The sequence below is a fragment of the Macaca mulatta genome, chromosome 18 (genome assembly GCF_049350105.2).
Source record: "Macaca mulatta isolate MMU2019108-1 chromosome 18, T2T-MMU8v2.0, whole genome shotgun sequence".
In the NCBI taxonomy this organism is placed as follows: domain Eukaryota; kingdom Metazoa; phylum Chordata; class Mammalia; order Primates; family Cercopithecidae; genus Macaca; species Macaca mulatta.
The window spans coordinates 46,797,998-46,870,086 of NC_133423.1; positions in this window are offsets into that span (position 1 = coordinate 46,797,998).

Below are 72,089 nucleotides of genomic sequence, written 5' to 3' on the forward strand. Positions count from 1 at the left end.
AGGGATGGTGGGGGAGGGGCTGGAAACTATCTTCATTTCTTTTACAATTTTTGCTTAGTGGTCAAAGCATTCAGTAAGCAAGCAAAATCAGATTAGATTTAGCAACAGCAAAACCAACTCAACAAAAACTAGATTTATGACTTTAATTAAATGCCATTTGCATCCTGCATCTCCAGATGAAAGGAAGTGGCAAGCACCCCAGTCTTTTTCAGCTTGTGTCTTGGCCAGTGGAATTTAAATATTTAAATTGCTGCTTCCTATGCAACCTGCTCAGGGTCGTAGCAAATGGCATGCTCCTGAGGAATCTAGTTATAGGTGGTATACAATTTCAGAAATAAAAGTGTATCACCTTTGGAAATGGAGTCTTACTCAGCTATTGAAATAGCTAAATGAAATGCTCACCTTTGCTTTGTAAACCCACACAAGAGGATAGAGAGGAGAGACAGACGGGTTATTGATTTGCCCAACCGTGACGGGAACAGAAGCATGGGCCCTCTGGCCTTAGGTTGAGGTGAACCAAACTTAGGAGGCTTTACTTGTGGCACCCTCATGGAGTCTTGCTATAAACTCCAATGAGGAATGCTGGCAGTGAGTGGTGGATGCCTTAGTGGAGAGCTCTAGTAAAAACCATAAGTAGTTGAATAATAATTCTGCATTACCAAAGAAGAAAAGACATAAAAAGCCCCACCTGGAGTGGAAAGGGACATTTTGTGGAGTTAGTGAGAAGAGAAACATAGTTGTGATTGGCACAAAGGAAGGAAAGAGTGAAAGGACTGTAAAATTTTAGATAGATGCAAGAAAAAAAGGAAGGAGAATAAGGAGAAAATGGGGTAAAGGAGGAGAGAAGAGAAAATGAAGCCACAGTGAAGGAGCAGTGGGTGTGATGGCGGGAAGGGATGTGCCAAGAAGGAAGCCAAACAAGCCTAAAGAGGAGATGGAGCAGGGAGACAGGGAGAAAAATGGATGCTCCTGAGCCATTTGTCCCTACTATGAAAGGGGCAACAGCCTGCGAGCTGCCAAAGACTCCCTGATGGGGCTTCTTCCCCTCCTCCCTTCCTTCCTCCACAAATCTTGTGTAGGATGAAGCAACAATCTTCCTTGAGAAGCAACATTGGGGCTCTTCTTTTCCATTTGCCCTGTGGCTCCTGGAAAACCAGCTGGACTTTGAAATAGACATCCTGTGGACCAGCTACCCAAGGAGGAAGTGCAGAGGGGACCTGGCATGAAGAAACAACTTTGCAAATTCTAGTTTTATTCCATGCCCCCCTCACGCCTAACCAAATGAGCTTTCATTATATTCCCAAAGAAGCTACTTCCCAAAGAAGCTACTTAGAGTTGCATTAGTTGAGCGTTAAGGGATATGAGCATGCTGGAAGTGGCTGGAAGGCATTTGCCAAGATGCTTGTTGTCTGACTCCTCTGAAGCTTGACTGAGGTAATGGGACAGATAAGTTGGCTATATTTAAACAGCCAAAACTCTGAAAAGATGGAATTTGTCTGGACATCACTGGAAAGTAAATTGAGCTTGTTGTGAAATCTCTGAAGATATGTTTTCTAAAAGGAGGGTGAGTGTTGATGAGCAAAACCCACTGGGACAGTCACAGCGGGTGGAACAAAAAGAGCATGGACCCAGGAGCACAGCCAAATTGCAGCTCTTCTACTTACTCCAGAGCCATGTTGGACACAGAATCCTCCTTATCCATGAGGCAGGGATGGTGAGAACTGCCTTGTGAGGCAACACACAGAGGGCCCAGTGTACTGCGTGGTATATAGTAGGTGTTAACAAGTGTCAGTTTTCACCTCCTTCCCATCTTTTCTGGGGTTGTTCACAAGTGCTAAAGACTCCAACCATCAGGGATTTAATGAGAGTGGATCTGCTGAAGTAAATAGGAAGGTTAATCTTTCTAAAGCACCAATTTCTCTATAGCACATCCTGTACCAGATAGTATTCATTCAAAAGTGTTTGGTGAGCACCTATTATGTACCAGTCACAGGGGATTCAACAGTGAACAAGAAAAAACTCATCATGCTCTAACAGAAACCAGAAAGTAACTGTTAATGCCCAGGAATAGGGTCGTAGCCGTTCCCACTGTAGGGTAGGAATAGAGAATGGAGGCATTGGAGAGAATCTTTCGGTTGTTTCAAGGACTGAGAGGCACTCTTGGGTCACTTGCTCTGGGGAAAACTGCTGCCATGTTATGACAACACACAAGCAGCCTTATGGAGTTCCTTACAGGGGAACTGAGAGCTCTTGTCATCAACTTGCCCGTCATGTAAGGGAGCAACTTTGAGAGTGGATCCTCCAGCCCCAGTCAAGCCTTCAGGTGACAGCAGCCCTGACTGACATCCTGACAGCAGTCTCATTAGAGAGCCTCAGCCAGAAAAACCCAGTTATGCTCCTCCTGATTCCTTAATTCCAGAGACATTAAGAAGATAATACATATTTATCATTTTATGTTGCTAAGTTTGGGCAACTTGTCACACCTTGATAGATAACTAATACATTAGCCATTAACGGCTCTTTAAGAATCAGAATTAGCTGGTCTTCTAGCAGGAACCCAAAAAAGGTATGCTTTTTATGGAGCAAAAGGTTCTTGGTGAAAGGAAGTAACTAATATTTGCTGAGTACCTACTATGTGGTAGGTACTGGTACCTGTGTTATTTAATCCTCCTAGCAACCATGTAGAATAGTGTAGAGGGCACTTGCCTATAAATCTGGAGGTAGTCTGCTGACAAAATGGGATGACAGACCATGTTAGAAAGATGTGCAAAAAAATTGCACAGTTGGCTTCACAATTTTGCAGGAAATTAGTTTCCCATTGGTTGAGTCTCATGGGGCATAAACGTCTCTTGGGGATAAAACCCTGACTGGGGATTGGTTTTGAAGACACAACCCATTAATTGAAGAATTGTACATACCAAGCCCTCTGGCTACCCCTTGGGGACATACCCAAGAAGTACTTAACCAACATTGCCTTCAGAGAGATTGAATGCAGAGACAACACTCAAATGCATGAAAAAAAAAATCAGAAAGCAAAGTAAGAAAATATTAAAACAGTCGAAGTGCTCCATCATTTAATTATTTGTCCAACCTTAGCAAGAACCTCTCATTCGCAATGTCTGTAGTCTTGAGGATGGGAAATACATGATTCCTGCCCTCCAGGAACTGAGGGATGATCAGACACATAAAAACAACATAGGATGTATTATGTGGAAAATTCCTGTGGTAGAACCTGAGTCTGGCTTGCTCAATCCTCCTCACAGTGTACCTTACTATACCCAAGAGGCTAGATAACTAAAAATTAGATTTCTTAGCATTCCTTGCAGCCAGTTTTTTTTTTTTTTTTTAAATTTGTCAATTTTAGGCATTTAGTTAAAATTTAGAAGGTGAGAGTGAAACAAAAGATTTTTTCCTGCTCTTTTTGGCTATTTTCTGATGAAAGTAAGTAAGATCATGGGCATATGAGGTTATCTTGCCATTCAGTGCTCAGCCACCAGCTTTACGGGGTTTGAGAAGCAATAGCTACAGTGGCGTCGTGATTGTGACTGACTGATTCCTGGAATACAGTGGTTCCTATGCTGAACTGTGACTGATAGATTCCATAAGAAAGGAACCAGATAGTGTTATATGAGATTGGGGCAGTGGAGAGGAGGGGAGGGATGGAATAATTAGAAAGGAATTTTTGGAGGAGGTAACTTTTTAGCATAAAGGAGTAAGGATTTCAAACAGCCCAGGAGAGATGAGGGTTCCCTGGTGGGAGTGATTGAAAGGGGCTGTTTCTCCTTTCCCCAACTTGATACTTCCTCATCACCTTCCCCCCTCCAGCTGGATGGTTATGGTTTTTATTAAAGCCTGGACTTGAATAGTTACTTGGAGTTTCTGTTTGTTGTCAGTGGGAAATGTGTTATTTCAATATGGAACTCAATACCCAGAAAACAGATTTTCATGTAGTGGTCTCATGGATCCTGCAAAGATAAATGTATCTGGAAAAGGCGGTGCATTTCCTCTCCTGTAGCCTTCCTTCATCACCCTTCTGGAGACTGCAGGCTGCTGTTCCATGCTACGCTCCTGATAACTTATCTTTCTGGGAGAGGATAAAATGGAGGGACCAGGTGTTCTCTGACATGGCAAATCAGAAGAAAAATCATTGCGTTGGGAGTGAGGAGACCTGGGATCTAAATTTAGCTCTGCTGCCTACCAGCTGTTTAACCTTGGTCAAGTTTAATTAATAACCAAATCTTTAAAATTTTGTGATTCTGCCCACTTCTCTCCAGTTTCAAGGCTGCAACCTTAACTCAGACCATTATTATTTCTTCTGTTATCTGTGCATCCTCCACAGTCCATTCTTCTTACAGCAACCAGAATAATCATCTTATCACTGAATCCCATCACCTCTCATTTAAGACTCTTTAATGCTTCCTGGTGCCCCTGGGAGGTCAAAACTCCTGGCAGAACTTAAAGTCTTATTTGTCTCAGTGGGCATCTTCACCCTCTTCTCCAGAGGGGGTTGTATTTTAAGGTGAACTAAAACCAGTGGTCCCCAAAGTGGGGAGTTTGCCCTGAGGGGTACATGAGACAGTCCATCAGGGCATGGGTAGAAAATATTAGAACTTTTATGTATATTTTTATTCAAAGGTTAAGAAGGAAATTAAGCTTTACTAGCCTGGTTAGGATTGTCTTTCAAGTTGTTACCTGTCACATGTGGTCCTTGTCTACTGTGCGTGAAGATCAGCATTGCAAAGCGAAGATGTTGGTGGTTGCTCGTGCAGGCTCTGGAGCCAGATTGCCTGGATTAGTGCTTCCTATTGGTTATCAATATTGTATTATGATGATGATCACTGTGGGGAAGAGTGGAAGCCTCATTGTGCAGAAGGATGTACACAAAATTGATACTCAGATTAATCAGACTCTTGCAAAGAAGACTAATGGAAGCCCAAATAATTCATACAAAAGTGGTAGGGCTATTGCTTCCTTCGTTCTGATTATGAGCTCATCACCATCTATGTTGTAAAGTAAAGACAACGATAATCTAATCAACCACGATGAGAACAGGCCCTCCAAAACTGTGAAGTCTACTTTAAACAAGGATTTACATTCATTGTCATTAAAGATGACCCACACCTAAGTGTGTATTTTGCCTTGACATATTAGCTGATGTAGATGTAATTTATATTTAAACAAACATATTGGGGGTGACTGCCCAAAAATATATTTTTAATGGAATTGCACAGTAAAGAAATTTCGAGACCACTGAAGTAGGCTCATGCTTGGTTATGACTATGCAGAGTTTCACTAGACCCCATACGTATCTTCTGATGTAACATAAGAATGTGGACCCGTTGGTTACCGATGTTCCTGATGCATTTATAAAGCAGGGTTGTTTCTCTGCACTGTGTTTTCAATGGGTTTTAAAGGAGTAGACTGCATGATTTGGAGTATTTTAACTGCAAAATCATTTGATCTAGATATTGTCAGATATTTACTTAGAATTTTAAAATGGTAAATATTATGTACCATACAAAGTTATGTTGCTGCTAGGATGGGCTATGGTAACATGCCTCCACATGATGGTGAATGGCTTCCTGACATTAGGATTAATTGGATCTCACACCAATTTCATCATTTAGAACCCAGTGAGAAATGACTTTTTTGCATCATATTCATTCTTGAAGTAATTTGTTTACCCCAGCCATCAAAACTCAGTAAATAAACCATGGGGATTGACAAAATGGCACTGTATAGGCAACAGAGAAATATTGGAAAAGTGAATTATAGGTGTGAGTGACTAGTAATAAATAATCAACTTATTCCTGGTGCAGAAGTGTCTATGACCAGGAGAAAATCTGACCGATGGAAAATTTGAATCCAACAAAAGTGAGCTACCTAATTATGCATGAAGACATTTGAAAGCAAACATGTTCTGGTTCTCTAAGTAAGATTGTTCTTCAAATACATGGTTTTGTTAAAAGCATGTCTTCTGACTCTTAGACCCTCTCCAGTTACCTGGCATCTGAAATTATACCATTAGTGGCTCACTCCTTTGGGGTAAGCATAGACCACTTCAGGTATCTTCTTTTGAAAAACAAGCACCCCTAGTAAGAGTTAGCACATCAAGTCAATGACTCTTTAGGGTGACTTAGTCTTTTAGATGATTCCACCACTGGGAGAGCTCTGGCACAGTGTTCGGGTTCTGGGCATCCTGGGAGGGGCTGTATGAGAGAGGATGAGAGCTGAGGGTTGAAAAAGAGTAAAGGTAGAGGGAGGAGAGTGGAAAAGGCTAGTTATAATGGTTTCAGTTTTGACAAATAAATACCCTGATTGTAACCCTAGAAACTACATCACTGAATTTATCATCACCCTCTGGTCTTGGGTAGAACTCACATCTTTCAGAATAATTCAATGTAATACACTATTCAAGAGACCCCAATAAATACAGCGAACTCCCAGTTTTCAGTGACTCTGTCATCTGCTTGTTGACTGTCAGTGGTTAAGCTAGGACAAAGATCAGACCATTCTCTCGGAAATCACACCCATGTTCTTATCAATTATGGACCAACAAAAGACAGGAAGAACAAATTTCTAGAAAGAATAGAAAAATTTTCTTCAAAGCACAAAACTGCTGTGATTGGGGATCACCTGTTATACACTTATCAGGATTCCATTTCTCACTGTTTTGAATGATTGAGCAGTGGTCATTCTGATTGAATCTTTGTGATGACTCATTTGTGATGTTCCCCTCCCTGCTTGTTCAGCAAGCTGACACATCTGCTCAATACCACCCCATCCCAACAACTGATTGACTCAGTAGATTCAGTGAAAAAAAAAATCAAAGTTGTTTGACAAAATATACTTTTTTGATAGAATCTATCAGTCAGTTGCTAACTAAATTGATGGGTTATTTTTATCTTGATTTTTTATTTTTGTTTTTGGAAATAACAAGTTAGCTAACTAAAAAGACCAGGTGTCTAATCGACTTGGCTGGTTGTGCTGACAGATATTTGAGATGACATCAATTGGCTAAACTGATGGGAATTTGAATGAGTTCAGTCAAAATGTTTGAATCCATCAGTGGGGAGTGTCAACCAATTTTTGCTTTGGAGAAAGCACACAAGTGTCTGCATTTTACCATGAGGAAGCAGAAGGCGTTTGGCCTTAAGACACAAAAAGAGGAGAATTCTTCGAAAGAGTCTGAGTGAAATTTTGTGTCTTCTGATCTCTTGCAAGGGCCTGAGTTTCTCAAGGAAAGACCAACTTCTCTGCCCCATCATGGTCATGTTTTAAGTCTCTGCAGAGGATAGAGCAGCTGAAATGAGTGTGGGGTGAAAGTATTTTTCACATCACATCAAAGACCCCTATGTTACCTCTATCCTTGGGGTGAGGCCAGAGCTCATCCATGGAAAAGCCACACAGGTGAAGTGGCTTTTCAGTTTTCTATAATCCTTGCTCCTGCCTCCTTGCCCTGCTTCAAATTCCTTTTTAGATCTTCCTCCACCTTCACAGGGTATCCAATGCCCTCATACTCTCCCTCTCCAGGGCAGATATCCTCCAATCTCTGTAAGGAATGAGTGGCAAATCACCCTGCTCACTAATCCTCTTCAAGGGAGATGAAATTTTCATTAAGGGCTGACATTAGTTGAACACCTATTGTGTACTAAATACTGTGCTGGGCACTTCACACACACTGTCTCCTTTAACTTTCATATCTATTTACCATTGTATGGCTCATCCATGGCCTTTTGATATTTTATGAAATAAGCTTCTTTGAGGTTTAGAACTGAAGGTCTGGGTGGAGTTTGCATATTTTTGGCTTAATCTGGGCAGTGAATGAGTACTCCTAGAGTGGGACTTGGATCCCAGAAAGAAGGAGACCCCTGGGCATCATGTATAGCTGCACATGCCCTCACCAGACAGAATGGCCAATGCCAAAGGCTCTGACCATTTAGATCTTTCAGCCAGTCCTGCCTAAGCAGATGCTTCCTGGATAAGACCAAAGAAAATGCTTGCAATCTTGTCCAAGGAAGTGTAAGTCACCACAGTTCAGCTGAAAAGACTTAAAGACTGAAGATCATCATGGTGTTACTTCATCATGCTACAGACTTGGAGTCCCTTCAAGTCAATGTTTATTAATGGGCCAGTCTGATCACTTGCTTTCAGAAAAAAGCATTGTCAGAATTTTTCTCAATGATGTTCATTTAGAAAACATTGGTTAGGCTCAGTTGGGGATTCCTTCTGGATCATGAATGGAGAGCACTATCCAGTTGGACTGAAAAGATAGAGGGGAAAGAAAAACCCCATTGGAATTAAGACAACAAAGTCAAAGTAGTTGTATACAGACCCAGAAAATATTATAGCCCTGAGTGGTGAATGGATCCAACCTTGTCCCTTTCTTACTATGTGGCCACAGAACAATTCAATGGTAGAACATGCATGCTCTCCTCTTGGACATTCAGTTGCCCAGAGGAGTGGGGAAAAGCCTGGGAAAGGAGGAGATGGCAGAGAGATCTAGGCTCTGGCTAGGGCTCTCCCACTAGACACTAAAGGCTTTGCTTTTTATTGAAGAATTTGTGGAAAATTCTGACAATTGTACCTTTATGACCCCATGGGTTTTTTTCTCTGCAGCGCCTCCATGTGGTAGGTTAGGATGAAGCTCAGAAAAGTAAAGTGACTTGCCAAGGTCATGAAGCCAGTTGGTAGCCAGTTAGCATGAAGCTGCAGGTTGGGCCGTGCATTCTCTTTTGTTTTTCCACCATACCATGTGGTGCAGCACTGATCATCCTGAGGGGTGGCAGTCAGGTTTGGTGGAATAAGGGACAGCCTAGGGAAGTGGTAAAGAATGAGGTTCTGGAGGCAGATGACTGAGTTTAAGTCTTGGTCTCACCTCCCATCCCACCCTACTTCATTGCATTATGACTCTGGGCACAATACAGCGCATGAGTTCCTTCAAATGAGGATGGTCGTAAAATTGACTCAGAGTTGGCTTCATGGACCTGCAACCAGCAGCAACCAGTACAAGTTGCATATGGCCCTGTATAAAAAGGGCTCTACAGTCACCATCTTGAAATTCACAATAATTCAAATATTTTCCATTATTTAAAAGCTTGAATTTGCGTTTTGTAAGGGAAGTCTAGTGGGACAATGGAGCATGAGCCACTAGATCTTCTGCTCACACTCAGTCCTACCTCTTGCTGCCTCCCTTGGTTCACGGTTCTTGAGTGCCTATTACCCACTTTTTGGAGCCCAAGGACCTGCCCAGCCTCTTCCTCCTTGCTCCCTACCCAGTGACTGCTGCTGCTGTCCGTGCAGAGGTATGCACAGGTGAGGGTCAGAGTTGAGTGCATGTACCCTGCAGCATCTTAGCCTAATCCTGGTGCCAAGTGTATCCTGGCATCGAGATTACCATACCCTGAGGCTGCCTGTTCACTGTGTGTTGTGGTGCAGGTGGAAGGCCTGCGAGAAGAAGGGATGCCTGATTCAATTTCTCCACTCCTGGTTGCGCACAGCAGGTCAGTCTGATGGCTGCTGTGTTTGTTGGGGGAACCTGGTGGCCAGTGGGCCATTTGGGAGTACACTGAGTTGCAGGATGGAACCCCTGGGTTCCGGTGATGGTCTTCACTCATCTAGCAAGATTTTTTTGTATCCCAAGCAGTGTGACAATAAGTAGCAAATAAAAACCACCATGAGAGGGAGGGAGAGAGAAAAAGAGCGCTCACAGGAGAAAGAAACAAGTTTTATATTTTAGTATATTTAACTGCCTCTTATTTTCTCTGCTTTTTAATAAGCGCCCTACATTTTCATTTTGCACCTATAAATCCTGTAACTGGGTCTATATCTACCTCATGGGCTGTTGTGGGGATTAGATGAGCAAGTACCCGAGAAGGGCTCTGATATGGTTTGCCTGTGTCCCCACCCAAATCTCATCCTGAATTCCCATGTGTTGTGGGAGGGAGCTGGTGACTCATGGGGGCAAGTCTTTCCCATGCTGTTCTTGTGGTAGTGAATAAGGCTCACGAGATCTGATGGTTTTACAAGGGGGAGTTTCTCTGCATGAGCTCTCTGCCTGCTGACATCCATGTAAGATGTGTCTTGCTCCTCCTTGTCTTCTGCCATGATTGTGAGGCTCCCCCAGCCACATGGAACTGTAAGTCCATTAAACCTCTTTCTTTTGTAAATTGCCCAGTCTCAGGTATATCTTTATCAGCAGTGTGAGAACAGACTCAGAACAGTGCCTGTTGCTCAGGTAGTGCTCAGTGTCCTCTTCACCTGTGTCCCTGCTGGAGATGCAGAATGGCTGGGTCATGCTCTCTGCACTCTGGGGAGGGAGGGACACAGTCATGTTCCATGGGAGAGTGTCCCTCCATTCAACAAGCCCATCACAAAACAGAATTGTCTGCTCATTTCCTAAGTCCTGACTGACTTCTTTGAATTGGGCCAGGTAACAGAAAGGTAACTACTTTTGCAACAGTCAGAGCAGGTCGGGGCCAGGACCGTATCAGGCATCTCGCTGAACCTAACTGGAAGAAGAGCAAGGGGGGTTGTCATATGGCCACATCCGCTGTGATTCAACTCATTGCCAGCACGATAATGAATTCAAGAATGAGCTTCTGAAATGAACCCTTGATCAGGAGGGAAGCAGTAATTGTGCTGGTTATTAGCGATTACTCCTGGATGGGGGTTAGGGGCGTGAGCAATAGAATTAAATGAATTTCCTTTGAAAGTTCTGCTGTGCAAAGTAAGAGATATAAATGCTACATTATGTGTTTAAAATGCCTCCAGGGTTTGGTTTATAGACTTGTTTATATTTATATATTTATTTGAATGTTTATGACTTTCTGTCATTTTCACATTGGTATCTTCATACTCATTATGGTTTTATGGCCGCTTTTTGGAAACTAGTGGCTGCATATACCAGCACATGATTTGATGAGAGAAGAAGATCCAGAAAGGGAAAATGAGTTTAATGTTATACTTGGGAGGAAAAGCCTTCCCTTGGGGTAAGAAAGTTAAAAATCAAGCAAGCGGTCTGCATGCTTTAGTTAGAATATTGAGGAATTATTGCCCGAAGGCAGCTGAGAGAGGCTTCTTAGAAAGATAAGGAAAGAGGAACCTTGAGTGGTGGAGGGACTGATCGGAGGTCTCAGAGCGAATTGTTAGAAAGTCAGGACAGGCCGGGCGCGGTGGCTCAAGCCTGTAATCCCAGCACTTTGGGAGGCCGAGACGGGCGGATCACGAGGTCAGGAGATCGAGACCATCCTGGCTAACACAATGAAACCCCGTCTCCACTAAAAATACAAAAAAATTAGCCGGGCGTGGTGGCGGCGCCTGTAGTCCCAGCTACTCGGGAGGCTGAGGCAGGAGAATGGCGGGAACCCGGGAGGCGGAGCTTGCAGTGAGCCGAGATCGCGCCACTGCACTCCAGCCTGGGCGACAGAGCGAGACTCCGCCTCAAAAAAAAAAAAAAAAAAAAAGAAAGTCAGGACAAGAGCCCAGGTCCCTAATGCCCACCGCCAATGCAGACCCACCTCTTCTCCTTCCTAGACAGAAAGCCAACTTATCCACTGGGTACAGGAGGCACAATGCCTACAGCCCATGATATTTTTAGGGGCCCATAAAAATGACTTAATTTTTTTTTTTTTTTTTTTTTTTTTGAGACGGATTCTCGCTCTGTTGCCCAGGCTGGAGTGCAGTGGCGCAATCTTGGTTCACTGCAAGCTCCACCTCCCAGGTTCACACCATTCTTCTGCCTCAGCCTCCTGAATAGCTGGGACTGCAGGCGCCCGCCACCACGCTCTGCTAATTTTTTGTATTTTTAGTAGAGATGGGGTTTCACCGTGTTAGCCAGGATGGTCTCCATCTCCTGACCTTATGATCCGTCCACCTTGGCCTCCCAAAGTGCTAGGATTACAGGCGTGAGCCACTGCGCCCAGCCAAAATGCCTTAATTTTTAAAATCAGGAGAAAAAAAAGCATAGTATCATGCTTGCATTTGTCTCAATACCAACACAGCCATAAAATACAAGTTTTGTTTATATTTTTATGGAGGAAGGGAGTTACAAAGGAAAGCACCTAGGACCAGTCTCCTGAGCAGACCCAAGCTACAGTGCTGCATCATTCCTCCCTCCCCTTCTCCACTGCTTTGAAGCCCTTGGATCTTAAATATCTTTTTGTCTCTACAGAGAGATCATTTCAAACAGGGAACTGGAGCTTCTGGGTAATCTATTCTGATTGGTAAAATTAGACAGATAACCTACATGGGCACAGACACACTAACAGTAGGGGCTGGCTGGCTTCATTTTGACTAGAAGGCCCTTGAGGTATTGGGTCTTGGGTCTCTACAGTACAGTACGTGTGAGCCATTAACTGCCATGTGAATGTTTGATTGCCCGTTTGTAGAGAGTCCCATTTAGTAAAATGCAAAATGTGTTGGGAACCTCTGATTGGGTGTGCATCACTGGCCTGCACCTCTCCACAACCCATTCTCCCATGAGGCTCCCCGGTCTCAGTACAAGGTACTGTTACTTGCCTGGTGGCTCAGGCCTCTCGTTCACACACCACACCTTAATGCAACAGCAATTCCTATTAGTGCCACCTCTAAATTATATCTGGAATGTACTTTTTTCATCATCATTACTGCAAAGTGACTAAGTCTAAGGCACCACCATCCCTCTCCTGGTTTAGGTGAATAGGCTCCAGACTAGTCTCTCTGCGTCCTCCTGTGCCTGCCCTCAGTCCATTTTCCACACAGCAGCCTGAGCGTTCCTTTGAATATGTAGCAGTGTCCCTGTCCTGCTCAAAACCTCTGCAGGGACCTCCTAGCTCACTCAGACACAAGCCAAAGTCCTTCCATGTCCCACTGGTCTCCATGACCTGGCCTCTGGCCACTTCTCTGACATCATCTTTTACCTCCTGCCTTCATCTCCCAAACTTTCCAATCCTTTTAGCTACCATTTTCCCCAAAATACTCACCATTACCTGGCATTCTTGGGGAACTACCAGGTAGTCACTGGTTGAGGCCTTCACTAGATCAGGGTCTGTAACAAGTGCCATAATCAAATATTTACTGAATAGATGGGTAAAATACTGTCACTGTAAACTCGATTTCTTTTCTTTCTTTCTTTTTCTTTTTTCTTTTTTTTTGAGATGGAGTTTCACTCTTGTTGCCCAGGCTGGAGTACAGTGGCAGAATCTCGGCTCACTGCAACCTTTGCCTCCTGGGTTCAAGTGATTCTTTTGCCTCAGCTTCCCAAGTAGCTGGGACTACAGACACACACCACCATGCCTGGCTAACTTTTGTATTTTTGGTAGAGACGGTGTTTACCGTGTTTTACCATGTTTGCCAGGCTGGTCTCGAACTCCTGACCTCAAGTAATCCACCCGCCTCAGCCTCCCAAAGTGCTGGCATGAGCCACCGTGCCCGGCTGCAACCAACCTTCTTTGGAGACTTGTCTGAGGTTTTGATGGGATTGGTTAATAGATGGCTCAAAGGCCATTTCTAGGGGATGGGACATCCTAGAGGAGGCAGAAAAAGGGTCCAACAGTAGAGGAGGTAGGTGGGGTCTGAGTGGTGAGGAGTGCAGAGCAGCTGTGAAGGCAGTTTTTATGTCATCTGGGTGAGACCACTGTCCCCAGTTGATCAATTAAACACTGATCCAGGTGTTGGTATGGGAAGGTACTTTGTAGCTGTATTAAGGTTCATAATCCGTTGACTTTAAGAGCGATTATCTTCGATGACCTGGATGGGCCTGATGTAATCAGTTGAAAGGGCTGAAAGGTAGCACCGAAGCTTTCTTGGGAAAATAGAAATTCTGCATGTGAACAGTAGCTTCAGCTTTTGCCCGAGAGTTCCAGCCGCCCTTCCTGATGGGAAGACGCACACATGCCATGGTAGGAAGACTCTTGTCTCCCAGAGATACCCAAACCAACACGGCCCTACAGACCTCACTTTGTAAGTTACCCCCTTCTCTTGTTCAACTCCTGGGTAATTCCCATTGGGTTTCATATATCACAGGAAATGCCCATTCTGGCCATCTTCCTTCCCTTTTAATTCTAATATCTCCCTGTTCCCCAATAAGAGTTTGAAATATACCCGCAGTGCTTTGAATGAAGATTCTGTTCTAGCTGCGCATGCCTCCATTAACCAAAATCAAGCTCAGGAGTCCTGGGGGTGAGATTAATTTTGTTCTAGGTAGCTGTGCCAATTTCCACTGCTTCCAATAGTATTTCAAACTTACTGAGAGCACTTGGCAAGCGAGGCCTTTCCACATGGTTTACCCACATTAATTAATTTAGCCTTATGCCACTGTGGCGAGATAGGAGAGGGCAACTGGGGTGCACAGGCAGAGTTTACAGGGAGACTAGAGAGGAGAGGTGCCTTGTGAACAGAGGGAGGGGAGGGTCTTTACGGAACAGATGCTTTCCTCCAGTCTGTACTGGGTGGTTTTCTTTTTCTTAGATGAAGTCTGTGCCACTCAGCAGGAGGGCTCTAGGAAGCGTGAGCAACGTGGGCCCCATGACCTCATTTCTGCACTGCATCTTCATGATTCGAGAGGGGGACCCTCCTCAATGAACACCCTGGGGGCAGCCAGCTCAGTCTGATGTTGGCTCCAAACATCAGAGATTGAGTTGAACAAGGACATTCAAGGCTTCAGAGTGTGTGGAAGGGAGGAAGGTGGTGAGCAGGGAAGAGGACAAAGGCTGCCACTAACTGAGTACCTAGCACCTGCCAGGCCATATCTGAGAGTGTTTCTTAGTCCTAATCCTCACAGCAACCCTGCTAGGAAACAGAGGCTCTGCCTGGCATTACAGTCTTTGCTGTTTCAGGCACACGTGGAAAGGAGAATCTAATTGCAAAGCTTGAAAGAGGCCATGAGACCTGGTAGAGAGTACACAATTTCTAGCCCCAACCATGTGACTTCAAGTAATTCATTTAATGCCTGGGTACCCCAGTTTACTTAATGGTTAAGTGGAAAGACATTCTAAGTGCAGTGGCAAAAGTGTGGGGTTTGAAGTAAGATTGCCCAGCATCAGGCCGGGCGCGGTGGCTCAAGCCTGTAATCCCAGCACTCTGGAAGGCCAAGGCGGGTGGATCACGAGGTCAGGAGATGGAGACTGTCCTGGCTAACATGGTGAGACCCCGTCTCTACTAAAAATACAAAAAAATTAGCCAGGCATGGTGGCAGGCGCCTGTAGTCCCAGCTACTCGGGAGGCTGAGGTAGGAGAATGGCACGAACCCGGGAGACGGAGCTTGCAGTGAGCCAAGATCGCGCCACTGCACTCCAGCCTGGGCGACAGAGCAAGACTCCGTCTCAAAAAAAAAAAAAAAAAAAAAAAAAAAGATTGCCCAGCATCTTATATGCTTCAGCCTTAAAAAAAACCCCAGCAAAATGGGGGATATAAATCATACCTACCTTACAGGGTTATTGATGAAATGAGATACTGCATATAAAGTGCTTAGCACAGGAGTGCAAAATAAATGTTAACTATCATTAATTCCTCACACAGACGTTGTGAAGATCGTTTTTCTAGCCCAGTTTTACTGAGACCCTGCTTTTTGCATAACATTAAGCTTAGTATTCTAACATGTATGCAAACACATAGAAAGGGTGTAAAGCATACTATTATTTTTTATAATACAAGAAAATGGTTTAAAAAGGCGGTTGTGCAAGCAGGTGAAAATGCTGAGATGGTTGAGTAAATGAGATGGTCGGATTTCCGGGTGGTTAATGTGGAAAGGATTCACGGCAGAGTGAATGTCTGGGTAGGGTTTGGAAAGAGGAGAGGATTACATTCTGGAGAAGGAAGCAGTTATTTCTGAAGGGGATGAAGTCTTGCAGGGGTTGGGGGTCGGTGGGGAAGTTGTGCAGGTGTGGCATGCGTAGTTGCCTGGTGGAATTCTGTTCTGACCAGGGTGTGACGGCTGCTGGGAGTGGTGGAGCCAGGTTAGTGATGAACCGTGAAGTCTGTGTGGGAGAACCTCACTTTGGTGACAAGACTTAGGCTCCAGAGTTCTGACTTGTTTCCAAGAGTTCCAGAGTTTAGAGCTAGAAGACATTTGGTTCAGCCTCCCATCTCTCAGGCTAGAAAACAGTATCCCAATTTTTACAAGGAAGAGACAAGTAAGGTGCCGTGAGCTGCGATGGATCTAATTTCTGGATGGTTGGAAGGCTGTGCCCACTCTGCCTGGGTCCGCCCTGCTGTCCAGATGCCTTTTGTTCACAGAGGCAATGACTGGTCCAGGAGAGAAAGGAGAGGAGGGGATGAGAGAGGGAGGGACAAGCTGAACCTTTCAATCCTAACAGTCAAATGAAGATCAAAGAAAGCTTGGCAGGTGATCATTGAAGTTCATGGAGAAAACCTGCAGTACCGTTTTCTGACCAAATGAGTCTATGGGTTGTTCAAATTCTGCTTTCCCCAGACTCCATGCCCTGATTCCTTTGAACCTCATATCTAACCTCATATCTAATGTCCAAGCATTCTTTTATGTGTCTTACACTTAAACATCCCATTGCTATAGTGCATTTCCTAATACTCTGCATCCTGGTCCCGTGTGCTTGTGGTCCTTCTCAAATCCTCTGCTGTCACAGTGACTAGTGTGTGCCATACAAATTGACCCCTCCCTCTTGTCTCCCAAGGCCCTATGTCCCAAACCTTGCACTCATGCAAGCACCCGTGCTCTAGTAATCAAGGTCTTCTCATTCAAATCAAATTTTTAAAAAGTAAATAGCACTAACCACCTCACTGGTTGAGAAACTCTGGTAGGTGCTATTTTGGGTTGCCCACTGGCCTCTCCACTGGTCAGTTATAATTATGGAAATTTTTACTGAAGGAGCTTAGGGGCACCGGTCTGGCCAGGAGTGGGGGAACATGCTAGTGTCTTAAGAGTCTTATTGTATAGTTTTTGCTTAGGTCAAATACTAAAGGTCAATAAAAATAGCATAGTTTTCTAAAAATCCTTTTATTTACCCTTTACATAAGATTCAGGAAATGCGGCCAGGTGTGGTGGCTCATGCCTGTAATCCCAGCACTTTGGGAGGCTGAGGTGGGCAGATCACGAGGTCAGGAGATTGAGACCATTCTGGCTAACATAGTGAAACCCCATTTCTACTAAAAATGCAAAGAATTAGCTGGGCATGGTGGTGGGCGCCTGTAGTCCCAGCAATTTGGGAGGCTGAGGCAGGAGAATGACATGAACCCAGGAGGTGGAGCTTGCAGTGAGCTGAGATCACACCACTGCACTCCAGTCTGGGCAACAGAGCAAGGCTCCGTTTCAAAAAAAAAAAGATTAAGGAAATGCTTAGTTATCATATCTCAGAATGTCATTCTTGGGATTTCACTATTATTAATATTATTATTGTTTGGGGGGTTGTAGGAGATGATGGGAGAGCTCTCGCCTACGTCCCTCCCCACCAGCTCACACTGCCTCACATGGGTGGCTCACATGTTATTTCTATTGGACAGCTCTGGTTTAAAACTTTGGACCTTTAGTTGTTTGACGACGCAGGTTCCAAGGGATCCCCTAATCCAGAGAGTATCTGATTTATTGCCAACAGTAACTCAAAGGAATAGTTTCACATTATTGCCCACCTACTCTTTGCCTTAAAGAGTTAACAGAGGTTACAATTACATAACCCAGACATGAAAGAGCAAGGATTTGGGCTCAGCTCTGCTGGACTTGAACTGTCTACTGGGCCTCCCAGGCCCTCATTAGGCCATGGTGCTTGGCTTCCCATTGCCAGAGACAGCCAGACAGAACAGGCCAGGGGTCAAGTGCTGCCCCTTGCTGCTCTCAAATGCCTGTATCTTTTGGCTGTGCAAGGCATTGAGAGCTGGTGGGAATATAATACAGTGTGCTTTGGCTGTGGAGCAGAGTTCTGGGGACTAGACCGCTACCTTCTAGTCTTGAGTCTCAGGCAGCATGCTTGGCCACTATGGGAAACCAACTTTCCTGCATCTGCTTCCCAAGATGAGACTGGGAATGGGGTGCTTAGGGTTGTGTGGAAGCTATGCTTTTATGGCACTCAACCTCCAGATGGAAATGAAACTGGTTCCGTCTGATATCCTGATGCATGATATTGGCAACAATGACATCGGAATACTGAGACATCCAGAGAGTTGGTGGATTTTTATTTATTATATAGGCTTCTGTAGACTCATAGATTAGGGGTAAGGAGGGGAGATAGGTTGAAAAACCATCTAGTGTAATTTTCTCATTTTACATTTCAAAAAAAACCCTGAAATCAGAAAGGTTAAATATCTGCCCTAACTCTCCCAGCAAGAAAATGGAAACTGCCATCACTGGGCCAATTCCTCTTGGTAAGCAACCTTTCCCCAGAATGGATGGGAGGGATTGGGTGCTGACTGTTCTTGGCCCCAGTGATTATTATATATTTATTACTGCCCTGCCATGGGTATAGAGGTATTGGACTCTCTGTTCCTGTGTCATCTGGCTGTTGCATGCTGCTGAAGAGATTAAAATCAAAGGGCTTCTCAGGGCTCCAAAGACTCTGCACTCTTCCCCATGTCTACCAGTGCCTGGCACTTGAGGTTTGGAAATCTAGTGGCTCTACTGATGGGTGGCAAACGGGCTAGCCTGGACCACAGCTGTGAAACTGATGAAATGTCTTTGGCCCTCCCAGGTACCTTCTTCTGCGTGTGTCTTCATTCCATGTACCCACAACTCTTAGTGTATAGTGGGGTCTCTTTTGGTGCAGAGAAGCAATCGGGTAAATAGCCTAGAGCCTTGCTACTCGAAAGTGTGCCCTATGACCCAGCAGCAGCACTGGGGGCTTGTTAGAAACATGGTTATCTCAGCTGGGCGTGTGGCTCATGCCTATAATCCCAACACTTTGGGAGGCCGAGGCAGGTGGGTCACAAGGTCAGGAGTTCAAGACCAGTCTGGCTAAGGTAGTGAAACTCTGACTGTACTAAAAATACAAAAACATTAGCCAGGCGTGGTGGTGGGCACCTGTAATCCCAGCTACTTGGGAGGCTGAGGCAGAGAACTGCTTGAACCTGGTAGGCAGAAGTTGCAGTGAGCTGAGATCACACCACCGCACTCCAGCCTGGGCGACAGAGCGAGACTCTGTCTCAAAAAACAAAACAAAACAAGAAATATTGTTATCTCAGACTCCCCCACAGACCTACTGAATGAGAACCTGTATTTGAATAGGACTGCTGGGGGTATGTGTGTGCCCATTACAGTTGGAGAAGCATTGGCTTAGATTATTAGTGACTTAAGCTATTACCACCCTCAGGGATATTTGCATTTCAGAAGAGTAAGGAGAGGGCAGGAAAAGTTTAACTAAAAAAATGCACCTCCAATGCGGGTGAGAAGGGGGAGAGTTAAGACCTCAGTGACTGACATGTGGTATTTAGGTCTGTGTGTTGGGGTGGGATTGGGAGTGGGGAGGGTAGTGGCAATTTGAGAGCTCAGACTCTGGAGCACACATGCTGAAGTTCAAATACTGGCTCAGTCGCTTATGTTGGTTATGTGATCTTAGTCTGTTGTGAGACCTTGGGCGACTTGCCTCAATTTTGTCACCTGCAAGATGGGGATAATGTCACTACATTGTAGGGTTTTTAGGATGAAGTGATTTAATCCATGTCTAGAGCAGTGCCTTAGAACAGTGCCTTAGCACACTGTAAGCACTCAGTCAATGTCAGCTTTTACTCTAATATTCTAGGCATGAAGCTGTTCCTGGCAGCTGGGTCAGAGATGCTGCCAACTGCAGGGTGTGACATTCCTACTTCAGGGTCTTTGCATGAATGGCAGGTGGGTCCTGATGTTCCTGTCTGCCCTTACATTCCAGGACTTTAGATCCTGGACTTTAGATCCCTAGGGTGCCAAGACCTGGGAAAGGAGAGCCCCGCTTGGCTTTCTGCAAGACAAACTCTGTACACACATGTGAGCTCCTGCAATTGCCTGTGTCCTGTGGTGGTTTCCAGAAAACAAAACCAATTCACCTCCAGAGACTCCTCACCCTGTTCTGTTTGAAAATAAACAAGCAATAGTTTTATGATGTGAATTACAGTCCACTGGGAAATGAACTAAGACTGTCCAACTTCTTTAGGATGGACCATTTCATAGCTGGGGGGAGTATGGGCCTGTGAGTTTATGCAAAAAACAATGTTGTCAGCAGCTCTGATCAGAGGCAAGGACAGCCAGCACCGGCAGTGAAGCTCTCCATCTCATCCTGTGAAGGGACATGCTTTGATGGAAAGAACCAAATTGGGATTCAGGAACTCTGGGTTTTCAAATGGTTGGATCTTGGGCAAGTAATTCCCTCTCTCTCTCTGCCGTTGGCTCCTCAGCTAGAAGACAAGGGGGAGCAGAACCTAAATGTCTGCCAAGGAATTGCTGGAGTCTCATGTGCTCTGAAACAAATCATCCCAGCGGCTAGACTGGTCAAAGTGAGATGTTCACCCACTTGGGAGAGGAATCATGGCGCCCACCTCATTTTCTGAGAAGAGCCAAACCTCAAGAAAGCCCAGTTCTGCTGGGGTCCTAAGGAGCTCTCACACTCAGACACAGAAATTTGCAAGCTCCTCAGAATTCCCTACCTTTCTTTGCATTCTTTCTTCAATAGCACCTCCCTCCTCCCCTCCCTGCCCCAGCCTTGCCACTTCCCTCTTCTTCAGCAAGTTAACCAAATTCTCTCTTCATGGACAGTTCAATGGAAAGTTAGTCTGAAACGACAGTATATCATATTTCATGAATTTAATAGGGTTTTCATGATTTTACAAAGTGCCTCCACCAGACACTCGCAGCTGGAGGCGGCTCAGCGGGAGGCTGAAGCCCTGCATCTGGGTTTTTCAACTCTTGCCAAAATCCATTGAATTTGATCCGGAATGACTATGAATCTTTGGAATGTACAGTCCCTTTTCTCTTGCCTTATCCAAATAAAAAAAAGGGGAGTGGGGAGGGTGGTGCGGGGAAATGTCCTATGAGAATTCCATATGGAAACACTAAACGTGCATTATAAAGGATTTCCTATAAACAAAATCACAGTCAGGGATGTTGGCCCCTCACCATGCTGAAAACAAAGGACCCTTGTGTGTGTGTTTGTGCACACTTTAAGACATACATGTATATCCATTTGGGGTACCTTGCAGTCCCCCTTTCTCTAACTTTTTTCCAGCTCCCCACCCCGCAAACTAGCCCCCAACTCTTAACAAGAACAAACTTTAATCGTTCTGCGCAGTAAATCCCCTACAAATAAATATCCAGGGCAACTTCAAACAGGCTTAATTGGAAGCACATGGGAAGAACTCCACAGTCCTGGCCGAGGCTGCGGAGTTGTAATTTAATGTTATGATCTGCCATAAATATGCGCCATAATGAGTGGAGTTTGGGTTTCCCTTCTGTGTATCAGAAAACTGCAGGTTTGACTTTTTTCACATTCTTTTTTCTCCTTTGCTCTCTTTGTTCACTCATCAAACTTCACATTTAACACCCCCCACCCACCAACCCCAAACAAAAAAAGACAACCACAAACTAAACAAACCTTCCTCTCCCTTTCACCTCTCCCTGTAACTCCCTTGCTCGAAACTGTGCATGACTGTACCGTCTTTCCCTTTGCTGTAAAAGAATTATGGTTTAGGGTTTATAGGGTTTTAGAAAAAATGTCTTCAATCACCAGAATGGGAGAAGTGAGGCTAAACCACCTCTGGGCCCTCTAATGGTTTTATCGTAGAGTTGTAGCTGGAACAGGCTGGAGGAAACTGGGAAAGGTCATGAAATCCATCCCCCTGCCTGCACACTGCTTTATCCAAAGCCGTGAGGGCCATTGGTATCCCCATTCTCCTCAGAGATCACCACAGTGGAGTTTTAGTAACACCCTCTGGCAGCTGAACCCTACGTCTAAGCTCACAACATAGGAAGTCTTTCACAGGGCCAATGGATGTCACATGACTTAAGGCCATTTCTCCTCATCCCATCTTTAGGGGATGGAGGACATTCAGCTGCAATCCTTTGGGATGACTTCATTAGGGAGAATGCCTCCAGCCATGTGGGTGGGAGAAACACTTTTTTTGAGACAGAATCCAATGCCAAGTCCCCGTAAACAGAACTGTTACATATCAGGCCTGAAGGAGGCTTCAGAGGCCATTCAGTCCAATTGCCCCTGGAGCTGGAGTCCTCTCAGCAGTGCCCCTGACTCACTGACCTCCAGCCTCGGCCCAGGACATCTCAGAAATTGGGAGCCCACCATTTCCCCAGCCTGCTCCTTCTATTTTCAGAGAGCCCTAGTGATCAGACAACTCTCCTTCCTGTTGGGCCCAAGTCCTCATTCTGGCTCCTTGCTCTGCTGGTCCTCATTCTGCCTCTGGAGCTACATAGAAGAATTTGAATTTTTCTCTGAATAACAGTCTTTCCATGATCATACTCACCTCAGCATTCCCCTTTTCAAGGATTAAAAAAAGGATCAATCCAGAGCTTTCAATCATCTCCCTGCCACCCCAGTCCCTGCTGCAACATACGGTCCAAACCACTAGGCAGAATCTTGGGCTTCGTTTGTTCTAGTTATGAAACAGGGATAGCTGTGGCATCTGTTCCTGCCTTCTAGGATGGCTATGAAGATTGCAATGAAATGAAGAGGTTTGTGCCCTCTGCATTTTTTTTCAACACCGACATAGCAGACCATGGACTGGTGAGGGTGGGAGATTCCATACATAGCTTCTCGACCTCACTATCTTCACCTGCCTTTCCTACCTGTCCTGGGCCAGTCACTTCACCTTCCTGGGCATCAGTGTCTTTCTCTGGGAAATCAGAGAGCTGGATTAAGTAACTTGCAACATCCCTTCTGGCTCAACAGCCCCATAAGGGCAGGTTTTGATGCCAACTGGTGCCTTGAAAGGTTCTGTATCTCAGATCCTGCTGCCCTCTGCTCATCTATCCACTGGTGCTGACAGTGAACTAGACCAGAGGAGGAGAAGGTGCAGTTCTTGCCTCCTGGGAACCAACCTTTAGGTTCATTGGATAAAAAATAGACAAGAGGACAGAATTGAAGGGCTGAATAAGACATTTTATAACCATATGCCCCAAAAGGTATCCTGGAATGCAGTTTTCAACCCTGGTGTTGATGTACTGGTGAAAGCAACTGATTCCGTATTGGTACCTTGCAAGCCGTTACTGTGCTATTAGTATAGTTAAGATACTGAGTTTGTGAGGGCATAATTTAAAAATTAAAGAATGTGGCTCATGTTTGTAATCCCAGCACTTTGGGAGGCTGAGGCAGGCAGTCACTTGAGGCCAGGAGTTCAAAACCAGCCTGGCCAATATGGTAAAATCCTGTCTCTACTAAAAATACAAAAAATAGCAAGGCGTGGTGGTGAGTGCCTGTGATCTCAGCTACTCAGTAGGCTGAGGCAGGAGAGTTGCTTGAACCTGAGAGTGAGCTGAGATCATGCAACTACACTCCAGCCTGGGTGATTGAGTGAGACTGTGTCTCAAAAACAAAACAAAACAAAAAAATAACACTTTTTTTTTTCTAGTAAGGACAGTTATTCTCACTCATGCATATTCTATAAGTTCTTAAAGTGATAGGGAAAGGGACAAAGTTATAGTTGGCATTTTATCTCCACTTCTTCTTATACCCCCAAGGCTCCCCCTCTAATCCCTGCCAGTGTCCCTTGCCTGGAAGGGTGTGGTCTGTGGGACCCTCATTCAGCTTGAAGGTAGGGTAACCAAAGGCTGCAAACCACTGACACACCTGATTGTAGATTGGGAGATGGAGAAAAGGGACCTGTGGACTCTGATGGAAGAGTAGGGACTCAAAACGTGGACCAGCTTGCGGTACGCTGGGGCATGGGGAAGGGCAAGCAGTCATGGCCTGTAGGTCACCACTGTGTGTCACCTGGACTGGTGCAATGGCCTGCCATTCTGCCTCCACTCTTGTTCCCCTGCAGAATATTCTCCATTCAGCAGCCAGAAGGATCCTTTGCAAACCTAAGTCATATCATGGCACTTCCCTGCTCTGGACCCTTTAATCTCTTTCTAGCACACTATGAACAAAATCCCAATCAGTGGCAAGGCCTTCACAGTTTATGAGCATCAGCTTCTAGCGATTTCTTCTACTTCCTCTCCTCTCCTCCCCCACTCCTCACTACACTGACATCTGAGGCTCCTTGGACAAGGCAGGTGCACTCCTGCCTCAGGGCCTTTGTACTGAATTGGTTCCAGGTGTAGGACTTGCTCCCTCACTTCACTGAGGTCTCTCAGGGCAGCCTTCTCTGACCACCTCACCTAGAGTGGCACTCCCTGCCATTCTCTCGCCTAACCCACCTCACTTTAAAAATATTGAAAGCAATGGCAAAGCCCCTATTACTTTTGCACCAACCTAATGGTATTTATCACTAGCTGACGGTGTATTATATATTAACGTATTTATCATAGGAGGGCAGAGGGCACTTTGTCTTGTTGGCTTCCATATTCCCCATTACACCCAATTAATCCATGTAGACTGAATAAGTGAGTGAATAAAGCCTTACTTTTCCTACTGAGAGGTGGCATCACAGGAACCCTTGAGCCTGCTCTAAGTGCAAGATAGGGTGTAACCAGTCCTGCTCAGGAACAGGTACTCAGGGACTCTTGTAGAGCCATTGCTCAGAGCAGGCCATCAGAGCATCTCTGAAAATGGCTCATGCAGAGGGAGAAGGGGGCAGGTGGGCACTAGGGTATCTGCAGTAGGGAGGGAGTGGAGTTGAGGATTGGAGGAGCAGGCAGCGTGAATGGGAGGCTGTGGCTTATCAGACAAAGGAAGCCATCCTGTTAGTTTCACTTCTCTGGGCTCAGGGCTCTAGGGAACTAAGCTGGATCTACCTTGCAGGGTGGGTAATTCAGGTATGCCTATGATACATTTCTAGAATTTTGGCTCTCAACTTCTCTGGTAGAATGCTAATTTATATTAATAGGAAACCATACTCTTGGAATGTGAGAGCCAGGATGGTTCCCATTTATTCATTCATTGATTCAACTAATATTTGTTGAGGACCTATTGTGTGCTGTTTTAGATACTGGAAATATACCAGGTTAAAACACTGACAACAATTTCTGACTTTATAGAGATTATATTCTAGAGGGGAGGCAATAATCAAAATATATCAGTAAATGATATGCTAGGGAGGTGATAATTTCTATGAAGGAAATATGATAGAGGAAGGAGTTACAGTTTAAAATAGAGCAGTCAGGGAACACCTCACTGAAAGGTGTCCTGTGAATGAGATGTGAGGGTCAAATGAACAGCAAGAAGGCCAGAATGTCTGAAGCCCAGGGAGGAGGAGGAGGAGGTCATCATGGTGTTAGAGAGGTGGGGTGTGGGAATCTGACGCTGAGGGACATGGGAAGCCACTGGAAGGTGTTAGGAGAGGGTGTCATGATCTAATTTCCACTGGTCACCTAGACTGGCCCTTTCCTTCTAGTGATCAGGAAAAGGCCCAGAGAGATTAAATGACTTGCCCACAGACTATTTTTGATGTAGCCAAGAAAAGAACTCGGGTTTTCCTATTCATATTCTGTGAATCTCCCACTAAGATCTGCTGCGTTTCATCTCAAGATTCCAGTACTTAACATTTTTTTCAGAGCATTTTCATAAACATCACTTTGTTATATATTCAGAAACCTGCTACCAGAGTCTTAAAGTCAGATTACAGAAGCATAGGCCAAGTGACAGAAATGAAGGAATTTTCTGGCTCACACAGAGCTAGAGCTGGGTTCCACGACTTCTGATGCCTGGGCCTCTGCTTCGAAGTTGCAAACACTCTTTTCAAAAAAGAAGGCCCCTACATTCGCTATCTTGAGGCTCCTAAGGGACATCTCAACTCCTTGGCTAATCAACAGGTGCATTTCTGAACACTGTGCATTCATCTCTAACTTCTGAAAAATCATCGTTCTGTGATGGAAGGAGCAGTCTTGGAAGGAGGACCATTTCTGATGCCGAATTGACACATAATGCAGAGAAAAAAACTTCTACAGGTTGTTCATTAGCTGCCTTCAACTCCACATACAAAGCTGGAAAGAGTATGTGGTAATTAATAAGTGTAGGCATGTGGTGTAGGATCCTGATGGAGCAGGCATATGGCTGAGATGAGGCATGAGTTCCTGTTAAACTGTAACAGATCTGGAATCCTCCTATATTAATCTAGCCCACAAGACAAGCACTGTTTCTGCCTGAAGTTGTAAAAACGCAACACCATCTAAAAAATCACCCTATATACAAAATCTTAAAAAAACGTGGTGGCCAGGTTATTCTGTCACTGTGTGGCTCTGATTCTGTGATTCTAGCCCTGCACAGTTTTAACACAGTGGCCACTAGCCAAATACGGCAAGTTCAAGTTCAGATGTACTGCAGTATAAATACATACAGCATTCAAAGACTTTATATGAAACCAAGAATGTAAACTCAGTAATAATTTAAGAAATATTTTGGGTCTATTGGGCTAAATAAACACATTATTAAATTTTTCTTTTTACAATTTTTAATGTGATTACTGGGAAATTAAAATTACACATATGGCTTGCATGCAATGGTGTACTAGAGCCAGCTCACCAGTTCATGAGAGCCATTTGTGTGTCTTTCCTCTCAATTTCTGTGTTTAGTGAGGTCATAATGGTAGTGTGAAATCAACCACAGTGGGTATTTTTATACCATGGAAATTGGGGCTTTTTTTTGTTGTTGTTTTTGAGAGCTGGTTTACCAGCACATCACTCCTTACATTATATTTCACAGTCATTGCTATTCTATGTTTTATTTCCCAAGATTTCTTATCTGGGTGTGCAGGTTGAGCGTGGGAGTTCTGAATGCTTTCTTTTGTTTCTTTCCCCTAGTGCTTGTATTATCACATTCATTTATTCATTCATCCACAATCACTGAATAAATACCATGTATACGGTACTATTTTAGACCATGTAGATTTAAGATGAATAAATCACAATCCTGCTTTTAGGCACTCTGGAGTTAGTGAGAGTAATGATCTAGAACAGGACAGAAATTGGAGCAGATTTCCAAGGCAAAGATAAAAGTGAAACCCAGTGAATAGGACAGACTGTAGTGCTTGGACAAGGGTGAGAAGCAGGGGCAGAAAAAGCTTCAGGGAGGAAGGGCTGTTTAAGCTGGATCTTTAAGGATGAATAAGAGTTTGTCAAGAGAGAAGCTGGGGGAGATCATTTCAGGTGTAATGGGGTTGCCAAGTGGCTTGGAGTTGCCATGGCCTGGGAGGTAGGAACAGGGCATCCTGTTAAATGAGACTGAAAGAGGATTTAGGGCACAAGGAGGAAAGCTGTGTACAACATGCTGAAAAGTCACACAAATGTATTTACTCTACTCCTTCCTGCTTCCCTTCTCCAATGTCTCCTTCCAGGAAAGGATAATCAGAATGTACAGCATCTAACCTTGAAGCCTCATGTCCCAAGGATCAGGATTCCATGCAGGAAACAAAGCTTTGATACCAGACTCTGGTGGGTGGGTGGTGAGGAGATTAGACTGTACCTGGAGACCCCTCCACAAGGGCCAGGAGGAAGATGAGACTCCATGAGTGGTGGTTGGGCAGGGGGTGGTTCCATTTTGTCATCTGGAGTGTTCTTAAGGGGGTGGGTAACTTTGAAATTCCCAGGGGTGTGTCACATTGACGATGCCATGTGAAGATGCCCATCGGTGACAGCGTCAGTGTGAGAATGACAGGGAAGAGCCAGCAGGAGTAAGTCACAGATAGTGACACTGCAGTAAACGGTGGTGGGAGAGCACATGGTCAGAAAGTTCTCTGTGTGACCCGGGAATATCATCCCCTCACTGGACCTCAGTTTCCTCATCTCTAAAATCAGCAAGTTGGACTAAAGTTTATGTGTTTTAATGTTTATTGTATTTATTGATTATTTTACATTCCCTTTTCCTATGTTTTAAGCATGGTGGTATTTCTCATAAAATAAACTTGATTTTATTTTTTATAGATATGGCTTTTGTCAGTATTACAAATGGTCAATGGCACATAATAGAAAAAATCCTTTCTTATCTCTGCATGTTATACCACCTGCTCTGGTATGTCTGGATACTAAGTCCTAAAGTGCAGAATTTCTAACCTAGAAGCAGAGGATTTTGCACATTTCCTAGCATCCCTAGCCCAGTATCATTTTCTTAATTTGTAAGGGGCCATCTCAATCCCTTCTTAGGTCAGGAATTATATTATTTAGATGCTAGAGGTGGAGGCTTGGGTACCTGGACTGTGTGCCAATGGTGAACCCTTCTTGTTCATCATCTCCTGGTATCTGAGAGATTCTTGCTGCTCTGGAAGTCAGTAGGTCAGAGCAAAGGTATTCTGAGCTGAATGGTGTCTTGTATGTTCGTTTAGACCTTTTCTCTTTTCATCTGTATCTCACTGTTCAGGCCACTCACCAGATGCTGGCACCATGCTCTTGGACTTCCCAGCCTCTAGAGCTGTGAGCTGAATAAACTTCCATTCGTTATAAATTACCCAGTCTATGGTATTCTGGTATAGCAACAGAAAATGAACTAAGAGAGCTTATTCACCAGGCTGAGCATACAATGGGGAAATGAGGGCAGCTTCTCTGGAGGACTAGAAACAGATCAGGCTGTGATTCTCTTTGGGCATCTTAGAGGTAGTGCTACTCAGAAACTAGATCAAGGCTAGTCTTCTAGACAGTCTTCTGACTGTCCTCTAGGCTCATTCAGGACTCACAGTCTGCTTGATAACAATACAGCAACATCAACAACAACACAGCTAACACTGACTGCTTATGTGTCAAGCACTTCTCCCCACAACTGTGTGAGCAGAATTATTATTATATCCATTCTGAGGACAAGAAAACTGAGGCTCAGAGGAGAAACACCGCTTATCTTGGGTGAATGGCAGAGTCAGGATTAAAACCCAGTCTGTATGACTCAGGGCCCTTGATGTTGGTGTTGTTTTTTGCCCCATCTAATGCACTTGGTGTGGTGAGTTTCTCTTCTCCATCGACTTCTAGCTTTCCTTTACTCTTAGAAGGACTCTTGAGCTTGCTACTTCTCAACTCCCTCGCCCACTGCTCTGGGCTCTCCTGGCTCCGCGGCCTCTCTCCTTAGTTTGGATACTGAGCCTGGACATCCCAAAGGGTCACTCTCTAGGACCCTGGGTCCCTTGCTTCTCTGTCTGTCCCACACCTGTCCTTTGTCCCTGCAGCCCTGTGCAAGGCACACAGGTGGTCCATGCCCATGAGATGCCCTCATCACTGAGCCCACACCCCACTACCCTCTGTTCTCATCTCCCTTTCTCATTCCCAAAATGCCCACTCTAGACAATCACTGCTCTTTTCGTTCCCATATACCCTCACTCCACCCTCCCTGCACAGTGAAAGAAGATGATAATTCATGGAGAAAGCAGGAAATTCCCTCCACATTCGCTCCCTTCCCCATGGCCCTGGTCTCCCTGCCTCTCTGCCATGTCTCCTCTCAAGGACTTTCTTCCTTCCAGCTGTCCTGCAGAACAACTGTGCCTCCTGCTCAGCCTGGCTTTGCCTGAGTATCTCCCTCTTCTGCCTTCAATCCTTTTCTAGCACAGTTTCCTCTTCACTTGTAAATGTGCCTGCTTCTCTCATCCTAAAGATCAGTCTCTTGCCCACTGTCCCCTTTAAATTACAATCTTATCTCTCCTTCTGTCACCATAGCTTCAGTATGAATCTCAGCTTTGCCCCTTACCTATTCTGTGACCTTGAGCAGGTTATATGACCTCCCTGTGCCTCCATTTTTTCATCTTTAAAATGGGACTCATCGCATTACCTACAATATATGGCTGCTATGATTTAAAAAAGTTTAATACATGCAAAACAGCGAGAATGAGGGCTGGCACATGCTAAGCCATCACTGAGAACTAGCTACAATTATTCTCCTCCCATGCTCCCTAGATTGTCTTCTTCTGTGACGGCTAGGCACCATTTTCCTTCAGGCTTCCCTCTCTCCTAAGATTGAGACTTCTAAGGCTCCTCTGAAGTAACCACCTCCTCCCCACACTCTCTCTAAAGGCTGGTGCTCCTCAGGACTGTCCTCCCCTAACCTTCCTTGCCTCAGCCTTGCTGTATGTTCTTCCCCAGTGATCCCATCCACTCCCACGACTTTAGCTAAGACAGATCTGCTGACGATGACCACATCCCTTTTTTTCAAATTCTGACACTTTTATTGTACATGCAATCATGTTCATCATAAAAAAATGCAAAATGTAGATAAGTGCTACCTCCTTCCTGTCACCACTGGCCTAGCTATAGTTCTGGTTTACATTGTCTCATTTCCTACACAATCAAAACCTTCCCTGCTGTCCACAGACATCTTCCGAAACACAAAGTCTGATCCTGTGGCTTTGTGTAAGGATTGAAGTATTGTAGCTCTTACAATCTGCCCCAATCTATTTCCCCAACATCAATATCCCATCTCTCCCTCCTATGTCTCATACTTGTTTCAAGGCAACCTCAAGGCTTCCCAAGTCCCCCATTCCCTTTCACAACTCCATGCTTTTGCACATCGTGTTTCTTCCACGTGGTGTTCTTTCTTCTTGACTCTCTGCATGGTGCACACTCCCTCTCTTTGTTTTGAACCCAGTTTACTTTTGCTGCAAAGACTTTCCCGACACCCCCAAGTAAAATTTGCTGCCGTTCTTTCTGTTTTCCACAAGTTTTGGTTCATACTTCCAATACTTTGCACTAATCTATGAGCATCTTGAGGGCAGGGATGAGGTTTTATTTGTCACTGCAGCTCCAGTGCCTGTTGTGGGCCTGGTGCAGCTGGTGTCTGGCCCATGCCTAGTGAATGAATGAGTGTACTCTTGATTTCATGCTGCTGACATGAAAGCTTAGAAAGGCATGACATTAACATATACCTAAAAAAGACAGAGGTTTGAACCATAAATGCAGATTTCTTTTTCTTTAGAAGGAAATATAATTTTGAAACATTTGAAAATAACTAGCTTATAAAGCCACTTAAAGAGGGAAAAGCAAGTTCCCCATTTATGCAAATGTATCTGAGAGTATCACTACCACCCCAAACCCTATTGATGAGAAAAAAATCTTCCATGATAATATTTATGCCTTGCATGAAGTTGTGTGTTTCTTCAAAGATCTCTACATTGGTAATCTCATCTGATCTTCATAACCTCCCTGTGACAGACTGCAAAAATGGTCTCAATTCTCCATTCCCCCTTGCATCCAAGCCCATACAAAGAACCTTTGTAGCATTTCTCATCAAGAGGTGTAATCTATTTTCCCATCCCTTGGATCTGAGCTGACCTTGTGATTTGCTGTGACCAGTAGAATATGGCAGAAGTGACATTTTCTTTTCTAGTCCTGAGTCTAGTCCTCCAAAGGCCTTGCAGCTTCTGTGGTCTCTGTTGGACACCTGTGACTACCATGTAAATAAGTTTGGGCCAGCCTACTGAAGAATGAAAGACCACATGGAGCAGAGCTGAGTCAGCTGATTCATCCCAGCCAAGACCTCTGATGCTTGAGCAAGCTGAGCAAAGCCAACTGGTAGCTGAACTTCTAGCTGCCCACAGACACATGAGCAAGGCCATCCTAGACCAGCCAGCCCCTAGAAACCTTCGGTTCCTAAGCTAAATAAACTGTAGTTTTAAGCCAATATGTTTGAGGTGATTTGTTATACACCTCTAGCTAACTGATAGACTCTATAAGAGAAAAGGATAGGAGTAACAATTATCTCCATTGTTGGAATGAGGAATCAGAGGCTCGAGGAGGCAAAGCTTCAGTTCCTAATTCAGTGCGGTGTCTAACAGTGGTGGTTTTCAATAATTGGTTGGACACAGAGTTCTACCTTCAGGCAAAATTGTATGTATTCCAATATGGAAAGCCAGTCAAAAGAGTACCTATTCTGTTGAAGCTGGCATAGGGCCCTAGAACCCTATACCTTTCTTACTCCTTGGTTCTTTTCTGCAGGGTGGTCCCTGGGGGTCCCTGGATCAACACAGTTCGACAACACTACCTTTATACCACCAGTCAACCACTCCCAAAATATACATGGAGTAGCTACTGGGTGCTTAGGCTTGACCTTGAGACAGTGGGTGGCATTAAGGGTAAGCAGAATGTGTGGTTTATAGTCTGCAATAACCTAAATCAAGATGGAGAAAAACAAGTCAACAATTATGAAGTAATAACGAACCACATGCAAATGGTGACATGTAAGTGAGTGGTGAAATTTGTGGTAGAAGGTCTAGGCCCTAAAGGCGTGGTAGAGATGGTGATGGTTGTTTGGGAGATGTCAGAAAGGGACTCATGGAGAAAGTGAACCCTGAACAGGACAGGACTTGAATGGTCAAAGGAGAAAGAGGAGAGCCTTTCAGACAGGGAAATGGTAGGGTCTAGGGGAAGGGGGTGTGTATTTTGTTTGTGGGACAGATCAGGAAATATGGCCCACAGGGCTAAAGAAATTTCAGGGCCTTGGAATGGAGTGAGCTATCCATGGAAGTAGATTGTGAGCTGCCTCTATGTCCTTTAAGGTCCACCTTTTCCATGAAGCCTTCTCTCATTACTCCCCAAAGAATAATTTATTATTGTTCTGAATGCCATGTCCTTCATTAAGTAATTAATGACTTTTCCTCTCCACCACAGTGTAAATTCCTGTAGGGCAGAGCTAGTTTTCTCCTTTCTTGATATTATTCATGGAGTTGGACTTGGGAGATTTTGGCCTGCGTACTTTGACTAATGATAAACTTCACTATGGACATGTTGCTGTACTTCACAGCAAAGGGATCACAACTTCTCAGTCTCAACCCCCGTCATTTTACAGTCAGAACAGTGTCACCCTGTCTAGCATTTTGGCCTGGGAAATGGGGTGCTAACAGATGGGCAATTGGATTTAGCACCTTTTGAGTCAAAGGCTTCTGGATTCTAAGGGATGGGGAAAGGGGCCCATTAATCACAAATGACATTTTGTGAATACTCCGTTATGAAAGATTGCTGGTTTTAAAACAGGTTCACAAATTCTTTGATGCTTCTTCTATCAACAGGTGGAGTCCAATTCTCTTGATTATGGGCTGGCCTTAGTGACTCTCCTCTTACAAACAGAAAGTAGCAGAAGTGATACTGTATGACTTTGAAGCTAGCTCATAAAAGGCAAGATAGCTCCTGCCTGGCTCTCTGTAGCTTTGGAGAAGCTTTTGAATCCCTGATCTACCATGTGTATTAAGTATGTTTTTATTCTCGGTATTTTGATGCTTTGATGTCTGAGGCCTTGCTAACCCTGGAGGTTAGCTAATTAATCCTCTCAGGGTTAGCTAATTCCTAGAGATAAGAAACAACTCCTCTGGGAGGGTGCCCTTCATATGCACACCAAATAACCAGAGCCTGTGCCCCAACCACCTCTTTTGTGGAGTTCTCTCACTCCAGACCTCTCTGTTTCAGGCCTAATCACCCCAGGGCCATGTACCAGACAACTAAGAACAGCTGCTATGCCCTAGAGCCCACTGAAATTATTCAAACTAGACAATCCTAAACCTACTTGCCCTGCCTCCCTTGCCCATTCCTTTCCACAGGAACACAATAAAGGCTCTTGCCCAAATTCCAGCCCTGCAACCCTGGTGCCTGTGTTTCCCATGTGGCTCCCCTCGGCGTGCCATGCCCCTCCCCTTGGCATCTCTGAGTATAACAAACTGTCCTTGCAATGGCAGTTGTCTCTTGATCCGTTGGCCTCATCACATCTGAATAATGCGGGCTACATTTTAAAACACAATGTAGGAAGTCTGCCAAGCTGGAGGGACCACATGGACAGACCACAGAGAGAGGGAGGGAGAGGCAAGGAGCCCCTGCTGTTCCAGCCTTCTCAGCCCAGGAGCCAGACACTGAAGAAGCCTTTAAGAAGACCCCTGCTCCAGTGGTTTCTGTAATCCCAGCACTTTGGGAGGCCGAGGTAGGCAGATCACGAGGTCAGGAGTTCGAGACCAGTCTGGCCAATATGGTGAAACCGATCTCTACTAAAAATACAAACAAATTAGCCGGGCGTGGTGGTGCGCACCTGTAGTCCCAGCTACTCAGGAGGCTGAGGCAGGAGAATCGCTTAAACCCGGGAGGCGGAGGTTACAGTGAGCCGAGATTGCACCACTGCAGTCCAGCCTGGGCAACAGAGTGAGACTCCATCTCAAAAAATAAAATAGAATAAAATATAAAATACAATAAAATACAATAAAATAAAAGAAGACCCCTGCTCCAGCCACCTTTGGACTGAAACTGCCTGCATGTTTCCAAGCAGGAGCTGCCCATCAGCTCCCAGAACCAGGAGAGACAATCATAATAAATGACTATTGTTGTTTTATAACACTAAGCTGGGACAGTTTGTTACAGTCATAGGTATCTGAAACAGGAGAGATGATTAGAGTTACCGTTCTGCAGGTTTCATTTTTATTCCCCTTGACTGCCAAATCACTATTTATGACTCTTCAAGATCATTTAATTCTTAAAATTTGAAATCCTTCAAGTTAGAGCAAGATGCTGTTGATGGCCTCTACTCCCCACCCGGGGCACCAGGAACATCTCTCTTGTATTGCTTGGTACGATATCTCAAAGAGAACATCAAAAACTACTCAGAAGTATTTCTAGGGGCACCAGGAGGAAATTCAGAGCTCAGCATGGCCAACAAGAAAAACAAAAAAAGTGGGAAGGAAAAAAAAAAAAAAAAAAAGAAAAGACAAACTAGGCTTTCAAAGAAAATTGAGGATCTGGAGAGCCTTCAACTATTTTTGATTTATATTTAAACGTTTCTTGAGATTGAAGTCTTGATTAGCCCAGTTCTCTCAAGTTCTGCCTTAGCCCTGATTTATGGGAAGGCCAGGCCAGAGCAAAATGAAAGCAAAATGCGGTGTTCTTTAAAATTACCTTGGAGCACTTGAAGGAGAGCACAAGTGCTCACATGGGGATTGAAAAGGAAGTGATGAGATGAGCTTCTGAAGCCCTAGATCTGCGGGTGCCTCGTGTGTGGGGAGGGAGACTGTGAAGGATGAACTATAATCTCTGCAGGTGAAACCCCCGTAGGATGCTTTGTTTGGCTTGGTTCCCCATAGACTGAGTTCTCCATCAAAAGGGGGATCTGAGAGCCCAGGCTGGCAGCTTTGATTTAGTGACCCTTCCATCACCAGCTAGAAAGGAGAAACTTACAACACGCAGAGAATGACAGGGGCATGGAGGGAGGGGGCTACCTGGCAGTGGGTGGTGGTAGTGGAATCCAGACTCACTGTGGCTCAGGGACTGAATCACCCTCTGTCCCAGGCAAGAGAGCTCCCTGATTCAGATTCCCCACTCTGACCTTCCTTTTACCATGCCTTTTCATGGTCAAGAAACCCACAGGGCTCAGAAGATATGCCCACGTGGAACTCACTGCCCTCTTTTTGGCCTCACTAGGGGTACCTGGGATCAATAATTTCCTGAATAAATGGATCCAGACCCACTTCCATGGTCGGTGGGGACAGAGCTCCTCCTTGCTTCATCTTTCTGAGGATAGATATCACTGGTGATATGTACAATTCAGGACTTGAAGGCGGCTAAGTGGTGGCCATTTATAGGAGGCTGTAGAAAAGCCTGGACATACAGCCTAGGATGTTCATATGCATATGCCCAGGTCTCATAAAATGTAGGATGGAGCCAAGGGTGGGAAGAGAGGAGAGGTATAGGCCAGAGTCCTCCAGCTTTGCTACAGAAAGCTGAGAATTCTGAGAATTTGAAATTCAAACTTGGCTTTTCAGGTTGATGAACAGGTATATTTGTCAATGAAGAAGGAAGAAACATATTGCATTTGACATTTGTTGTCTTGATTTATAACTCTTGCATAGTTAGCCATATGGTATATGTGAGCTTCCATATGTACTTGTGCCCTAGGCATGCAAATGTTAGGACAGGGTCTGTGCAAAGGACAGAGGCAGTGTGTGTCATTGGTCTATTGTGTCAACCTGCGGAGAGCTCAGTCTTTCTTCAGCCCTCTCCCTTGAGGGTGGGACAGGTTTTGTGGTGTGGTATTGCTTTCAATTTTAACTCCACTCCCAAACCACCTCAGCTCAAGAGTCAGCAATGGCTGCTCCCGTCTATAGGAAGAACCTGAAGACCTATGGAATATTCTGGACCTAATCTACTGTCTTTAACCTATCTCTCACCACTATCCTCTTCTCCTCCACAAACCTTCTGTCTGGTAGCACAAGCCCCTTCACTACTTCTCCATGCGCCTCTCCCCATAACTCCCTACATTACACACACATGCATACACACACAAGCACACATGCACATAGGTGCACATACACGTACATGCAGGTAAGTAGGTTCCTTCCCGTCAATTGATTCATGACACTAATTCTGTCTCAAATACCATTTGCTCGTCTCTCCATCCCATCCAAATCCTACCCATTTAAAAACATCTAGTTTAACTTCCTAGATAAACTTTGTTTATTCATTAATTCATACGATAGTAATCGACACTGTACTAAGCCCTAGCTTACAGCCATGTGAATACATATTTTTTTCTAATCCAGTTTGCCTTGATGTCTGTTTTCTGAACATCTGTATATGTCATTTCTACTACATTTTAATAAAGTTTCAATGCTGTTGTCTAAATTTTCCCAGTTATATATTTTGTCTTAAACTAGATGATATATATATATATATATATTTTTTTTTTTTTTTTTGGAGACGGAGTGTTGCTCTGTGCCCCAGGCTGGAGTGCAGTGGCGCGATCTCGGCTCACTGCAAGCTCCGCCCCCCGGGTTCACGCCATTCTCCTGCCTCAGCCTCCCAAGTAGCTGGGACTACAGGCGCCCACCACCACGCCCGGCTAGTTTTTTGTATTTTTTTTTTTTAGTAGAGACGGGGTTTCACGGTGTTAGCCAGGATGGTCTCGATCTCCTGACCTTGTGATCCGCCTGCCTCGGCCTCCCAAAGTGCTGGGATTACAGGCTTGAGCCACCGTGCCCGGCCACTAGATGATATATTTTTGATGAGCAGGAACTCTGTGCTGGGCCATGTTTACATTTTACTCATTGGCCTACAGAATTTAATGGCATAAAGTTGATATGCAGAAAAGGGCCATTGATTAAGTGATAGGCAGATTGATGGAGGGATCAACTGATTTGCTGCCAAGCCACATCCCATGTAAGGGAATTTTCAGAGTACGGGTGGTCTGGCTTCCATTCTTTCTCTGCCATTTTAAATGAATTGTTTCTGATGTATTATGGACGTATAATGCCTGAATTCATTTCAGCCCCTTTGAACATATTGATATTTTGGCCTGAAGTCTTAATAAGAATGATTTCTGTATTACGACTTTGAGTTTTTATTTGTAACTTATAACAAATTACTCTTGTAGAAAATCTTTTGTTGAAATAAATAAATTCAGTTATTTATTATTTCTTATTATTTCCATATGACATTTGGTTTGCTTTTCTAACATCTTCTCTAGTGGGCTGGAATCCCTGTTTCTATTTCTCTTCTTTCAAGAAAGAAGCTTATATTGAAGCAGTATTTCTCAAAATTATGAAGCCTGGGTCAGTGCCATAAGCATCATCTAGAAACCTGCTAGAAATGCAGTTATCAGGACCCAGTCCAGACCTATCAGTTGAACAAGGCTTCTAGGTGATTCTGATGCATGCTAAAATTTGTGAATCACTCTATTAGTTAAAAGAACACTGAGCTGGCAGTGTAGACCCTGAATTTTGGCTCTGGCTATGTTACTAAAGGCTGTGTGACTCACTCTGAGTCTTGGTTTCCTTGTGCCCATTTTTCTGTCTGTCTTGGTGTTTTGGAGGATAAAGGTGGACTATTCTGCTCTTAGTTTTTTTAACTGCTGACATGGTGACAATAATAATGATGCTTCATAAGGTTGTATTAAAGATCAAATAATTTATTACATACCCATCCTTATGGATTTTTTTTTAAACCTCTCAGAATAAAGGGAGCCCAGGCTTTCATTATTTTACATTGGGTTGCACAATCGAGAAATGTTGATTTCCACCATATGTGTTACAGCCCAGTGGGGAAGCACACACACACACTTGCCCATAGAATGAGTATACCTGAAGTGCCCCGATAAGTGGTATATATGATGACAATAACCTCAGAAGAGGAAGCAGCTTCTGAGAGCTGGAGTGGTCACACTGAGAAGGTTGCATCTCAAAGATGAGTTCTGGATTGAGACTTAAAGATAGGTTACAGAGAGATGAATAGTGAGGAGGGGCACTCCTGGTCAGCTCAGTCAAGTGAATGCCAGGGTTAAATATGGCAGTCTAAAATGGGGGTGCAAAGTGGAGACAATGAGTAGATCAATTGCCAGAAATGGGGTGTGTGTTGAGAGATTTAGTGGAAGACAACTTGGAAAAGATATTGGGACCAGGTGTTGAGGGTCTTGATAGAAGGCAAAAGAACCTGGAAACTCCAAGAGAGAACACTAACATAAGAGGTCAATGGTTATGTTTTAGATATCTTCAGGGTCAGAAGGATATTTACTAGGTGATTTGTTGTGGGCATCTTATTACAGGCTTTTAGGAAAGAAGACAGAAGTTAGTTCTGAACCCTTGAATTCTGTTTTGGGAATTGCCTTGGCTGGCTCAATGGAGCTAGTCTAAATGCATACGTGTTAATTAACTCCGAACAGCTTTAAAGACTGACCTAACCACAAAGTTTCAGATACCCCAGAGGAAAGGAAACAAGTTCATCATAGCGTTAGCTCTCAGTTCTGGCTATATATTAGAATCACTGGGGAGCTTTAAAAAAAATCCATATCTGGACCCTACCCCAGAGATTTTGGTTTAATTGGTCCAGGAGGGGGTCTATGCACTGTTTTAAAAGCTCCCCAGGTGGATCTAATGTGCAGCCAGGGAGTGAACCACTGCCCCTGGAGGAGCAAGCAGGTATAACTGTAGGTTCAGATAATGTTCAACCAACCCTATCAACCCATATTATATTCTGCTCAATGAGAAAATCTTTCTGTTGTTTCAGACATCAGTTGTCTCTGATTTTTGGTGACTCTTCAAGTAATGGATCAGACTGCCATTGTCTTGGCAGGCTGGGGAGTCTGGTAGATATGAGTGATCTTGGCTAGTGTAATAAAAAAATATGGACCCAGAGAAGAAAACGTAAGGTGTGGGCCCCGTTGAGTGGAGCAGTGGAAAGGCCATCTTAAGACTTCTGTGTAACACTCAGCAAGGAGTCAGGAGCTACAGATTAGGACCATTACTGTAAAGACATTGTCTGATTTCTTAGAATTTTATAATGATCACATGTTTATTTTTAATACTCCCTTCTGTAGCCTCAAAGCATCTACCAGTAAATCCTTGAAACTGAAAAAGTCCGGCCGGCTCATTGTCAGGAGAGGAGAACTGGAGGGCTTTGTGGCATAGCATCTTGGAGGGAAGAACCCCCAGGCAGAGCCTGGATGTGGACAGCTTTCCAGAGAAAAGAGCAGGCTGCCAGGAAGAAAGCCAGCTGGGAGCAACAGTCCCTCATGGCTCCATTGTGTTTAAAAGTACAACTAACCCAATACTCAGCACAAAGAATTTATTAAATAAATGTTTGTCAAATTGACATGTGTCCTGTCCTGGCCTCCATTATTTATGGACTGTGTGTCCTTGAGTGTGTTATTTATTCATCTACAGCACTGGCTTCCTCCTCCTTAAAGGGGAGTTAATCAGTCTTCAGGAAGTGCCCCAAAGGCACAGGAGAATCAACCAATAAACTCTGACGAGTCTAGAGTTAGAGCCTAAAGTGACACACCTTTGATGACATGTCATTTCTCCAAAGTCTCAAGTTTTACCTTAACAACTCATATACAGTGTTCTTTCATCCATTCATCATAATTTTACTGAGTGCCTACTACATGCATGACACTACTCTAAGCACTTAGGACTCAACACAGAGCAACAATAAAAAAGACCCTAGTTTTATGTTGTTCTATTCTAGTGGAGAGAGACACAATAAATTTCATGATTTATCTGTATTTGTTGAAAGTAGAAACAAGGAAACATTATTTGCAACTTCTAATTTCTAAACACTCTCCTTGTCTCATTTCACAATCTTGGTACCAAATGATACTCCAGGAGGAGGGGCATGGTCCTGGTGCCTGGCCTGCTGCCATGTATTAACAAAGGCATGTGGTCCCGGATGGGAGGACAGAGGATAAGGGGTTTGTTAGGATCAAGTAAAAGGACAGAAGTTATATTGCTTGATCAAAATCCTATGTAAATTGTAAGGGATGGCTACAGTTTTTAGGAATTTTATAATTCCAAGTGACTAATGTACCATATGCCAGAATGCAGTGGACTTCAGTGCCTCAGCTATGCTTTCTCTAAAGTGCTCTTATTCTCTTCTCACTCTCAGATTCTGGTATTTGGGTACATATAGGCATGTATGGATTTAGAGGAGGGTGCTTTAAGATCTACCATCTGGGCTAAATGCCAGCCATATAATCCAAGAGGAGTTTCATTTCAAGGTGAGATAGGTGAGTATGTAGGGAGTCTGGAGGCTGGGTCTTAAAGAACATATCAGATGTCATAGAATTTTGGAGCCAAAGGGTAGCCCAGGGTGGTTAAGTGACAGGTTTAAAGTCACATGGAAAATTAGGGATGGAGCTAAGATGAGGATAGAGGGCTATGTTCTTTCATCCTTCTTTGCTGTTAAGAGATGCTGACCACATACTAGTCCACATCGCTCTGTCTCCAGCTGGTGCCCCTCAATGGCACACACTTGCTCTAGGATGAAAGACACTTTTTCCTGCGTATCTGGAACCATTTGATATAGTTCCAATTTTTTCTTCAGTTTTGATGACTCTATAATTTAGCACAGAAAACAATGATGAGAGTCAAGGAATTTTGCAGTTTTAAAGGCCATTGCAGGGCTTTTAGTCAAACTCTCTTGATTAAGAGTAAAGAGGGGTAGGCTGCAAACTGAAGCCTGGAGGAAGAATGTGACTAACCTAAGGTCACACAGCTGGTTAGTTGATGGCTGGAAAGGGGCCCAAGGACTCCTGGCTTCCTTCCCAGGGCTGTGTCTCCCACTGTCATTTGGAGTGGTTATCTGTGTGGACTCACACTCTTGGTAGACAGATTATTTAATGAGCCAGATAACTTTGCCGTAATGACATGAGCATTTGGTAGTAAATCAGGTCCATTGTCACTACAGCTTACCTAATTACCCACATGTAGTCAGCTAGGGTGAACTTTCTCCTTGAAATCCTTATTTCATAGAATATTGATTTCCCAGATATATTGTTGTGAGATGGCTAATGTTGGCCAGGGATGAGATATGAAGTCTGAATTAAATACACCTTGAGTTGCTTTTTATGGCATTGGATCTCTAAATCTTGAATTTTATTTTGTAAGGAGGAAACTCGTAGTAGATTCTAAGGCAGTAAGGAAGTGTAGCACTGGTATATTAATGAATCATTTAGAATAGAGTAAAGGGGTTAGTTCCAGGTTAAGAGATGAGTTTTATTTCAAATAGGGAGATAGTTGAGAGCATTCATAGGCTATTGGTAAGAAACCAGTAGAGAGAGAGAACTGGGTTTAGACAGAAGGAGGGCAACAGATTTTTTCAGACTGAAGGTAAGGATGGGTGAAGATAGAAATAAATAGAAGATTGAAGCTATGTGTTGAGAAGCGGTTGGGATAAGGACAGCGGGGCATGAGGGGAGCAATTGAAGGCCCATGCCCTCCTAACTAGTGAAATGTTAGAAGTGCAAGTTAGGCTAGAATCAGTACCTAATGTTTAGGGAGAAATGGGAGAGGCAGGCACTTCCTCCTACTTCCATCAATATAATTTAAATCCTACTCAGTCTCCTGGAAATGCTCTCAGTCCATACCAGCTTACAACAAATTCCTGTTACTGCATCCAGAATTTACCATCAATTCCATAGTGTCCAAAACATACCTATCCACAGCCCTGTATTACTCTTGTTTTATTCCAGATTGATATGCCACACATTTCTGTATCAGTCAGGATAGGTTAGGTTGTACTGCAGTAACGACCCCTCAAGTCTCTGTGGATTGAGACAGCCAAGGGTTAGCTCTTGCTCATACTATAATACATGAGTGGGTGCTGGCCTCTACTCAGTATTGTCATTCAGGGACTTCGGCTGACAAAGGGCTGCTCATCAGGCAGGCTAGGTGACAAAGGAGCTCCCTTCTTGAATGTTGCTGGTACCTCATGCCAAGGATAAAAGAATACTTTCTGAAGTCTTGCCTCAGCAATTAATTCTGTGGCTCAGAAGAGACATGACATTTTTTGATCACAACTCATTCTTCAGAACCACGCTTATGGCTCTGCCCATCATAATGAGGAGGAAGTACAGTCTTACCATGTGCCTCACATGGGGAGGGACCATAACATATTTAGCCAGCAGTACTCCTCCAGCTAGACAGCACGTTCCCTGAAGGCAAGGAGAGAGCAGCCCTCTGCTTCTCTGGTGGAGATGCTATATGGGGCAGCCATGGCTCCAATCACAAGGTAGGGACACACTGGCTGTGCCCATAGAGCTTATCACTTAGCCTGGTCCTGTAGGCCGTAGGCCATTTAGCTCATTAGACAGGTGAGGTGAGGCAGGGGTGAGGCACAAGCCTGCTGGGGATAGCAGTTGGAGTGAAGGATCCCTTAGGAAGACGCAGAAGGGAGGCTGCTCATGATGACTGGGACCTTGATGCTGCCATTTTGAGGGGTCTGGTGCCCCCACCGCCTCTCAGGATTGGGAGCTGGGCACTTTCATGAGTGTTTGAATGAAGGGATCAGGACAGCTGAACACCCATGTTGGTCTGATTGCAGTGAATCGAGTATAAGAGCACTGGAAAGACCTGCCCGGGTCAAGCCTGTGTCACCTCCCCTGACCCAGGAACTGAAGAACAGGTTGTAAGGGATGTGGCTGCCCTTCTGTACATCTTCACCATCTTCTCCTGAAAGATCCTGGGGTGGGTCTGTTATTCATGAATCACTTGCACTTGCCCTGTTAAAAAGGTGTTAACATCGTTTTATAGGCCCTCCTCTTGAAGTAGTGACTGTTTTGACTTTGAACCCAGTAACTGTCCAATGAAGTGATCAGGAAAGGTAGAGGCCGAGAGAGGCGGAAACTGAGAGAGGCAGGCAGGGGGCTTGCTTGAGGCAAGATGGCTAAAGACCAGGAGTTCTGCCTTCCTCACACTCCCTGGGGTGGTCACACTCACCGGGCTAACCCCTGGACACAGGTTAGCTTTTTCAGAAACAGATTAAAATAGCCTCATGCTTCTGAATTTAAAGGACACTCTGACTCCTTCCCAGTTTTTAAAATATGCTAGGTATTGAATAAAACAGAGAAGCTTCCGTTTGTTCAAGGCTAACAGCCAGAAATCAGCAGACAGATCTGGGCGGTCCAGCCAGCTTGCTCTCTATCAGTCGGGGTCCCTTTAAGATGCAAAACTTGGAGGTAGGGAGGTCAAACGCAGGCCAGTGGAAGTTTCCACACTGTCTGGGCCAGCATCTCTGTCTATCTCGGCTTGGGAAGGGTGGACCCTTTTCCCACAAGGCTTGAGATTTATGACTTTAGTCTGGGATGGAGGGGGCGTGAGCCTTCCCTACAGGAGCAAGTGGGTCTCTTCAATTGTAAACAGTTACAAAGAAAATTCCAAACGGGTACCCCTCAATCTGTGTCAGGCTTGCTCCCTGGTCCTTTTCTCCTTGTTACACACACACACACACACACACACACACACACACACACACAATGTGCACATGTCCTCAGCTATAGAATGAGGCAGAGTGATAGTGGTTTGTGTCTATATGTCCTCAAATCCTCAACGCAAATAAATCACCAGATTCCCATTGACCACATAAGGCAAAAACTTTTAGTTGTTAGTTGAAAATACATTAAATACATATAAGCACACATGCACACCCCCATTCTGAAAGCTTCTCACCTTGCCTTCTAGCCCTCACCAGTACTCCTGATAAATCTGTCCTTCTGAGCAAAGCTGGAAGTATTCTCTGTCTGTACCGCCCTGCAGTTAACTGTTCACGGAGATATCACTTCCTGCCCCTGAGATTCTTCCTTTAATACACTGAAATATTGAGGGGCAAGAGTTGTTAAGTATTGAAGGTCCTTGTGGAGATTAAATGGGAGTCAGAGATTAGCAATTAGCTGGCTGAAACCTTAATTGTCAGTGGAGGGACAGTCACAAGGAAGGAATTCGGGCTGAGTTGGGAAGGCTGGGGTGAGCAGTGATGTGGACACAGTGTGTGTGTGTGTGTGTGTATGTATGTGTGTGTGTGTGTGTGTGTGTGTGTGTGTGTGCGCGCGCGCGCGCATGTACGTGCAACAGGGTGACAACGGGAGAGGCCTGCCATCACTTTTTATTAAGAGAGTTTTTAAGTGGTCCTGTGTTTTAGGGAATCTGAATAAAGTTTGTGCTTATGGGAGAATTCTCCCTACTTTCTTCCATTGAAGGCAGTATATCCTAATGAGAACACAGGCTCTGAAATCAGACTATCTGAATCTAAATCCTGGCCCCGTGATTTCTAGCTGTGTAACTTGGGCAAACTCCTAAACTTCTTTAAGCCTCAGTTTCCTTGTCTATAAAATGGGCATTATCAAAGCATTGACATTACAGAGTTGGGACTGCAGAACGCCTAGCCCAGGGAGGGAAATCTGACTATTCCTTGATTTTCTATCTGAGTTGACATTTGGGTTATTCCACATTTTTATTTCCTTACCTCTAACAACTCATAAACCAACCAAAGTTTTTACTTCCACAACAGAAATGCTTTGTTTCCTTAAGGAGGCTGTGCACAAACTGCCCACTACTCTGCCACTGAAACAAAACACACATGTCCCCACCTGACACTCTAGTGCCTTGTGACTTTATCTGGGGACAGAGCTGGAGCCAAGGTGTCAGGGTAAAAGGGCAAGGCAACTTTCTTCTCTCCCGAGTCAGGGCTGCCTAGAATGATTTATTGGAGTGAAGTGACCCCTGAGGCGGAGGGAGGATAGCCATCACAGGACGGAACTGGCATTCCTTCCTGTGCCTAGAAGGGCACTTTGCCAGTGGAGAAGCGGGTCAGGGCGCGCTGATTCAGGCCTGGCTGTATGTGGGTAGAAACTGATGCGTGTGGTGGGGAACATCCTGCACAAGCTGTCAGGAGGCCTGGGGATAGCTCGAGTTCTGCCACCGACCAGATGTGCCGTCTTGAGCAAGCTGCCTTGCTTTCCCGAGCCTCATTGTCCTCACGAGTCAGATGTCCACCATGATGCCAGCCCATTTCTCCTGCAGACTTCATGATAATCCCTTCATTCCCTCCCTACACATGCTCACACATGCACAAGTGCACACAACATATGCACATGCATGCTCACGTAGAAGCACATACATGTGGCCAGGCACAGTGGCTCATGCCTGTAATCCCAGCACTTTGGGAGGCCAAGATGGGCGGATCACGAGGTCAGGAGATGGAGACCATCCTGGCTAACACGGTGAAACCCCATCTCTACTAAAAATACAAAATATTAGCCAGGCGTGGTGGCGGGCACCTGTAGTCCCAGCTACTCGGGAGGCAGAGTCAGGGTAATGGTGTGAACCCGGGAGGCAGAGCTTGCAGTGAGCCAAGATCGCATCACTGCACTCCAGCCTGGGTGACAGAGTGAGACTGTCAAAAGAAAAAAAAAAAAAGCAGCAGCACATGCATGCACACTCACAGTACACCACAGGTGCAGGCACTCATGTCCATAAACACAAACATGCACGAACACACACAGATACACCCACGTGTGTTCTTCCACAGTCATCTGAATCATATCCAGTTCATGTTCTACCCCCTGACTTCCTGGGCCTTCCCATCCTACCCTCATCACTTGCTTGTCTCAACTTCAAAGCCTCCCCTACAAAGTCTCATTTTAGTTGCCTTGTCATGTTTCAGTTGTTATACTTCTGTGCTGTCTTTGTCTCTTCAAATGCAGTTCATTCCCTGACAGCCTCAGGGTTCAAAGATCTCTCCCTGAGAACTTCCATCGTGTGCACAAGTGAATTTCCTGTCATGCTAATGATGCTTAAACTCCAGGGCCCTTCATTGGCACAATGCATGTACATGGTCACACGTTTTTATGTAGCTGGCAAAAGTGAGATATTTCAACTATAATCTGTTAAAACCATTGTTTCTCCCTGGCATGTTTCCTCCTGGCACCCTTTCCTCGTTTTGGGGGGCATTGGTGCTGCCACTTTGAAAACTACCTAAAGGACAGTTAAGTTGGGGCTGTGTTTGGTTTAGGTTCAGTGGGAGGCATTTGTGTAGTTTTAGCCACCTCTCTGTGTAACTCACTCATCAGTAGCTGTCACCATGTGGAAAAAGCTGCCAGGAACACTCCTGTTGCCCACTGTGCAGATCTCCTCTGTCTTGTGCCATGAAGGGGATGAAGTTGTACAGAGACCTGCGTATTTGTGTCCTGCAGGACCCAGCACTGGAAGCATATACATGGTGAAAGAGAAACAAGTTTTTAAACGCCCAGAGCCAGAAGCTACTTGGTGGGAAATTCCTTCAATCATTAGGTATATAAAATCACAAGAGCATTCTCATCACTGCCTCATTAAAATAAAAGTTCTCTCTTGTCAAGAATACACTCGATCATGCAAAGCAATACAATTATGTATGTACCGTTCATCTTGTTTCTTTTTTGATGGGAATTACTGACTTAGAATTTATCAGAATCCCCATGTTTAAATGTCTTGCTGATTTGACAGGAAATACTGACATTGATGGAGATAACATAAAACTCATTATACACCACTACAATGAGGGCATCGATGACAATCTGGTTAGTAAGTTTCATAAATTCAAAGAGCATTTTAGATTTGTTGCTGTGAAAGAAAAGTTGAAATGCGCTGAAATCTCATAGCTCATATGTGAAAGATATTTGATAGAGGTTTTCCCAAAGTTGATAACAATCCTGAAAATTCACATGGCATTGCCAGTGACGAATTGTGAGGCTGAAAGAAACCCTTCCAAATCGTGAATAATAAAGCACAAAATTTGATCAACTTGTTAGAAGATAGACGGAATTATCTTTGTATTCCCTCTATAAAGTGATATTGAAAAATTATAGTCATTTAAAGAGATGATCAAAGAGTTTGCAGTTTGGTAAAAGATAGACGGAATTATCTTTGTATTCTCTCTATAAAAATGATATTGAAAACTTATAGTCATTTAAAGAGATGATCAAAGAGATTGTAGCCAAAAAAAAAATGTAGGAAGAAAAGTATTACGAATGTGTCAGACAGTTATTTTAGATTTTGTGGTGCCTGTAGAATTTGTCAGCTTTTTAAAATGTGTAATTTGTTGTGACTTCACTCTTTCTCAATAAAATTGCACTTTCGAATGTAATTTTGCATTTGGGATTTTGAATTCTTTTTCTTCAAGGGGGCCTTCTAAATTGCGAAAGCTTCTGCCTCCACAACCTTGGTCTGCCCTTACATTTCCCCCAGTTCCTACGGAGAGCTCCCCGTCACAGCACTCTTTGACCTGTGGCTGCCAGCACAGACGTTGACCATGAGGACGGGGTCTGCGGTGGCACTGACAAGGCACCTATCCTGAGCCAGTGGGGGATGCAGGTCTGGCTGACCTCACACATCTTTAGAGACCACCTGCCTCTCATTCTACAGGGGGCAAAACTTTTGTCACACCGCCTCAGAGGGCCCAAACCTTCCCACTAACCATCTTGTCAGGGCCTGGCTGGGCCCTGCCAGCCCCCCTACATTTCCTTTTAATAAAATTTAATGTTTTCATTTTCAAAGACCTAGAAAATCCAAACACTTTTTAAAAGCCCCGAGGAACTATAAAAATTAATAGCACAGGGATAATTTCTTTTTCAGTGGCGACTCAATTAAACCTGCCAAAGTCAGACAGTGTGATTTAAATGCACCACTTGCAGAGGGAGCAGAGCAGAGCAGGCAAACATGGAATGAAACAATAATATTTACCAATTACCCTCTTGGTTGTTTCCCACCCGGCCCCTTCCCCCCAGGGAGAATTTTTTCCTGCCCTCCCTCCTCTCTGGGGGCCAGAGCTCAGCATCCCTAATTGTTTTCTCCTTGAATGGTCATATTGCCATCAACAAGTGACTGAACTTCTTCTCTGCTCGGAGTAATGGAAAAATACCACCCGGGCTGGCTGCCCGGGGCAACAAGCCACATGGACATCATCCTGAATGTGGGGCTAAGCTCAACTTTGAAAACAGAAGAATGGCTCCAAGTTCAATCCAGCCAGACACTCCAGCCAGACAAGACATCTCACATTCCACGCTTAGTCCTGCCCCAGGGCACTTGCTCCTGCTGTCCCCCTGCCAGGAATGTCCTCTTTCCTATTCATTGAACACTTACTACTAAGCGCCTAAAGCTTGTATTTTCTTTGAGGCCCCTATCAAGATCAAATTCTTATAGGAAAGCTTTCCTGATAAGACCCATATCCATGTAGATGTCACCCTTACTTGGTCTACCTTCAACTCTTCTGTATCAGGTCAACTCACATTATCTTTTAATTACTTATAGACTGGGCACTGTCCTAGAGCTTTTAACACTTAGATTCACAACATGCTTATCCGTTCTGCTAGACTGTAACCTCCTTAAAGGGAGGAACTCTTCTGAATGCATCTCTTAGAATGATTCAGTGTATTTAGTTTGGTGTTGTGCACCCGATGGAGGTGTACTAACTGCATTTGCACTGGAACAGGGAGTCTCAATATTTTCTCTACAACAGGAGAGAGAACTGGGTGCCTCAGGAAATAGGCACAAGAATTTCAATGCAGCATTGTTTGCTTAAAAAAAAAACATGCCTGAGCTAAATGTCCATCAATGGGCCATGGATAAAGAAATTAGGGAATATGATGACTTGCCATAGAGCAGTTAAATAAAGAAAATGGAGTCAAATCATCAATCTATATAGATCCCCAAATAGAAATGTTGGGTGAAAAAGTTGCAGAATAATGTTAAGATACAATTTATGTAAATTCAGTGCCATATCGACAAATACTATATAGTGTTTTAAAGAATATGTGAATATATCCATTTGAGAACACATGGATGAAAAAGAAATATATGCAATTCATAGTAGGGTTGTTGCTGGAGAGGGAAGGAAGGGAGTGGGAATGGGACCTAAGGGTTTTTAATTTCTTCTGAATATTTTTCGTTTTTATTAAAAAATATGAAGCAAATAAGAGAAGGTTAACATTCACTGTTTCTGCTTGATGGGTACATAGGTGTTTGTGAAGTAGAGACAGGCATGATAGCCACCCAAGGGGCTGGCCCTCCTGCTGGCACAAGGCTGGACATCTGCAGTGAGCTGCAGCCAGGCCAGGAATGTGGCCTCTGGAACACCTGGCCTGGGGTCCGCAGCCCTAGCAGTTGGCAAACTGGTTGTTTTGCTGTCACTCTCTTGCAGAGAGCTTCCAAAGATTAAGTGGGACCATAGAGAACAGGAAGAGGGAAGCGTGACCACTGAGCAAAGTCCCAAGGCCTTCCTCTCCCTACAGGATGGATTTCCGGCTGGCCCCCTGACAGGCACATTGCCTTTTCATTCACCCTCCTACCCAGAACATCCTCCCTACAGCTGTTATGGCACAAACTCAACCATAAGACTCTTCTGCCTGGTCCAGGCCACTGTGGCTGGTGACAGTGGCCTCCCGTGGCCCATCCCTCACTCCTTACATCCTCCCTCCAGTCCTCAGAAATCTTATCTGTACTGCTTGTTTTGTCTTTCACCACACACTATCCTGTGCTGTTGCTTATATCTTGGTGACAGGGACAATGCCTTATCTTTGTATCTCTCTGTCAGGGAATGACCTAAGTTGACTTTTTCCGTGTTAAGCAGAAGAGAAGAGAATAGCAGTGTTTAATTTGGTCTTCCTCTAGGAGCCCAATGAGTTCATAGCACATCGGCCTCTTCAGAGGCTAGAATTTCTAGAGCTAGGGTAAAAGGGACCCTTCCTGGAGAGAGGTGGGGATAAGCAGGAATGCAACCCCAGGACATGAAAGAGGTGAGGGTATGGGGGCCCTGATAATGAGCTATTGGGGAAGGGGCTGACTTTTATTTTCATTTCAGAGAAGATCAAGGCTAACTCTAGCCAGGGTTTCTTGCGTTGCTTTAAGCTTTATGGCTTCTTGTATTTCTTATTTTTGTTATCACTTTTCATTCCTCCATAGGGGCTTCATATAAGTTCCCTTAGAATGCAACGGGATTGTTTGTCTCAGAGGCAGCTGGGCAGGTGGGGGAGATATCTGGAATCAGCTTCCTATTCCTCAGCCTATCCTAGAGGAGTAGAAGGCTCTGTTGAGAGGGTTGGAGACCATGGCTGAGAAGGAGGGCCAAAAAGGGGCTAAATCCCTGAGGTAGTGGATGAAAAGGAGGTGGCAGTGGGAAAGTCCAGGATGGAGAGGAGATCCTGGGGGCAGAGATGGGGTCTTCATCTGTGGTGGAGCAATGGTCAGTTACTGACCTTTTGGCCTCGGACAAAGCTATTTAGCCTCCCTAAGACTCAGGTTCCTTATTTTTAGAAAAGAGATGATACAACTTGGCTGGACTGCTAAGGTTTTAATGAATAAAACAGGTACGAGTATTTAACAACCACTGGCTGCTATCCAAATATATGCTATTGCCCTCGCTAATGCAGTAGATGCCAGACAAATGCAGGCCAGCCAGAATGAATAGGCAGATGATGATGAAGCAATGAGCTCCCTGGGAGGGGGCATGTGTTCACAGGTGGGTCCAGAGGTCCAGGGCAATGTGTAGGCAGAAGCAGTATCCAGGAAAGGACATTTAATAGGGACTTGGGCCACATCCAGGAAGCCTCTGCTCCATGACCTTGATGTGGTGGTCCCTTATTTCCTGAAGGCAAGGCAGCTTGGGTCAAACATTCTCTTCCCTAGGGAAGAGCCTTTGGGCCGAAACGTGGTACTTTCAGCTAATGGTGGATCCTGCAGGTTCTAGCACTCTAGCTGGAGGCCACAGTAGAGTGCACCCCAAGGAGGACAGGGAAAACAAAGCAGTCTCTTGGATGTTAGTAATCTAGTCTCTACTGAGTTTAGCCAATGGCACCAGAGCACCATAACCAAATGTTTAGAAAATAAGGTGACAACAATGAAGGTGATTAGAGAAGGCTTTGGTACAAATCCAAGTTGGAGATAATTTGGAGGAGAGTGGGAGGACCATACGGATTTTATAACACAGGGCTTTGTCCACCTGAGACACCTAATTTCCCATTTTTCTGGGAGACAAAGTCTGAACATACTATTTGGACACTGGACCCTTCCACAAAGTGGCCAGATGGCCTTTCTTGTGATCTCTCCTACTTCGGCTGTCTTGTGCAAGCCTCCTTTCTGCTGAGTGAGCAGAACACACTAACCCATTTTAATGTGCCATCTTGTTCCTTTCTTCCTAGCCAACTGTACCATCTCATCAGAGCCCAACTCAAATCTCACCTTCTTCCCACCGGATTAAGGGGTTCAACTTCAGTAACACCTCTTGGTCTTCACCACTCTTCCATTTCTAACCTCCCCAAATGCTCAGTGCCTCTTTCCTTCGTTTGACTTTTTAGCATTCTCTGCCTAACATTGTGGCTGCTTACGTATCTCATCTTTTCTTTTATACTATGAGCCCCCTGAGAGAACTGATTGTGTTTAGCCTATAACCCCCTCTAATCCACCTAGCACAATGCTGGACACATAAGAAACTCAAAGGCGCCAGGTGCGGTGGCTCACGCCTGTAATCCCAGCACTTTAGGAGCCCAAGGTGGGCAGACCATGAGGTCAGGAGATCGAGACCATCCTGGCCAACATGGTGAAGCCCCATCTCTACTAAAATACAAAAAATTAGCCAGGCATGGTGGTGGGCGCCCGAAGTCCCACCTACTCTGGAGGCTGAGGCAGGGGAATAGCTTGAATCTGGGAGGCAGAGATTGCAGTGAGCCGAGATTGCGTCACTGCACTCCAGCCTGGGTAACAGAGTGAGACTTCATCTCAGAAAAAAAAAAAAAAAAAAAAAAAAAAAAAAGAAAGAAAGAAAAAAAAGAGAAACTCGAAGGATTCTATCTCTGTCTCTTGGAAAGGTAGAACCTTACTGACCAAATAATCCTTTGTCCCTTGGTACCTATGGTCAAATGGACACTTGTGGGGAATTCAAACTCATACTCTCCAAAGTGCAAGCACTAACAGGTGACCCACACCTGGCTTTGACTCTCACTTCCATAGTTTCCAGTTCACCCCAGTGAGGCTAAAACTCATGATTATTTCCTACAGAAAACACAACACCTGTGGCAATGCTGCTTTTGTGGTTTCTTCTCTGCTCTATACTCAGTTTCTAACCACTTACTTGCCTTCCACTCCTGGGACACAAACTCATAGCCCAGTGTGAGCTCCCATGTGGCCCTCCTTACCAGTGCTATTCCTCTCTCATTTCCGTCTTCTCCGTACAGCGTCTACTGCTCCAGTGCTTAGCTGGAGTGAGTGGGATGAGCCAGACTCACAGATTAATACTGCACGAGGCAGGGTCATGCTAGTGACATAAGTGATGCTTTCCAGAGAGACTGAGCTTGCTTCAAGTAGGTGTCTTCAGGGGTCTACAAAGGAGACAGCATTTGAACTGAGCCTTAGAGGACAGGTGGGATTTGGAAGGGCAAAGGATAGAGAAAGGTATCAAACCAAGAGCCAAGGGTGTTAGGAGAAAGTGACTTGAGAGAGTAGCTGGAAAGGAGGGAATATAGGAGGTGGAGAAGAAAGGTAGATAAAGGGCAAGGAATGCGAATGATCTGAGAGGCTACCTGGCAAACAGCTTGGCAGGCCCTCAGTAATGCCAGGTATTTATACCTGAAGTGGTTTCTGAATGTCTTTGAGTGACCAGCCTGGGTGTGCCACTTATGGAAATGCCCCAATCCTGAGGCATGGGGTGAATTCACCAGGAGTCAAAGGGAAGACACCCTTATGGGTCTATACTGATGCCAGTCTAGGAAGGGTCTCTCCTAAGTGCCTAATCTGCATTAGGGTGTGAATGGTCTCTAGGTAGGATTAATTAAATGGGCAAGACGCTATGGCTAGGCTCCTTGCAAGGACAATGAAAAAGCACTTGCCAGGCAGAATAGGCAAAATAAGGGAGGAAGACCACACTAGGAGGGGTTGCCTAACTCACAAACTCCAGGCCAATATATGGGGCCTCTGACATTGTTTTAGGAAGGGAAAAACTTCTCATGGCCATCATCCAACTCCAGAGAAGCTAAGAATAGGGACCCTGAAAGAGGCAGCATTTGGGGACATTTTTGGGAGGTAAGAGGAGAATGTGAGTCAGACCCAGCTGCTCAAGGCTATTTCCAAATGCCTTTTCCTTGGGAAGTTCAAGAGTACATAGACACAGAACCTGAGCCTACAGTGTGACAGGATACCAGGAAAATAAATGCAACTTAGACACATTAATGGAGCCTGGCAGCCTGGCTTGAGCATGTTAGGCACTGCCTTCAAAGAGAGGCATTGGTGACTGAGGACATCCAGCCCAGCGTGGCAGGGACTAGAGGGAGCCTATTGCAGAAACAGAGAAGGGGAAACAGGTAGCATGGCATGAGATGATGGGGTGAGAATGAGGCAGGTTATAAAACTGCAGTAGTCAAATGTCTATTAAACTGTTATTGGGCGAGGGTCAACACTGTGGGCAGTGCTTCCATGGCAGCAAAACTAAGACTGAAAAACTAAGGATATTAGCTTCCAAATATCTGAGAATTGTACAACAAGCAAAGGTGCTGGCTGCACTAGCATTGCCTACTCTTTCTTGAACACTTACCCTATGCAGGGACTGATTCTATATTTCACTGTAGCATAAACCTGGTTGGACTCAGGTTTGGAGATCTGTTACTTTGGGTTTATTTGGGACATGTGGGAATGCTTTGTTTTGGTGGGAATGTTAGTATTCTAAAGATTTCTTATATGCATAAAGTTTTTGGCAAATAACAGTGCAGGAGTGGTGTGTCTCAGGAGTGGGAAGGTCACAACCATGCACCCCTGTGGGTGCTCCATATTGGAATCGACTGCCTACATCATTTTTGGCAGGCACACTCAACGCATCCGTGGATTTAGCTATGTACAGACTGCATACAGTGTCATAGGTAGGTAAATATAAATTGTATTGCATAAATATAAATACAGAATTTTAAGCAGCAGGGAAATCACAATATATATTGCCTCATTTAATCTTCACATGAATCGCATGATTTAACTACTATTATCTTCATTTTACAGAAAGGGAAGTCAAGACATAGAGAGAGATTAAATAAATTGCTCATGGTCAATTAGCTGGTAAGTGTCTGAAGTAGGACCAGAACCCAGATCTGCTTGGAGGCCTTAGTTTCTATGTGCTACTGGAGGTGTCTACACAAGACATAAAGGATAACTTGTCAGGGATGCTGAAGAGAGAATTTTTGCCTTAGGGTTAGGGATTGATAAGGTTCCTTCCATGTCTTCAGGTCTGTGGCGTGGCCTCTGGGGTTTTCAGGAGGCTACACCATAGATCTGCAGGGGCAAACACTCAAACATATGATAAAGTGGCTGCTATGGTCTGGATGTCATGTTTCCCCCAAATTTATATGTTGAAATCCCAACTCTCAAGGTGATGGTACTAGGAGGTGATTCAGGAACGAAGGAAAGCACTCATCAATGCAATGACTGTCCTTATAAGAGGGACTTCAGAAGCATCTTTGCCCCTTTCACCACATGAGAATGTAACGAGGAGAAAATGGCAGTCTGAAACCCAGAAGAGGGCCCTCACTAGAACCTGACCATGCTGGCACCCCGATTGTGGACTTCCAGCTTTCAGAATTGTGAGAAACAAATGTCTGTTGTTTATAAGCCATCCCGTCTATGGTAATTTGTTATAGCAGCCCAAATGAACTAAGACCATGAACTGGACCCTGCATACTCCAATGCAATGCCAAGGATGTGGAACTGGGCAGGCAGTCTGGCACAAGGGCAAGGTGGGTGAAGTCTGTTTACACCCCCAGAATCCCTGTTTTCTTTGTAATTTGTCCTTGCTGCTTCTTTAATGTAACCCAGCCCTTGGCGACCCAAGTAGCTGATCTGTCTCCACGAGGGAACATGAAGCAGCCAAATGGAGAAAACTCAAGCTGGAGGCCTCAAATCCATCCACTCAGAGATTCTAAGTCTTTTTTGACTCATAATAAAAAAAATCCCCCTTTTACCTTGGAGACCCAGAGATGCCCTGATTTCTGGTGGGATGGGAAGTGCCCATTTTGAATTCTAAGATCAGTTTATGTATGAATCCTCATCAGCCATGAAGAGTCTGTTGAGCTTTTTTTCTGTAGATTGTATTAAGGAAGTCACAGGTAGGCTCTTTGGTTTTCAAATACTGCTGCTCCCCAACTTACAGTTTTGACTTTATGATATTTTCAATTTACCATTGGTTTATCCAATCTTAAGTCAAAGATTGTACTGAGTGTGTATCACTTTTACACCATCAGAAAGTTGAAAAATCATAAGTCAAACCATTGTAAGTCAGGGACCATGTGTATAAAACTGTATTATACCATTGAATGTTCTTATTAAAACCATGAACGCTCCCTTCTCCCCTCCCTCTGGAATTGTGATACACTCCTTATGAGGATATGCTACCTTGTGCTCTCTGCTCTCACTATTGAGAATCACTGGTCTCCTGGAACCCTTATAGCTGAGAAACCAGAGATAGGAATTAATTTGGTCACAGCCACAAAATAACTCATTCAATCTGGTTCTAGTCAACAAATATTTATTGAACAACTACTACGTGCCTGGTACCCTAAAGGCAACAGGTACATTTCCATCTCAAGCAAAGGAACTCTCTGACCAAAGGACTGAAGGGTAGAATTTTGGTACTGATAGGGAATAGCCTTACTAAAATCCCACATTACAGACAAATGTCTGCATAACTAACATAAAAAGGACCAGCCCTGCATGGATGCCCAGGTTTGAAGATGGTAAGAAATGAGGGGGTTTAGAGATCTCTCCCTAAAGTAGCAGCATATCTGCTGCCCTTCTCTTGTCAACACCCTCTTCTCCTTGGAATTGGTCTTATACCCCGCCTGCTGTTTCCTTTGTTGTCTTTTTATCCCCACCATGTTGGGCAGAAGGGCACCCCTCCTCATTCTCCACCCCCCTCCTTCCCAGCACAAGGTTCCATTCTTTATTAATGCTGTTTTAAAGCCAGCACGGAGCTGTTTTCCAGATGTGGCCATGCGCAGACAGTAATTGTGCTCTGTGATCCCTTCCAGCTGCTCCCGTTGCTTGCCAACAAACTCCCTCCACCCCCACCTTGCAGCCCCAGGAGTCCATGTTTGGGGGCTGCAAATTAGGGCAAACGTTGTAAAATGATCATGTGCTACCCATGGCCTTCCCCACAAGAATTATGGACTTTATAACTGAGCTAATTGGCATTAGGTCTTGCCTGAAAGGTCAACAGAGTGGCAGAGAAACAGGATCTTTGTAAATTGATCGGTTGGTTTCCCCCTTCTTCCCCCCAACTCCCTTTCCAGTTTTGAAATATGGCCTACCTGCCCCGTGGAATTGCTGACTCTTGTAAATTATGGCTTTGACTGTATGGGACTGTGACACATTGTCTCACATCACATGGAAGCCAGTGGGGATGTGGAAGGGGTGCATAATTATACCCTGCAAATTCTTCCACCATACCGCAAGCTTCGGCCTTCATGCACCTCTGTGAAGTGGGGCATTGTAATGCTCTTGACCTTCAAATCAGGCATGATTTATCCAAGAGTAGCATACAGCCTTTGGCTTTTTTATTTATTTAGTTTTGCTCTGAATACATGAGTTCATTTGGAATGATCTTGCAGCACAGCATACACCACTGCCTTTCTGTTGTTTCTCAGATGGGAACCCTTGTATGGCGTTTTTTCATTCCACAAATTCTAATTGAGCGTATTATAGGCAGGGTCCAAGACTGACTTTAGGAGGGAAAGAAAGCTGTCATCTGGAGTCAGAAATGTTATGTTCTAGCTATAGATTGTGTGGGTCCCTTTCTGCTGAGGGCCACCTGAAGCCTTATGGTTTTGAAACGTCTGTCCTTCCCCAACTGTCACTCTCCATTTGGGGTTAAGCACTGAAGGTCCTTGCTAAAACATATTTAATATTTGGGAGGAGTAACTCATTAAACTTGTGGTTCTTGCCCCTCTCCCTTTTTTTCTTAGTAAGGGGCCCTTGAGAATCTAATGAAAGTTGACCTCATACAGCACACCCTCACCCCACTCATAGGCATTTTGTCTACAATTTCCGGCTGTTCTTGGCTCTTCAAATTTCAACTATGGATCAATGCTAAGTTAGGAATCCCTGCTCAGTTGTCATCCTCACCCATCAACACTATTGCCCACTTAAGCTGATTAAATCCCTTCTGGCAGAGAGGTTGGAGAAATCGGGGCTTAGGCTGGTCAAGGGAATGGGAAAAGTGAGGGAAGCAAAGTTTCAGTGGCCTACTTTGGGGCCACAATGACATAGGTGGCCTGAAAATCATCTATTTGTGCATATAATTCTTTGTCAAATGTATGGAAGGCCTGTTGGGCTATGAACATTGTGGATTTATTTAAAAATGTGGACATCAAGTGTTTGCCCAATCCACAAGTGCCAGAATGGTAACTGTTACTAGGCTGGAAAGTGTTTGTAAGGTTATTAAATGACAAACAGGGTTTTTTGAGCTGGGAAATTTGGGAGCCCCTGATCTACCCTGTCACCTGGGTAGATCTGATGGCCCAGGTCACCATCATCTCTCACCTCATTGCCACCTTAGCCTGAGCACATTCTCCTTTCTTCTATCCCTAGCCGACACTGTAGCCAGGATGATCCTTTTAAAATATTAGGTCATCCTAAATTGAACCCTCCCATGGCTGCTATCTACCCTGAGCTAAAGCCAAACCTTTGCCATGGCCTCATGCTCTGGGCTGATCTGCTGTTCTCCCCTTTGCTTGCTTTACCCCAGCTCTGCAGATCCCTGCTGTCCCTCAAACATGCTGGGCAAGTGCACAACTCACATCTTTTGCACTGGCTGCTGCCCTTTGCCCATCACACACTTGTCCTATGTCTTCAAATAGCTGGTGTCCTTACCCTTTCCAGGTCTCTGCTCCTCTTTTTCTAACCACTGCCTGCCATGGCACTCTTCCTCCCTCATCCCTGTTTTGTTTTTCCACACACACCCAGCACCACATAACTTCATAGTTATTTGTTTTTGTTTGTATCTTCCCACCAGGACATCAGCTCCGTGAGAACAGGTACTTTGTCCAAGGTGTCTATGGCTGCATCGTAGTGTGAGCTATGTTGGTATTTGTGAAATGAATGAGTGTCCCAGCTTGAGGACATGGGGGTTGGGGATGGGAGAGCAAGAAAGGAGAAGGGAAGCTCTCACAAAGAAAATGCAGGGGGTGGGGTAGAGAAGGAGCCTGGGGTTGGCAGGGCCGAGCTGCATTCCCCTTCTCCCTGCTGCTATGGGGGTCATGGGAGTCAGAGGACTGAGGCTCAGTCACTCAAACTCATGGCACCTCATCTATCACGTGTCCCTCATTGTCCTTTCTGCCCTAATGCAAGCTGCATGGAGAGTTTGCTTGGGCCCATTTCGTTCTCCTGTGTCCCTTGTATCTTTCAATCCCAAGGAAGGGTGGGCTAATAAATAAGGACATATATGGACAAGAGCCCTGTATGGGTCACAGATCTGCTACTAACAAGTAACTACTTCACTTCTCTGGGTCTTATTTCTAAAGCTACAAAATAGAAGGGTTTGTTAGGAAAATCTCAAAATCTAAGTGATTCTATTATGAAAAGGGATGTGAGATGCAAATTAACTTTAAACTCTTAAGAATACTATGCAATAGTACTTATGGCAACATCAGCTGAGGATCAGTGTTTCAGAAGGTGGCATTCAGATGGACAAAGGGAGTTTCCACATAAGTCTCCCCTTCCAACTCTGGGATGTGGTATAGATGACAGTAAATGTGGATGAGACCAGCTTTCCACTGTGAAGCCAGTGTGGCAACATTTGTAGCCACTAGACACGCAGAAGTGCTACCTTTCATAGTCACTGCCCTGCCCTCCTCTGGGCCATCCTTCCCTCCCACAGCGTGCACTCACCACTCTTCCCTTCTGTACATTTCCTGCTCCCCATGCCTTCATCTTACAGCCTCCCTACTTGATAGCCATCATGTTGACATATCTCACTTCCCCTTTCTCCCAACATAGAGGAAGACATGCCAGAGAGCCTGGACTGACACCGAGGGCCAGCCCAGACAGAACCTGGTCAGAAGGGAGCCTCCCCAAATGGGCTGGGCTCTGTTGTCCCAACAGCGGTAACTGTTTTCTTATTGGTCAGCTCCAAGCCCTTGGCCCCCAGTCTGCTGCAGTTCTGTGCTTTGAGCATCACACTGCAGCTTTTCCTTAAAAGGTTTTCACAAGTTCAGAGCAGTCCTGGGTATTGGGGAGTTGGAATTATTTTTACCCATGTGCAGCTGAAATAGCCATCTGCCATCACACCGCCCAATTCCCCACTGTGTTTAAAATCCATCTGGAGTTCTTTTTTTTTTTTAATTCCCCATATTAAAAAAAAATAGTATCTTGGTACAAAGGAAGGTATTTCTTCGTGTCTTTCCTGCCTGTAGCAGAACTTGTCCTAGAGTACAGAATGAACTTAGGGCTACTCGTTGCTTGTTCTAAGCCATATTGATTAATTATTGGTTATAGGCCCATGTTTTTCCCTATTCTAGGGACATCTATCTTTCTGTATCTAAATGAAATTCACAGCCCAGCTCATATCACCTCCTCCATGAAGTCTTCCTGATTATTCTAGCCCTCCCTTCTCTGAAGTCACCACAGCAGAAATGGGCACTTCCATAGCTCTTACTCCTTAATTTTCTTCTATATGCCTCAACTGTGTTGGCGTTGTATCTCTCAGCTCTGTGACAACTGGGAGTATGTTGATCTTGCAGTCATCACAGAACCCAGCCCAGAAGGAAGCTTTCTATAGTGTCCTGGAATGTTCTCTAATCCCTTATTTTCCTTCAAGGCTCCTCACATCCAGCCTTAAACAGCTCAGATTTTCACCACACTTGGATTCTTATGATGTCAATGAAATTGCCAGAATTCAGTATAGTGCACACTCTCTGTCAAGAGCCGTGAGGGGTTCAATAAATGAGTCTGATAAAAATAAGATGGTAATGGTGATTGAGCCATTCATTTATCTGCTAGGATCCTAATAAGTGTCAGGCATATGGGCAGGTTCTGGGGTTCAGGGATGACTATGGCACACTCCCTACCTTCAGAGAGCTCAGAGTCTAGTGGAGGAGATAGACTGGGCAAAACATGAGCATTTCCAAGTGATTTCAGACGAGGGAGCAATTGACTCAACATGGGATTTCCAAATTTTGATATTTGATCTTGAGGGTTCAGGAACAGGATGCACAAGGGCATGGAAGTGGGAAGAACTGGAGGGTTCAGGGAGCAGCCATTGTTCTGTGTGGCTAAGACAAAAGAGACATGGGAGATGCTGAGAATTCAGCCTGCAAATAGGAGGGTGAGGAAGGGAGCCCCAACTTGCTTGGCAAGGGACTCCCACTCCAGGCTTCCCCAGTCATTGTTCAAATTGTAATGGGTACATTTATTAATGAAAAGTTTTCTTTCGTAATGAGGTCTATGAGTTTTTCCTCTTCTACATGAAGAAGGACTTCCTTTGATTTATCTTATATTGTTCATTTCCACCTCTCTGTGCAGTTTGATGTAGTTGACATCTCTTAAGTTCCTCATTGCCTTTAGTCCAGTTACATTTTCTTTAAAGAAAAAACCCGTAAGACATGGAAAAACATTTGGAAACTAGGAATTGGGAGAGATACACATCTATTACCTTCATGACTTTGGATAAATTTTTAAACTCCTTTAGGCCTCAGTCTTGTCACCTAAAAAATAGGGAAAATGACACCAGAGCCACCTACTGTATTGGATGGTTATGAGGCTCAAAGTATAATAATAGGTGCAAGAAAACCTCAAAACACAAGAAACTCAGCACAAACACAAGGGCTTATTACTCTGATGGAAGGAGCCAGTCACTCCTTCCTCTTGCAGACTCCCTTGCCAGGCTGCAGAACTTCACTGAGTCCTTTGGTCTCCCATGGCAACTCGCGTTAGCATCCCACTGGCATTTTTGCCTCCACATAAGGCGGCATTTGCTCATTAGGCATAACAAATTACCCGCGCTCCACTGGGGCAGAGATGGAAAGCTGCAAGGTAGAATGGATTTCTTCCCCCCTGTTTCCCTCCCTCTCCCTTTTCACGTTCACAAGTGTACTTGAACAAGCTGTCTCCTGTCTGGGGAAGGCAGAGCTGGGGCCACACTGAGGTGGGGCTCAGGATTTGAGAAGGCAGCTGCTACATCCTTCCTCCCAAATGCTTTCCACAGCTTGGCTGGCTCTGGCCCTGCCATGCTGGTAGCACATCTGAATATCAGTTGTTTGCATAAATTGTGAGCCCAGCACATCATAGCCCTTCTTTTGGGGCACCCAAGTTTATTGGTTCCAGGAATCCACTGAGGGCAGAGCATTGATGGACCAAAAGCCAAATTCCTACTTCATTAACTACTCCACTGTAGTGAATGGCGAAGCCCCTTATGATCACATTTCCAGTCCTTCGTCCATTTTACTTCTATTTGAGCAGCACTGCACATCCAAATCCTGACTGTGAAGAAAGGGGAACTGGCAGCATAGGAAGGAGGATGGAGAAGGGACCAGCCTTTGGCAATATTGTGAGACTAATTGTAAATGCCACTCTTGGTCTACTCTCTGGGGCCCCTTTTGCCTTCATCTAGGTGCACAGGATCTCTACAATACCTGCTGCAGATCCTCCAACATGCCATCCAGTCCTGTCCCCACAGTCCTACACTTGGCTGCATCTAGATTACCATCAAGGGGTCAAAAGATCACCAAAGGCTGGAGACCTGCCTTCCAGCTACAGGTTAAGTGGCATCACTTGTGTAAACTTCAGCTTGTGTACAGCAAGGGCAGTGAGTTGGGGAGGGATGAACTCCAATCCCGGGGAGCTGTAAACTATGTGATTCTTATTTTTTGTTTTCAGGATCTCATTCCATTGCCCAGGCGGGAGTGCAGTGGCACGACGATAGATCACAGCAGCCTCAAACACCTGGGCTCAAGCAATCGTCCCACGTCAGCCTCCGGAGTAGCTGGGACCACAGGTGCATGTCACTCATGCATGGCTACTTTTTTGATTTCTTGTAGAGACAGGGTCTCACTTTGTTGCCCAGCCTGGTCTCAAACTCCTGCGCTCAAGTGATCTACCTGCTTCAGCCTCCCAAGGTGTTGGGATTATAGGTGTGAAGCACCATGCCCTGCCAAATTTGTGATTATTTAACCAAGTTCCTCCACTACTCTTTTCTCCAAATCAAAAATCATTTTTTCTTGTGGTCCATCCTCTCAGGGTCTTCTTCCTCACAAGTCTTCTTCCTGTGCTAATGGAAAAGCTGATGCCACAGAGGGTCTTTCTGGTAGCCTCAGGCCCTCACTCCAAACTCCATTCTTAGCCTAAGCCCAGGATGACATCACAGGGCAGGCCTGCTTTCCTGTTTCCTTTTGAGGAACTTCCACTGGATGACAGTCCCTTCATTCACTGCTATCATGGGTCATTCTCTTGTTTTGACTCCTGCCTCCCACAAACAGATGATCCTGCCTCCCCTAAACAGATTCCTGAGTTTCTGAAATCAGAAATCAAGCTGGCACCAGGCTGGGCCCTTGGAATGTTTTGAGTAATTGATTTCTTGGAAAAGACTCCAAGTCCTGGGCTGCAAAGTCCTATCTGAACCCGTTCTCCTAGCCTACTCTGTCCACCTTTCAGTCTTACCCTCCTCTGAGCCCCAGGCCAACCCTTTTGCTCTTTGGGCCCTCATACACTTTTTCATTATCTGTCTGCTGTGCAGCCCTTCTGTTCTCCAAAGTCTCTTTCTATAAAAAAGTCTTCCTGGACCAGATCAATACACTGGGCTTCAACTTCATTTCTTAACTACGATTCCTCACAGTTATGTAAGTATTTTGCCAGCCACTTTCATGAAGATCATCTCATTGTATCATCTCCTAGACGTTATCATCCCCATTTTAAAGGTGAGCAGACCAAGGGTTAAGGAGACTAAATGAGCCCAAGATCACAAGGCAGTCATCAGAGGGCCCACAAGGGGCTGGGCCGGGACTCAGATACTGTTCTCAGGTCCTAAGCTAAGAGTTCTGTCAGTTGCAACATAGGCAGTGAAGCTCATGCATTGGTGGGGCTGCGGGCACTCCTATGCTCTGGCTTAGTTTATTCCAGAGTGGCCTGCTCCCTGTTCTATGGCTCTCTTGGCTGAAGATAATCTAAGAGTCAGAGGAGGAACTGCTGCAGGGTGGGACAGACTGGAAGGGCATTGGAGGGAAAAGGCTTGGACACAGGGTATTTTACGGGCACAAAGTCAAGCTTTAAATGTCCCTGAAAATTTTTTCCTGAGAGGACTCATTAAAGGTGGGAATGAGGTTCTCTGGTGTTCAAAGTAATGGGTTTCTAAACATCATGATGCCTCTTAAGCCAAGATCAATAACAGTTTTTATTTTTATTTTTTCCTTTTGCTTAGCTCAGATAGCAAAATTCTTGGTTTCATAACTAAAAGAACTGGTTGGTCTGGTAGCTACTGCTACCCAGGACATGAAGGAGCTCTGGACCTATGCCCTAATCAGAAAGGAGTTTAGAAAGTGCCCTCTGCTCAGGTTGGCTCAAGAGGGTCCAGGGACCATAGATTAGTCCCTGGGTTGAGAAGGCTGGGCATGGTTTGATTATGTGTTTCCTATGCCTTCAAACAGCAGCAAGAGTAGCCAGCCCATAGGAAGGAATGAAAATCAAGGTGGACCTTGCTTTAGGGACATCTAAAAGCATCCAAGAGGACAAATAAAATGAATAGCTCCCATTGAGAACTTAGAATTTGCCTGGCAATGTGCAGTGTGTGTATATAATTCTTTTTCTGCATTACAACCTCATGAGGTAGGTCCTATTTTTATACCCATTTTACAGATGAGGAAATTGAGGCACTGAAGTAAAATGCCCAAGGTTAACAACTAGTGAGTGGTAGATTTGAAATCAATCTGGCTTCAAAACTAATCCTTTGACTATTAAGCTCTTTGACCCTGAAAAGGGCTCAGATACACTTTTTGTAAAAGAATTGCCCACAGGCTTCCTTTCCATAGCTAGGGCTCTCCTGCTCCAGTAATGCTGACCACTAAGTGTAGAGTCTGTGTTAGACACAGAGGCAGCTTCAGACAGAGAGAGGTAAAGGCATAGCTCATTGTCTTTAGAGATTCAATTTCATTTGCTTCGATTCGATTAAATTCAACTCAGTTCCACAATGAATTCAGCATCACTGTGTGTCAGGCAGATTGCTCTGTCTTTAGGATTCTCAAATGAAGCTGAATCAATTCAGAAATAATTTCTGAAAGCCTTAAATGTTTGAATAACTTCTCTTAGCAATTCTTCTAGGAGTCTATTCTAAGGATATAAAATCTTGAATGTAGGGAATATTAGCTCTGAAGATGCTCCTCTTTGTTTATTAAATAGCAAAAGTAATAGGTATGTTGCTGGGATAGGGACAGACTGGTTATAATACATGTATCTAACACAGGTGTCATAAGCTGCAATGACACAGTGGCCATGTGGGCTGAGACTAGTGAGGCAGGAATGAGGACAGTCAGCAGTGTCTTTAGTTCCACTGGCAATATACAAAATATTCCCAAACTCTCTCAGTAATAGTTTTACAGCATTTCTAGGAAAAAATAAATGCTTCATAGTTAGGTTTATTAAGTATATGAGCGCAAATAAACCAGGAAGTACTTATGTCCTGACAACTTAATAGCTGTTTAAAAATATTACACATAATTTGAAAGAAAAATATATAAATTTCATTCTTAAATATATTTTCTAATGGGATGTGTACCTATTGAGCATTGTACAATTAAACTAGAGTCAGATTGGACACCTCTACCTTTGTTTCCTGTTTGATGATTTTCTCATGGTACTTGCTTTTTAACTAATGACCAGTGAAAACCCAGCTTTCCAAAGATGTGATGATACCAAGTGTAGCATGATCTATTGTTAAAATGCTGAACTCACTCAAGCTGCTAGTTTGCATGGTGTCTGACAACACTGAATATTACGGCATGTTTCTCGATAATTATACAAATCCTAAACTGTCCTTGTGGTTTTCCTGTGGGAGCCTGGGGTTCCTTTGTGCACAGTTTGGGGGCTACAGAAATATGTTCTCTTCTATTTTGATAGACATATGAGGACAAGAACTATTTCACTTCCATCTTGACTGCAGCAAAAGAAAATCAGCCCAAGAGCATGACGAATAGCAACTGACCCTCAGCCTGAGTTTTATGGAGACCACAGGGAATGGGAGGGACTACAGCAAACAGAGAACACCTCCACCCAGCAGCTTCCACCTAGCTCCACCTATGTGGCCCGATAGGGATGTGCTGTTACCATCTTTAAAATAAAAGCTTAAAATATTGACTTTAATTCCAAAATATTATGTATAACCATTGGGCTAATGCTATGCTACACAAATAAAGCATGTCTGCAGATGATGTTTAGCTTGAAAGTTTGGGATATGTAATATAACAAATTTTCATGTAACCATTAAAATGACATTATTGGCCAGGCTTGGTGGCTCATGCTTTTAATCCCAGCACTTTGGGAGGCCAAGGCGGGTGGATCACCTGAGGTCGGGAGTTTGAGACCAGCCTGACCAACATGGAAAAACACCATCTATACTAAAAACACAAAATTAACCTGGCATGGTGGCACATGCCTGTAATCCCAGTTACTTGGGAGCCTGAGGCAGGAGAATCACTGGAACCCGGGAGGCGGAGGTTGCAGTGAGCCGAGATCGTGTCATTGCACTTCAGCCCGGACAACAAGAGTGAAACTCCATCTCAAAAAAAAAAAAAAAAAAAGACATTATTGATATATAATCACATGAATACATATTTATAATATGTTAAATTTAAAAAGGCAACTAGTAAATATCATAATATCATTTTTATAAAAGCTATTTATGGATATCAAGATGACTAAAAGGATATATAACCAAGGGTAATGAAGATGGTTATTCCCGGGTAAGGCATCTTGGGTGATTTTAATTGTTTTTTTCTTTGGCTTCTTTGTATTTTCTAAATTTTTTAAATAACCACATATTGCATCCAAAAATTTTGATGTTTTTGTGTTGTTTTTTAATAAAGAAACTTAGAATGATTACTATGAACCAGGAGCAAACACAAATGCAATTGAAAGTTGTATAAGAAAAAGTCCCTAGTTTTACAGACACTTAATGAGTAGGAGAGAGATACTGTGTATTACTAGGACTGTATATACACTAATTGACAAAACAGGAGAGTTTAATGAAGTTGCTGAAGGGATTCAGGATAGGAAGAAAATTGGAGGCTGGGATGATCACAGAAGAAGGCTGTGTGTGGGGTACCCAAGACCATCTTAAGTTCAGTGATTTACTAAAGAACTTACAGGACTCAGTATACTGTCATACTCATTGCTAAGATTTATTACAGCGAAAGGATATGAAGCAAAATTAGCTGAGGGGATGGTGCATTGGGTGAATTTCAGAGGAAAGCAGGCACAAGTGTCCAGAATCCTTTCCCAGGGGAGTCACATAAGATGTGCTTAATTTGTCCAGCATTGGGTTGTGGTAAGTGTAAAGTGCTATCCACCAGGGAAACCCATTAGAGACTCACTGCCCAGGATTTTTACTTGGGGCTGGCCACATAGCCACCCTTTACCTCCACCTGCCAACATTTCAGAACATGGATGTTTAGCATAAACCACATGGTGTGTACAAACAGTTTAGGCACAATGAGCCACACTTATCAGTTAGACAATGGTGGGAACACTCTTAAAATCCAAGTTCCTTGACACCAGCCAAAGGTCAACAAAGCAACAGGCTTTTCTAGGGATAGCAGTCTCAAATCTGCCATGTTGGCTTTTTTTCTGTACCAATGCCTTCATGGAGGAGAGATGAGTTTGAGCTGAGCCATGTTTTAGGAAGGTAGAGAGAAAAATGGAAAGGGTTACAGGTGTGGTCAATGCTCACAAAATTGAAGCCCTTTTCAAATATCAGAGAATCTCAATACTGAAAGGAGTTCAGAGGTCGTTAGTCCAGTACTTTCCAAAGGACAAACTTATACCACTAGTGGTAGGCAAGACGATTTAGGCCATCTATGGATGAACAGTTTGTATTTTAGTGTTCGTATATTTATTTTGACATGTATTTAAGAGTCTCATGCTCTACTAACTGAGTTAGCTGGCTTCTATTTTGATGTGTATTTAAATATATAAGATAATTTTATATATATGTGTGTGTATTTTTTTCCTTAAAACTCTGATACCACAGATATTATCTTGGGTAAGGTTATTATTTTTTAAAATGGGAGTCAATTTAAAGACACAGGCTGGGCACAGTGGCTCACACCCGTAATCCCAGCACTTTGGGAAGCTGGGCAGGAAGATCACTTGAGGTCAGGAGTTTGAAACCAGCCTGGCAGACATGGTGAAACCCCATCTCTACTAAAAATACAAAAATTAGCTGGGTATGGTGGTGTACACCTGTAATCCCAGCTACTTGGGAGGCTGAGGCAGGAGGATCATTTTAACCCAGAAAGCGGAGGTTACTGTGAGTTAAGATTGCGCCACTGCACTCCAGCCTGGGCAACAAAGTGAGACTCCATCTCAAAAAAAGAGACACATATTAAATAATATTAAATACTAAGTAAATAGTTAAAAATAAAATGATTTAGTATATAAAAATATTACAGTAAATATTAAATAGCCCAGGGATAAGAGGCCACATCCAACTCCTTGAGGGCAGTGAGATGAGCAAATAGTGGATACTCGTCAGCTCCTGCTCCCTTCCACTGCAGAAACCTCACTGTCATGTTCTCCCTTTTGCTATAGACTCTCCCAGTTTCAGATGCTTCATCTGTAAAGTAAGAGATTTGAGCTAAGCCTCTAGGGTACCTTCCAGATCTACTAGACAGTACTTCACAGATCCTCTGAGACTCAGTAATGAAAGTCAGTGGGAAAATGAAATTCAATTTTTATTTAATATTTTTCAGGAATCCTTTTTTTCTTATATAAAACAAGGTACATCTTTATGGATGCTATCATTGTTTATCCACTGCAGGAGTTTCACGGAGGAAAGAGAATACACAAATCACCACAAAGCTTTCTGCTGCTCACCACTTTCAGTGTCTTAAATCTAACTTCTTCATTTCTCCATTCTTTTGCCAAATTCTACTCAAATACTTTTTATGCTCGAGACACTGGCATTGCTGAGTTAGCCTGATTCTGTCTTCCCCTTGCCCATTCCTTGAAATGGAGTCCTCGGCAGTAATCTTTTGCCCGTGACATCCACTTTGGGTTCCTCTGGGCCTTCCAAAGGCACTCATAGCAGTTCTCAGCCATGCCCTCTGAGAATTAGAAGCCCATTGAGATCAGAAAGTTATTATTAAGGAGGGAAACATACCTTTGTGATAGTGCTAGAGGCTATTTCAGGCAAGAGAACTGAAAACCTAAGCCAGACTTTCTGATTGTTGATGCCAAGGAAACTCAAAAGAAAAAAAAAACCCAAACCCTTTCTCTTTCATCTAACAAGCCCCTAGGAAAGATGTTCCTCGTAATGTCTGTCAAAGAAGTTAGCCTGCTGTCAGCGAGAGGTCTCTGTCTTTCGACATTACTAATTCCTTCACCACACAAGTACCTATTTTGTGCAAGACCCTGTTTTGTGCACTGGGAATACACAGTAAACAGGGTGTCCATTGACACCTGCCCATCTGGAAATTATATCTCATGAAGCCCCAGCCATACGCGAAAATAGACAATGCAGTGACCTCATAGGCTCTGACCTGCCTCTGCATCTCCTACCAATTCTCTCCCATTTGTTTAGATTTGAACATCTAGATCTTGCCTTATCCATAAGGCTTGAATGTCTAATGTCCAGCAGGAAGGGTTGGGTCTGGCTCTTAGTTCAGTCATTATCTCAGGCCTAGAATGATATCTTCCTAGTTACACTTGAACTAACTTTTAAGGCTCAACCCAAGTTAAGCCATTTCTGTGAACTACTCTATACTAGAAGCCCTAAGAAAGCCTGTTCTTCATTGATTACACAGACACAGGTCTGGCCTTTTACCTGAACAGCAAAGCTGATGTCTGTCAGCCTCTTCTTTGGAGGCAGATGAATGGACTAGGATGGGCACCAGATTCAAGGGCAGCCTGTCTCTAGGCTGGCCAGATGCCTAATGCGAGGGTCTTGGTTTGGGAGATTTGTCTAAAGGAGCAAAGGGGCCATGCGATTTCAGTGGGCCAGTCGAATCTTGATAATGAGCTCATCACGCTGTCAGTAGTGGCACCAGATGTGGGCACAGGTGCACATGTGTTCACACACACACACGGCTGAATCATTGGAGTGGCAGAACCACTGGCAAGAAGACAAAGAATCCTGTTGTTGAGAGGCGCAAATTATCTCTGACTCCTGAATGGCTTAGATCCCTAGACTCTGAGCTTCCCATTTGTCATGGAGCCCTGGGAGGAGGCCCCTGTGCTTAAGGCATCCTGAGCTTATGTTCTTCTCAAAGGGCTTAGATAAGACACTCCTCCTTGTGCTTCAGTCCCACCCTTTCCCTTCTCATCACCCTCTTTCACAGGCTATTTCTTGCCCTTCGGAGTTGGAACCTAGTGGAATCCTTGATTCTTAGCTTCTTAAGGGCAAGGGCAAGGCTTCATGGATTTTTACTGCAGGCTCAGCCCTCAGCCAGGTGGCAAGAGGGAAAAGAAAGGAGGGAAGATGTCCCACCCCAGCCCTCAGGGAGCTTCCACACTGGTAGATGATTATTATTGTTATTATTTTTGAGATGAAGTCTCACTCTGTTGTCCAGGCTGGAGTGCAGTGGCGTGATCTCAGCTCACTGTAAACTCCACCTCCTGGGTTCAAGTGATTCTCCTGCCTTAGCCTCCTGAGTAGCTGGGATTACAGGTGCCCTCCACCACACCTGGCTATTTTTTTTTTGGGTTTTTAGTAGAGATGAGGTTTCCCAATGTAGGCCAGGTCGGTCTTCAACTCTTGACTTCAAGTAATCTGTCTGTCTTGGCCTCCCAAAGTGCTGGGATTACAGGTGTGAGTCACCGCACCCGACTCACTCTGGCAGATAAAGCCTGTGAGCAGCAGCTTGCTAACCCCTAAGCAGCGTGTGACTGCCCACAACAGGGTGACTTTGGAGTAAGGCTCAATGGCAGCCCCGGGCACTGGGGAGTGGGAATGTGGGGCTGGATGGAAAGGAGTGGGAAGGTCCTCCAGTAACTGAGAACAGCAGGAGCAGACCCGAGGAACAGATGAGGCTGGGCAAGGGGGCCGGGAGGAGAGTCTGAATGGGGTGTGGGGGCTGGGAGGTCCTGCCCGCTTCAGTCCTCACCCTGCCATTAAATCTGGGGCAGCAGCAAAATGGGTGTCCCAGCCACTCTGCCCTCTCAGTCACCTCATCAGGCACAAAGTGCCCAGGATTAAAAAAGAAAGAAAGAAAAAAAGAAAGGAAAGGAAAGGCCTCATTATATGGTTGGAAATCCTCATACCAGAGATAAAATTTTACGAGTTGCCTATTGCTCAGCACCCCGTATTTTTGACATTCCCTGTTTCACATACAGTATTTTAAACACATGAGACGCAGACATTACTGTTGTTTTTTTAATTTTTTTTTTTTACTCTTTTCATTTTTTTTCTTTCTGTCATGGCTTAGTGGGTAGCTCTGAAGTTTTTAATACTGAAGGGCCCATTTCATGTTATTTATTACCCTGCTTGCGTGAAAGCTGAGGACTATAAATCGTCAACACGGGCCGTCTAATTCCAGCAACAGCAAGGTTTCGTCACATGTAATTAAAAGATCCCAAAGCCATTGGAATGTAATGGATTTGGAAATGACACCATGGGGGCAAGGGGAACAGGCCCAGGAAGAGGCAGCCGTATTTCAAAGGCTCTCCTGCATGGTCTGGGATCGATGGGGCTGCCTGACTGGGCTCCAGCAGGGCTGGCTGACATGGGGATAGAGGCAGGGTCTGGATTTGATCTGATCCCCAGCTCTGAGACCAGGCCCTTGCAAGACCCACCTGCATGGAGGCGCACTGAGCTTTTGAACTCACAAACTCCGTTGGCCTGGCCTGCTCAGGCAGCCACCTCTGATGGCAGTGAGCATCCTCTGTCCTGGCAGGCAGGTTTCTAGAAGCACGGAAATAACATGGTCTTATAGATAGACATAACCTAAGCCCAAGATAGGGGAAAAGGTCTTGGTGTTCATCTTCCCCACAAGTACCATAATCCTTTTATTCTTGCCCAACTTTCTTCCAGAAGCCGTCACTTTGGTGACCTCATGCTCTGTTTGAAGATTCCCTGAATCCCTGCATCCACCTAGAGTTCATTGCTCTTTCCTCTAGGCTCCCAGAGGGCCTTGACTGTCCAGTTTTTGGAATATTATAGTGCTGGGTGTGGTTATCTGTTTACTTGACTGCTTCTCTATCCCTATGAGTGACTCATGAACAAGGACTGTGTTTAAGTCTTCTCTGACCTTTATAGACTTTACATAGGCCTGCCACATAGTATGTGATCCACAAAGCTGCGGCAGGAAGGAAGGGATGCAAAATAAATAGGGGAGAGGAAAGAAAGCAAAAAAGGACAAAAGAAAGGAAGAAAGGAAAGAAAGCAAAAAAATAAAAATTAAATAAAAAAAAAAAAAAGGAAGGGGGAGAAGGACCTTTGGTTATTTCTTCTCATCTCATGGCTTTAAATAATATGACGACTGGAATCAGACTTCAAGATTGCCCTCAGTGGTCCCTGCTGGTATTCAGGTTCCTGTCCTTCCCATATTGTAGCAGAGTTGATGGGTGTGACTAATAGCATATGGCAGAGTGACACTATGTCAATTCTGAGATTAGGTTATAAAAAAGACTGTGGCTTCTGTCTTCTTCCCTCTTTCTCTGTTGACTCACTCACTCTGGAG